Source organism: Dendrobates tinctorius, unplaced genomic scaffold (assembly GCF_039654945.1).
Source record: "Dendrobates tinctorius isolate UK_male_01 unplaced genomic scaffold, ASM3965494v1 ptg000063l, whole genome shotgun sequence".
NCBI classification, from domain to species: Eukaryota; Metazoa; Chordata; class Amphibia; order Anura; family Dendrobatidae; genus Dendrobates; species Dendrobates tinctorius.
The window spans coordinates 6048324-6120412 of NW_027361731.1; the positions used below are offsets into that span (position 1 = coordinate 6048324).

The window sequence follows — 72089 nt, forward strand, 5'->3', positions numbered from 1 at the left end:
GGGTCATCTGTCTTTCTGACCTTCTTTGAACGTATCCATTTCCCTGTCTTCTCATTATATGCCCACTTTTCCCTCTGAGCAACTTGTGAACATTTTAAACATGCTTCAACCTGTTCCCCCCCATCCCGCATCTGCAATTTTTCCTGACTTTGTGTCTTTTATTTCTTTCCATTTATCCTCATTTGAAGCCTCTTTCCCTTTTACCTTGAATTTTTTTAATACCTTCTCTAGGTCTCTTGCTGCACGTCTTCCATATCTATCCTCAATTATATCACATAACCAATCTCCTTCTTCAGGTATCTTTCCCTGACTGTTCCCCATCTTATCTTTTATTCTTATCCTGTCTCTCTTGTTGTCTTCCTGTTAGTCCCCTGCCTTAGGTGGTGTATTGGGTAAGCTCAAGACTAGGCTCTACTATACCTCGTTACCTTCTTCCTAAGGTGCTAACAGGCTAAATGGAGTGTCTGTTCCTCGGTGTACTACGTGTTTCGTGTACTTATATGCTATGTAGCATCCGAACAGAAATACTCCCACAAGACACAGGATTGTAAACAAAGTATCCATCTATCGGGGTTTTCAGTCATATCTTGTCACAGGCTCATTTCACAGTCCTGTGCTCATTCAATCACACTCTTATCTGTCACAAGGTTTATCCGTAAAGGGTGTTGATTTAAGCTTAGGCGGTGACCTCCCCGAAAGGACGCAGTCACATGACCCAGTTAGGCAATATCACCACTCTTTGAACGAATACCTACTGTGCAGCTTATTTTTCTACTTTCCACAGTCCTTCAAATCAAGGCAGTCACTCAACAACCTCCTCTATTCCTAGTGCGGAATCGTCTATTGTGAAAAACTTGTCCGTCCGGGCTGCGCAGTATGAACTGTTCACCCAGCCTTATCTTCCGTAATGTCAGACCTCTCAGCGTGTCACTCAAGGGGACATGTGTATTCAATGCTAACAATACCCACCACTGTTCTCCCTTCTTGAAGTGGTGAAACTTTTTTATGTTTGTGTCTGGGGTTGTCCCTGCAAATGTCCAATCACCATACCCGTTATGATTTGCATCAGTTCTTCTTCTAAAAATAGCTGTGCACAGGCAGAATCTGCAACAGCCTCTCATTCGGACAGGGATACAGGAATTACATATGTGTGTCACACCCGATTTCCTCAGAGTAATTATATGGACCTGATTTTACGGCCCCCTCCTCTACTAGATTCCCCTTTATACGGACCTCAGTTATAATGATAGATTATGAAGAGCAGAGAAGAGAAAAATTGATCTCTTACCTGGCCAGGTGTTTAGGTCTGCTGTTCACAATTTCATCAGTAACAGGAGTGGTCCGTAAGCCGGGTGGTCTTGGAGAGGTGCCTATATCAGGTCCCTGTTTCGGGCGCCAGGAAACTGTCGGGATCCCTCAGATTACTCTTTCATCTGAAGGACCGATGTTCTTAGGTGTGAAGCACCATATGTCTCTAATCAATTGCTCCGTCGAGAAGGATAACACAGACACGGCTGTATGATACCACTCGGGATGCCTCCAAGACACCTCTGGCTTATCAGTTAGGCTTCCGTCTTTTATAGTAAAGAATTTAAACATTTTACAGACGTGCTCAGTACAAATGATTTTACAACTTGTTTTCGACAAAGAAAGTCATTTAGGCGAAAAAGCAGAGGTATTTGACCTTGGTTCACAAGGGAGATGTCTGAGACATCTCCTCGAAGAAAAGATAAGGTTTTAAAACAAGAGAATGCAACATAGACAGAACTCAATTTAACTCCTTCAGTTCCTATCAATGTGTAGTGCGGCTCTGCGGGTGGAGGTCGGTGCCGGAGGCTCCATTATTCTCTATGTGGAGTGCGGCTCTGCGGGTGGAGGTCGGTGCCGGAGGCTCCATTATTCTCTGTGGAGTGCGGCTCTTCGGGTGGAGGTAGGTGCTGGAGGCTCCATTATTCTCTATGTGGAGTGCGGTTCTGCGGGTGGAGGTCGGTGCTGGAGGCTCCATTATTCTCTGTGGAGTGCGGCTCTGCGGGTGGAGGCCGGTGCTGGAGGCTCCATTATTCTCTATGTGGAGTGTGGCTCTGCGGGTGGAGGTCGGTGCTGGAGGCTCCATTATTCTCTATGTGGAGTGTGGCTCTGCGGGTGGAGGTCTGTGCTGGAGGCACCATTATTCTCTATGTGGAGTGCGGCTCTTCGGGTGGAGGTAGGTGCTGGAGGCTCCATTATTCTCTATGTGGAGTGCGGCTCTGCGGGTGGAGGTCGGTGCTGGAGGCTCCATTATTCTCTATGTGGAGTGCAGCTCTGCGGGTGGAGGTAGGTGCCTGAGGCTCCATTATTCTCTATGTGGAGTGCGGCTCTGCGGGTGGAGGTCGGTGCTGGAGGCTCCATTATTCTCTGTGGAGTGCGGCTCTGCGGGTGGAGGCCGGTGCTGGAGGCTCCATTATTCTCTATGTGGAGTGTGGCTCTGCGGGTGGAGGTCGGTGCTGGAGGCTCCATTATTCTCTATGTGGAGTGTGGCTCTGCGGGTGGAGGTCGGTGCTGGAGGCTCCATTATTCTCTATGTGGAGTGTGGCTCTGCGGGTGGAGGTCGGTGCTGGAGGCTCCATTATTCTCTATGTGGAGTGCGGCTCTGCGGGTGGAGGTCTGTGCCGGAGGCTCCATTATTCTCTATGTGGAGTGTGGCTCTGCGGGTGGAGGTCGGTGCTGGAGGCTCCATTATTCTCTATGTGGAGTGCGGCTCTGCAGGTGGAGGTCGGTGCAGGAGGCTCCATTATTCTCTATGTGGAGTGCGGCTCTGCGGGTGGAGGTAGGCGCTGGAGATTACTGGGTGCGGGGGACATTATCTCCTTCAGCACTGAGACTCTTTTGGGGTCTCTGTGTGGTGTGAACAGTGACGTAACAGCAGAGGAGTACCTAGGGTTTTGGTTCGGGGGTGATGCTTCTGAGTGGCCCCTAACCAGGTGACCTTGATCACAACTGGGTGACGCACCGTAATAGCGGATGTAGGAGAATCTCTAAGATGACCGCGCTGTTACTGAAAATAATCTCTATATAAAGACCAATATTGATGTTACCGCCATATGGTCAGTGGTAGATACCAGTCCTATGGAACATATAACAGGTCACAGCACAGTTACCGATAATGACTTACCGCTGACGTTCTTTCTGATGGAATCGTTCACTTTTCCCGTCTTTTCCATCTGGCCCAGACCGATATTACAACTTCTTCCAGCCAGGACTCGGCTGCAGAGAATACAGCACAGACACACTTCACACCTCATATTCCAGCCCCGTCACCATCTATTCCCAACCTGCACAACCTCCTCATCCTGCTGATACCCCAATACTGAGCCGCTGCTGCCGTATGTGTCCCTATTTCTGCACCTGCTGCGTGACCTCTAAATTCTAAAGCAACCCTCTAGAATATAGTAATGCCGGGTGCAAGTGCCCTAGAAATCCGTGCCCATATTTTGCCCCCTAGAAAGTAATAGTGCCCTCTGTATGTCCCTTTGACAATCACAGTAACCTGAGTTCCCCCTATAACAGTAAGTGCTCACTTTACATTTTATAATGTCCCGAGTCTTCCCCCATACAGCTCCACTATACACAGTATAATGCTCTCTTATACACCCCCATAGGTAGACTCTATAGCATAATGCAGCCCTTAATATAATGCACCCCATAGGGAGCCTCTATAGTATAATGTATCCCTTAAAGGGAACCTGTCACCAGTTTTGGCCTATATAAGTTATGGCCATCACCTTTTGGAGCTGATACACAGCATTCTATAATGCTGTATATCGGCCCCCAACCTAACCTGTAAGAAAAGAAAAATACCTTTTATTATACTCACATGCGGGGCGATCCGGTCCCAGAGATGTCACAGGTCAAAGAGCCCCAGCACCTGCGCACTGCAGTACTTTCCTCTAACCTCAACAGGGCAGATAAGTACACCTGCACAGGAGCTTGATGCCGGGGAGCCTGTGTGGATTATGCAGTGACGTATCATCCACACGAAGCAAGCAGGAGGACGGCGATCTTTGGAAGATGGGAGTCGTTGGACCAAGAAGAGCGACACCCCTTGGACTGGAACTCCCCGCAGGTGAGTATAATAAAAGTTATTTTTCTCCTCTTACAGGCCGGTTTGGGGGCAGATATACAGCATTATAGAATGCTGTATATCAGCCCTGAAAGGTGATGGCTGTATCTCTTATCGGCCAAACCTGGTGACAGGTTCCCTTTAATATAATGCACCCCCATAGACAGACTCTATAGTATATTGCAGCCCCTAATATAATGCACCCCCATAGACAGATTCTATAGTATATTGCAGCCCCTAATATAATGCACCCCTAAAGGCAGTGTAACAACCCTGCCGGCATAACTGCTTGGCCTCCTATCCCCCACACACCAACTTAATCACTGCTCCAGGCCATACTGTGAGTTCCGTCTGCTGCCGACTCCATGCTGTGTGCCTCTTGCTTCCTGCATGCTCTCTGCATGCTTCCTGGCTGTATGCATAGGGGGGCGGCACCAGAACTCTCTCTGGTTCTTTTGGAATCAGGGTGCAGCTGCCTGAGCAACGCCTTTACTCAGTATCTTACTGCTGAGTTGCCAGGTCCTGTTCTGTGTTTCACCTTCTCTGGAGGCTTGTTTCCTAGTCCTGTATCTGTGCCTGTCTGCTCTGCCCTCCAGGAGGCAGAATATTCTGGTCTCTGTGTCCCTGTTCCTAGACTTACCTTGTATCTCTCCGCCCTCCAGGAGGCAGAATATCCTGATCTCTGTGCTATTGTTCCTTGCCTTGTCTCATACTTGTCCTCTCTGCCCTTCAGGAGGCAGTATATCCGGGTTTCTGTGTCTTTGTTCCTGTACCTTGTCTTTTACCATTACCTTGTCTGAACTCAGTCCTACCTTTGTCTGTCAGTCTCCTTGTCTGTGGATCCTTTCCCTGCTGTGTCTATCCTTGTGTCCTCTTCGTCTGCCTGTGCTCCGAACTCTTGCGGCTTTGCCTGCTCTGCACTCTTGTGACTCTGCCTGTGCTCCGCACACTAGCGACTCTGCCTGCGCTTCGGACTCTTGTGGCTCTGCCTTTGCTCCGTACTTTTCCGGCTCTGCCTGTGCTCCGTACCCTTGTGGCTCTGCTGGTGCTCCGCGCTCCTGCGGTACTGCTTCTTTCTGCTTTGTTCTGCTTCTGATGCTGCTAAACCTCTTGCTACCAACTGCAGCTCCTTTCCACAGCTTTGCGTTTTTCTCCAGTGTGAACAGCTCCAAACCTGTTCCTGCATACACCACTCCTTCTTGCCAGTACCTGCACCTCCTGTGTGAACAGGTCTCTACCTACTCCATACACGACTCCTTCCTGCCAGTGTCTCAGCCGTGCCCGCCTGCCAGTGTCTCAGCCGTGCCCGCCTGCCAGTGTCTCAGCCGTGCCCGCCTGCCAGTGTCTCAGCCGTGCCCGCCTGCCAGTGTCTCAGCCGTGCCCGCCTGCTAGTGTCTCAGCTGTGCCCACCTACCAGTCTCAGCCGTGCCCGCCTGCCTATGTACTAGCCATGCCTGCCGTGATCACCTGCCTGTCTGCCAGTCACACCTGTCCTAGTGTCCTGTTCCCCAGTGGGATCAGCAGCCACAGCCAGACACCACCCTGGAGTGGCACCTTGCAGCTACCTACTGCAAAAGCCTGACATCATCAGAGGCTCCAGTGAGGTCCAAGGCAGCTGTCCTTGTCATGCCCCTTCCAGGGTAGTGTAGTTTGGAACAGTGGGGCCACAACTCCCTCGCTCGTGCCAATCTGCCAAGGTGCGAGCGTGACAGGCAGCCTCTATAGCATATTGCAGTCCCTAATATAATGCACACCCATAGGCAGCCTCTATAGTATAATGCACCCCCATCTGAAAGACTCTTTAGCTTAATGCAGCCCTGAATATAATGCACCCGCATGGGTAGACTATATAGTATTATGCAGCTCTTAATATAATGCACCCCCATAGGCAGGCTCTATAGTATAATGCAGCCCCTAATATAATGCACCCCCATAAGCAATCTCTATAGCATAATTCAGGATCATAAAAAAATAAATCCAATGCTCACCTTTCCTCCTGGTTCCTCCACTGATCTGAGTGCCCGCACATCTCCGGCCGTGGGCGCCAGGTAATGACGTCATCGTGACCTCCTGTCAATGTTGGCATCGGTGATGTCAAACGCTGAGACGGGGATGATGGGAGAGGGAGCGTAACGCTCCTTCTCTCATCAATGCGGTCAACTGTATCGGCTTCTAGCCAATACAGCTGAACTGGTGATGATGGGTGGGGGGGCCCACTGCTGGCAACGCGCTCCTGCCTGCTCAAGGGCCCCATAGCAGCAGAGCTGGGAGATCAATTCTCCCTGCCCTGCCACAGAATGTAACTGTACAGGTGCGTTGTGCATGCCGATACAGTTACAGTACCATAGCTCCTGGTGGGCTCCCTCAGAGTGCGGGGCACTGGGCGTCCGCCCCCTCTGCTCCTTCTGGTATCTACTTCATAACAGCTGTGGACAGAATGCGGCTTAGCTGGTTCCCAAGTCCACATTAGATCCATTTAGACAACTGCAGGATGAGAGGACAGAAGCCCCAAGAAGTTCCCACAAAATGTGATTATTTCTCTCCTAGCTCCGCTCCAGCACAATAATGTAGATACTAGTGATGAGTGAGCCGCTCTCCTCTACTCGATCAGACATCGGGAGCTCGGACAAGCTTGTTACTCGATTATCGCAGGTGATGGAGCGCCATGCTCGAGTTCCCAGCCAATAAACATGCTGGGATTGCCCGCAATATACGGTAAGGCTGTAGTCATGTTGGCTACTGACATTACTGTGACTGTCCGGCCGCATCACGTTATCGGGTTTATAGGAGACCCAGTGACGCGATGCTCGGCACACCGTCCTCAGGAGGCAGCTCAGGGAGAGTTGTTATAGGAGGGAGCTTAGATTATTGTTCGCCCCCTAAATATTATAAAGTTGTATCCTTTATTGTCTTTCATGTGGCCCTAGGGTGTATTTAACCCCGAAGCCTGTTTTCATCTTCCTGACCAAGCCAATTTTTTCATTTGTGAGCACTGTCCCTTTATGAGGTCATAACTCTGGACGCTTCAATAGATCCCACTGATTCTGAGGTTGTTTTCTTCATGACATGTTTGGGCTTCATGATAGTCTTAAAATTTCTTCGACATGACTTTTATTTGTTACGGTAAAGTAACACGGGCGCTACCTATCCAAAAAACTCAGATGCAGCTGGTGAAGAGACAGGACTGTGTCGGCTCCTGTTATAAAGTCTGAGCGAACCGTATATTTGTGTGATTCACCGCGCTATGCTGAGCAGATGTATAAAAAAAAAAAACGTACTTAAAAATGAAGAATGAAGTTGATGTAGAATATTCTGTGTAAGTTGAGATGTCTACGTGGTAAGGCTAGTTTCACACTAGCGTTTTTGAGCGCAGCGACGGCCTGCGCACGGCCGCCGCTAAGCCCCGTCCCCTGCCGCGCCTCCGGCGGTAGCTCCGCCTACCGGCGCATTACGCTGCATGCGCCCTGCGTCCCCTATCTTTATCACTGGGGGCGCAGGCCGTGCGCAGTATGCGTTTGGCGGCGCATGCGCCTTTTTGACGGTGCGCCGGCGCAACCAAACTGCAGCAGGTTGCGTTTGGCGCAGGTCGGCGCACCGTCAAAAGGACGCATGCGCCACCAAACGCATACTGCGCACGGCCTGCGCACCCAGTGATAAAGATAGGGGGCGCATGCAGCGTCATGCGCTGGTAGGCGGAGCTACCGGCGGAGGCGCGGCAGGGGGCGGGGCTTAGCGGCGGCCGTGCGCAGGCCGTCGCTGCGCTCAAAAACGCTAGTGTGAAACTAGCCTAAGTAGTTTGCAGGTTATCTGATGGTTATCTCGTTTTTGATCAGCAGCTATCAAAAACGAGATCTCTACCATCAGATAACCTGCAAACTACTTACCACGTAGACATCTCAACTTACACAGAATATTCTACATCAACTTCATTTTTTAGTAAGTATGTATAACTGCTGTTAAGTATTTCTTTCCCCTTTTTTTTTTTTTTTTTTTTTTTTTTTTTTTTTTTTTAAACATCTGCTCAGCATAGCGCGGTGAATCACACAAATATACGGTTCACTCAGACTTTTATTTGTTAAAAAATTGTAAATGTGTCAAAAAGTTTGAAAACTTTGAATTATTGAGCCTTTAAATCAGAGAGACATATCAAACAAAATAGTTAATAAATAACATTTCCCACATGTCTTCTTTACATCAGCTTAATTTTGGAAACATATTTTTTTTTTGTAAGGAAGTTAAGGTAAGTTAACACTGGGCGTTTTTAGCTGCGTTTTTTTTTTTTGCTAATTTTCATCTGCTTTTTACATTACCAGCAAAGCCTATGAGATTTCAGAAATCTCATGCACACACATGGTTTTTTGTGCCATCAGGATTTTGGGCTTTACTGCTTTTATTGGACATAGAGAATGTCATTTGCAGTGTTTTTCACCAAATCTGCACCAAAAAACGCACCAAAAATGCACCTAACCCTGCGTTTTTGCTGCAGCTTTTTCCTGCCAAGAAGATCAGGTTTTGTTGCAGAAAAAAAGCAGCAAAAACGCCCAGTGTGAACTTACCCTAAGGATTAAAAGTTGGCTGGCGATTTCTCATTTTTACAACAAATTTACAAAACAATTTTTCTAAGGACCACCTCACATTTGAAGTAACTTTGAGGGGCCTATCTGACAGAAAATACCCAAAAATAACATCATTCTAAAACCTGCTCCCCTCAAGGTGCTCAAAACCACATTCAAGAAGTTTATTAACCCTTCAGGTGCTTCACAGGAACCGAAGAAACGTGGAAGGCAAAAATGAACATTTATCATTTTAGTCACAAAAATTTTCTTTTAGCACCATTTTTGTTTTATTTTCACAAGTGGAACAGGAGAAAATGGACCACAGAAGTTGTGCAATTTCTCCTGAGTATGCTGATACCCCATATGTGGGGGAAAACCACTGTTTGGATGCATGGCAGGGCTCAGAAAGGAAGGAACGTGGTTTGACTTTTAGAGCACAAAATTGGATGGAATTGAGAGCAGACGCCATGTTGCATTTGAAAAGCCCCTGATGTGCCTAAACAAAAATCCCCAATAATTGACCCCATTTTGGAAACTAGACCCCTCAGGGAACTTATCTAGATGTGCGGTGAGCACTTTCAATCCCCAAGTTCTTCACAGAAGTTTTTAACGTAGAGCCATGAAAATAAAAAATCATTTATGTGGAACAAAATGTGATCTCTTAGCTCTGATTTTTTTTTTATTTTCACAAGGGTAATAGGAGAAAATGGACCACAAAAGTTGTGCAATTTCTCCTGAGTATGCCAATACCCCTATGTGGAGGAAAACCATTGTTTGGGCCAAGGCTGGGCTAGGAAGGGCATGTGTGATGTTTTGGAATTCAGACTTTGATGGAATGGTCTGCCGACATCATGTCGCACTTGAAGAGCCCCTGATGTGCCTAAACAGTGGTAATACTCCATAAGGCACCCCATTTTGGAAACTACTCAAGGATTTTTTTTATCTAGAGGCATAGTTTTATAGTAGTGAGTATAATGTTTTTAGTTTTACTAGTGTATGAATTTATAATGTTGTGTTATGTGTAAGATGTGCATGTGTGGATTACATCAGATTATAAAAGTGTGTTGTGTCAACAGGGTAAAAACTAATTTTATCAATTTATTTAGACATGTGGTATGCTTTGAAGCAAACCTGTCATGGTTTGCCTGGCATGCTTAGGCTTGGAGCTGCTGGGGTTAATCTTGGGAGCTTCCCTTTGGTTTCAACAAGGTTTTTTATAGCCTCTTTGTGGATCTAGGTGTCGTTGGTTATACTTTTGCTCTCGGCTGAGTATGTCGACCCCCATGTGTCAGTGCATTTGTGCCTGGGTCCTCTTTTGTATGTTTGGTTTTGACCTGGTTTCTTCCCTGTTGTGATTTTGCCTACTTATTCTGCACCTCATCTGCTTCTCTGGTTTCTGACTTCGGTTGTGTTCTAGGGCTTTTCTACTTGTCTTCTGATTTGGTACTTGCTCATCTGACCCGGCTTCCCTGACCTCGGCTTGCTTTGGCTATACTTCCCTTGTGCCCTTCCCTCTCTGTTTTCCCATAATTACCATTCCCCTCCTCGAGTATTTGCTGTGCGCCCCACTGTCTCCTCAGGCAGCGTTGTGCTAGGACCCGCCCTCTTCCCTCGTGACCTGCGGTCACGTGATCACAGGTCTTCTTCCTGCATTCTACTCACTCTCCCGGCTTCTCTGCCTGTTCCTAAACAGCGTGGGAGCTGCCGTCTGTCCTGAGGCATTTGTGACTCTGTCCTCCCACAGCTTGTACCGCTAAGACCCCTGGTGAGTGTTCGCCGGCAGGTCCTGATAAATCCTTAATTCAAAGACCAGGTTTCTTAGGGCAGGTTTCACATTGGTAAGTTGCGTCCTTTCGGATTCCCCTCTGTTTTTGTGATCTTCCTTTCTTCGCAGTTTGGGGAACCAGTCCTGTAAAATGTTGACCTGGGACAATACGGGCACTATCAGTTTCAGAAGTACTGGAACCATCACCTTCCTGAGTGCCAAATGTTATGGCCTTGATGACTACCTCCTGAGACTGAAGGATGGTCCCCATATTGCCGGCAGATCAGAACAGCACAAAAACATTGTACGGTGTCACCTATACAATGCACACAGCTAATTTTTTGTACCATACTTTGGCTTTTTGCATGGCATTGTAGGGTTTGAGGACCTGATCTTAGAGATCTACACCCCCCTTGTACTGATTGTAATCCAAGTTACAATCTTGCTTTGGGACATGTGTTGTGGAACCACGAACAGTGACAAAAGAGCTGTTGTCACAGTGTATGGTGGTGAAGATAAGGACATCCCTTTTGTAATTATGTGACATGCAAAAGTATTGCAAAATGCTGTGCTTCAAAAGCATCCAGCAACAAGAGGAGTTAACACAGTCACAGGAGACAGGGAGTGGTTAGAAGAGTCCCAGGGGGATTGTGAGAAACTTGTTTACTGTTCTGGGCAGCCAATGGTATGAGTGTTGTGTGATCTCTCACAAAAGTTCATTCAAGTGAACCATAGGGACACAGGATTCCATTACAGAGTGGAATTGGGCTATCCCCTGTACTGCTAGTTCAGAAAGTCATGAAAATCAGGAGCAGGAAATAAGGAATGGAAGAAGTTGTGTTACAGGGATAATCTCCCTCAGCAAACCCTCCCCCTCCTCCATTACACTGTGCTAGAAGGATTGCTGTGGAGTGCTGTGCCTTTGTAAAGAGTCTTGATCTGTGCTATCAAAAGAGACTGTTAGTCAATTTGCCTCTAAGAAGCAGCTGTACTGTTTATAAAGCCTGTACTTAAGAGACTTGAATTGTACTAGATGTGCTGTTACATTAAACTACACTGTTCATGAGGACTCTATCAATTGTATCTGTGTGAGCAAGTGGACTCATCTTGTGCCTGAGGAAGCTGCAGTACATGGTCGCCCTGAGTAACGGGTCCCCCAAAGTTCCAAAGAATTCATGGGACCTGTCCCGCCCCTATTTGAACCTAGCGGCGTGCTTGTAACACTTATACTTGACCACCAGCATGTTGTCGCTGCATTGGGCTCGGCTTTTACCTTTTCTCTGCGTTTGCCCAATTAGTGGCTTAGGCAGGTCTCTCTGATTTTTTTCGCATGGCGCCGCAGGCAACTGTACCTCTGGCAGAGAGGGTCTTAAAGAGGGGGATACTGGAGTGAAAGTTATCAATGTAGAGGTGATAACTAGAGTTGAGCGACTTTGGTCGGATCGGGTTTCGTGAAACCCGAATGAAACAAAATAAGTTTCAGATGAAACTCGTCCGACTAGAGCAAAAAAAGTCGGAGTTTCGTCCGACTTTTATTTCCCATTGACTTGCATTGGGGTCGGGTTTCGGACGAAACTCCGACTTTGTTTTGCTCTAGTCGGACGAGTTTCATCTGAAACTTATTTTGTTTCATTCGGGTTTCACGAAACCCGATCCGACCAAAGTCGCTCAACTCTAGTGATAACCCTTATCCAGCAGTGGGTGCATCAATTCTCACACAATTTTCCTACTCACCCCAAGGACAGGGTGACATTAAAGGGGGTTACTCTGAGTTGGGGCGGGAAGAGAGGAAGGAACAGACATGGGCAAAGTCAGCTAAACATAGCAGGACAAATCAGGGTATCACCAGAGTCAGCTACTCACGCCATAGGCAGAAAATATAACTGACACTGCCTGCAGAATGCAGCGCAGAGAAATAGCAGACCTGACACCAGAACGAGGCAGAAAAAAGTTAACCACGGAAATAACCAGATTGGGAGAGGGGAAGACAAGACTCAAAACCTGGTCTGGATCATGACAGTATCCTCCTCTCAAGGGGATACCACCAGACCCCCAGGTTTCCTTAGATAGCGTGCATGAAAAGCCTGAACCAACCGATGAGCATGGACTGATCGCACAAGGACCCAAGATCGATCCTCAGGATCGTAACCCCTCCAATATACCAAGTACTGAAGCGAACTGCGAACCATGCGAGAATCAACAATCCGTTCAACTTCATACTCAGTTTTACTATCCACAGAGACAGGAGGTGGAAGGGATGGATGCAGCAGAGGAAGGTACAAATAATTTAAGAAGGGAATTATGGAAACCGTTGGGGATCTGAAGCGACGGAGGTAAGCATAAGCGAAAGTCAATTGGATTGACACCCTCAATGATCTCATAAGGATCAATAAACTTGGGACCCATCTTAACAGAAGGAAGTTTCAGGCGTATGTTCCTGGTAGGCAACCACACTTTATCTCCTACCAGAAATTTAGGTCCTACAGGTAGTCGCTTATCAGCAAAATGTTTCTGTTTGCCCTGAGCCACCCCAATGTTCTTCTGGACCTCCCTCCACACCTCCCCCACCCATTTAACTGCCGAATCAGACCCTGGACACCCCGAATCCAGCCTAGAAAATTCTCCAAAATAGGGGTGAAAACCGTAGTTACAGAAAAATGGAGAAGTGCCTGTGCACTGATTAACCCGATTATTAAATGTGAACTCAGCCACGGGCAACGAGGAACGCTAATCATCCTGCTGAGAAGTGGCAATACACCGCAATATCTTTTCAAGTGACTGATTTGTCCTCTCCATCTGACCGTTGGCTTCGGGATGGTAAGCTGAGGAGAAAGTCAAGTTGATATCCAATCTCTTACAAAATGCCCTCCAGAATTTGGATGCAAATTGCAGTCCTGCCAAAAGTACAAAATGCACCTGTTTACTAAATCTGTCAACCACTACCCAGACCACAGTTTTGCCATTGGAAGGAGGGAGATCAATGATAAAATCCATGGACAAATGAGTCCAGGGTCTATCCGGAATTGGCAATGGTACAAATTCCCTGGCCGGTTATGGGAGACTTTAACACTTGCACACGTAGCACAAGCAGACACAAACACGGCAATGTCAGAAGACATGGAGGAACACCAACACAGTCTAGCAATAGCTCTCAAGGTGGCCAAGACTCCAGGGTGCCAACTGAAAGCAGAGTTATGGAACCTGTGGTCCTGGAGCACCCTCAACCTATACTTAACAGGAGCAAAGAGCTTATCAGGCAATGACGGAGGAGAAAGAGATTGCGCCTCATGAATTTCCCATTCCAATTCGGAGGACACCCATGCAACGACCACCCCACGCTGAAGAATGGAGGAAGGAGGTTGGATCCAAGCTGCGAGATAAGGCATCAGCCTTGACATTCTTGGAACAGGCCGAAAAGGTGATAGAAAAATGAAAACATAAAAAAAAAAAAAAGTGACCACCTCGCCTGTCTAGGGGTCAAACGTTTGGCAGACTCAATGTAAGACAGGTTCTTGTGGTTCATGATCACCATGATCGGATGAATAGCCCCCTCCAAAAAGTGCCTCCATTCTTTATAAGCCAGTTTTATGGCTAATAATTCCCGATTCCTGACATTGTAATTCTCTCAGCAGGAGAAAATTTCTTGGAGAAAAGGGCACAAAGTTTTAAATTAGTCAAAGTGATGGATCCCTGAAACAGCACCACCCCCACTCCCACCTCCGATGCGTCCACCTCAACAATGAATGGTTCAGATGGATCGAGCTGGACCAATACATTTTTTCAATGTAGAAAAGGCTACAACTGCCAGGGCTGACCAGTCTTTAAGATCAGCCCCCTTATGAGTGAGATCAGTGAGAGGCTTGACCACCTGAGAAAACCCCTTAATAAATTTGAAATAGTAATTGGCAAAACCCAAGAAACGTTGAAGACCTTTAAGGTCTCTGGGTTGCACCCAATCAACAATGGCCTGTAGTTTTCCAGGATCCATACGAAACCTCTTGGCAGACAGGATGAACCCCAGAAAGGACAGCTCTTGGACAAAAAATGAACACTTCTCAGGTTTAGCCAACAGAGTTCTCCTGTAACCTCTGAAGAACTGCATGTAGCTGACCCATGTGAGATTCTTTGTCAGATGAAAATACAAGAATGTCATCTTTAATATAACGCTGAAAGCGTCACTCTGTCCAAAGCCTTTATAGACTGTGCAAGCACGATGCGCCTGCGCATTTCCGGCTCCAGACAGAGTGAGGCAGCCAGCGGTGAGGAGTGTGTGTGGCACCGGAGATGGCGGTACTGTACACACTGCATACCGCCATCTCCGACACCATACTTACCTGACTGGGAGGAGCGTTGCTGCGGCGCTTCTCTTCGGCCAGAGACAGGGGCAGGAGTTCGGCCGGAATCGCGCATGCGCACAGTGCGATCCGGCGCCATTTTTCTGAAGACACACTTGCGGTGTGTCTTCAGCAATATGGCGCCAGGCAGCACTATGGGCATGCGCGATTCCAGCCGCACTCCTGCCCCGATCTCCAGCAGAACGTGACAGTGCTGGAGCACAGGAAAGAAGGGTGAGTATAAATGTGTTTTTTTTTTTTTTTTTTTTTTTTTTTTTTTTTTTTTTTCTTTTTTCGTGTGTGTAGTATTAATAGGAGTGAGGTGTACCATGCATACCAAGATGGGGGGGGGGGGGTGAGAGGACCATGCATACCAGGATAGGGGGGTGAGAGGACCATGCATACCAGGATAGGGAGGTGAGGGGACCATGCATACCAGGATAAGGAGGTGAGGGGACCATGCATACCAGGATTGGGGGATGAGGGGTACCATGCATACCAGGATTGGGGGATGAGGGGTACCATGCATACCAGGATAGGTGGGTGAGTGGGCCATGCATACCAGGATTGGGGGGTGAAGGGGACATGCATACCAGGATTGGGGGATGAGGGGTACTATGCATACCAGGATAGGGGTTGTGGGGACCATACATACCAGGATAGGGGGGTGAGAGGACCATGCATACCAGGAAAGGGGGGGTGAGAGGACCATGCATACCAGGATTGGGGGGTGATGGGGCCATGCATACCAGAATTGGGGGATGAGGGGTACCATGCATACCAGGATGGGGGGGTGAGGGGACCATACATAACAGGATTGGGGGATGAGGGGTACCTTGCATACCAGGATTGGGGGATTAGGGTAATATGCATACCAGGATGGGGGGTGAGGGTACCATGCATACCAGGATTGGAGGATGAGGGGTACCAGACATACCAGGATTGGGTGATGAGGGGTACCAGACATACCAGGATTGGGGGATGAGGGGACCATACATACCAGGATAGGGGGGTGAGGGGGCCATGCATACCAGGATTGGGGGGATGAGGGGTACCATGCATACCAGGATAGGGGGTGAGGGGACCATGCATACCAGGATAGGGATGAGTGTTGTGAGTTCATTTTCTGGTCTACCAGTTGTGAGTTCTCCTTCCAGGCTCCCTCTGGTGGTAACAGGAGGTAGTGAGGCTGATTTAATCAATAGAGATCTGCCACCTGATAATGAGGATGACGATTGGACCTCTGGAATCTGACTGGATTTAAGACAGGCGACGCCCTATTCTTGTGCTGGTGATTTCCTCTCTGGCTTTTCAGGGCTTGGTTTTCAGCTCAGTTCCAGTCATCTCAAGCTAAGTGTTTCTGCTAATGTTCACACTTGTTTTTGTTTGGTCTATTCAGTTTTTGTGTGGTCAGCCAGGCCCGGCTGGTGCTGTGCTGAATTTCTACTCTTATTTATCTGTATTTGCCAATTTGCTTTTTGTCCCTTATTAGATTGGCCTCTTTTTTGCTCTGTTTTCAGAATATGCCAGAGTGCTGATATAGTGGGAGAAGTCTAGTGACTTCAGGGTTAATTTTGTTATCAGAAGTGTTGGACATTATTTTTGTAGGTTTTTTTTGGGCAGATTGCAGACAGTGCCTTTCCTTTCCTGTCCTTTCTAGTTAGTTTGGGCCCCATCGTTTGCTCAGCCTATTTTCCTACCTGTGTTTGTGTTTTCATCTTGTTTCATCGTCAATACATGTGTGGGGGCTGTCTATTCCTTTGGGGTCTGCTCTGGGGCAGTTTAGTTTTCCCCTTTTCTTGCTTTAGGCTTATTTAGTCCTCCGGCTGTGACACGGCGTCTAGACTCATCGTAGGTACGCTCCACGGCTGCTGCTAGTTGTGTGGTTAGGATCAGGGATCTGCAATCTGCATAGTTACCAACCTCTCTGGTTTTCTGTGACTTAGCTTGTTTAGTTTTTCTCCTCGGTGACCCATTCATAACAGATGAGGGAGTACCATGCATACCAGGAAAGGGGGTGAGGGGACCATGCATACCAAGATAGGGAAGAGGGAGTACCATGCATACCAGGATTGGGGGATGAGGGGTACCATGCATACCAAGATAGGGGGTGAGGGGACCATGCATACCAGGATAGGGATGAGGGAGTACCATGCATACCAGGATTGGGAGGTGAGAGGACCATGCATACCAGGATTGGGGGATGAGGGGTACGATGCATACCAGGATAGGGGGTGAGGGGACCATACATACCAGGATATGGATGAAGGAGTACCATGCACACCAGGATAGACATGAGGGAGTACCATACATACCAGGATTGGGGGATGAGGGGTAAAGATCAGGGATAAGTGGGAGGGGGTAGGTATTTCTCACCGTAATTTTATTTAGTTCCCGAAAATCGAGGCAAGGACGTAAACCACCATTTTTTTTTTTTTTTTTGTTACAAAAAAGAATCCAGCAGCCACAGGAGAGACAGAGGGATGGATGTGACCTTTTATGTAAACTTTCTGAGCCATACAGTTGTGGCCAAAAGTATTGACACCCCTACAATTCTGTCAGATAATACTCAGTTTCTTCCTGAAAATGATTGCAAACACAAATTCTTTGGTATTATCTTAATTTAATTTGTCTTAAATGAAAAAACAAAAAAGAGAATGAAGCAAAACATTGATCATTTCACACAAAACTCCAAAAATGGGCCAGACAAAAGTATTGGCACCCTCAGCCTAATAACAACCTATAGCCAAAATAACTGCGACCAACCGCTTCCGGTAACCATCAATGAGTTTCTTACAATGCTCTGCTGTAATTTTAGACCATTCTTCTTTGGCAAACTGCTCCAGGTCTCTGATATTTGAAGGGTGCCTTCTCCAAACTGCCATTTTTAGATCTCTCCACAGGTGTTCTATGGGATTCAGGTCTGGACTCTGAAGTCTCCAGTGCTTTCTCTCAAACCATTTTCTAGTGCTTTTTGAAGTGTGTTTTGGGTCATTGTCCTGCTGGAAGACCCATGACCTCTGAGGGAGACCCAGCTTTCTCACACTGGGCCCTACCTACATTATGCTGCAAAATTTGTTGGTAGTCTTCTGACTTCATAATGCCATGCACACAGTCAAGCAGTCCAATGCCAGAGGCAGCAAAGCAACCCCAAAACATCAGGGAACGTCCGCCATGTTTGACTGTAGGGACCGTGTTCTTTTCTTTGAATGCCTCTTTTTTTCTCCTGTAAACTCTATGTTGATGCCTTTGCCCAAAAAGCTCAACTTTTGTCTCATCTGACCACAGAACATTCTTCCAAAACGTTTTAGGCTTTTTCAGGTAAATTTTGGCAAACTCCAGCCTGGCTTTTTTATGTCTCGGGGTAAGAAGTGGGGTCTTCCTGGGTCTCCCACCATACAGTCCCTTTTCATTCAGACGCCGACGGATAGTACGGGTTGACACTGTTGTACCCTCGGACTGCAGGGCAGCTTGAACTTGTTTGGATGTTAGTCGAGGTTCTTTATCCAACATCCGCACAATCTTGCGTTGAAATCTCTTGTCAATTTTTCTTTTCCATCCACATCTAGGGAGGTTATCCACAGTGCCATGGGCTTTAAACTTCTTGATGACACTGTGCACGGTAGACACAGGAACATTCAGGTCTTTGGAGATGGACTTGTAGCCTTGAGATTGCTCATGCTTCCTCACAATTTGGTTTCTCAAGTCCTCAGACAGTTCTTTGGTCTTCTTTCTTTTCTCCATGCTCAATGGGGTACACACAAGGACACAGGACAGAGGTTGAGTCAACTTTAATCCATGTCAACTGGCTGCAAGTGTGATTTAGTTCTTGCCAACACCTGTTAGGTGCCACAGGTAAGTTACAGGTGTTGTTAATTACACAAATTAGAGAAGCATCACATGATTTTTCGAACAGTGCCAATACTTTTGTCCACCCTCTTTTTTATGTTTGGTGTGGAATTATATCCAATTTGGCTTTAGGACAATTCTTTTTGTGTTTTTTAATTTAAGACAAATTAAATGAAGATAATAATACCAAAGAATTGGTGTTTGCAATCATTTTCAGGAAGAAACTGAGTATTATCTGACAGAATTGCAGGGGTGTCAATACTTTTGGCCACAACTGTACATTTTCATAGCGGTACGTTCTGGGCCGGATAGATTGTACAGACGGGCATTGGGCAATTTAACACCTGGAATGAGATTAATAGTTCAATCATAGGGGCGATGTGGGGCAAGACCTCAGCCTCTTTTTCAGAAAACACATCCTTAAAATCTTTCAGGTACTCCGGAATACCATCCAGATTAACGAACGACACCAGCACAGCAGAAAGACAACCCTTTGAACAGTTAGGACCCATTTCACAATATCTCGAGATTCTCAGTCAATAACAGGATTGTGCAACTGTAACCAGGGGAATCCCAACACCTGTCCCGCTGGAAGATTATCCAGAACATAACACGAATTGCGTTGTTGATGCAAGGAACCCACCTTGAGGAGAAACTCCTCCGAGACAAATTTAACAATATTCCTAACCAGCGGTGTTTTATCAATGGCAATGATATGAATTGGGGTTTCAAGCCTAACTGTATCTATGTTACACTAGGATACCAAGCTTGAGTCAATGAAGTTCATGGATGACCCACAGTCCACGAAATCTTAAGTGGGTGTGTAACAATCCCTACAACAAAGTTCCACCTCCAACAAAATCTTTTGAATTGAGGAAAAAGGTACCTGAGAGTCTGGGTAACCACCTCGACAATCACCCAGAGTCGGCAGCTTGTTAGTCGGTGGGCAAGAGGAGCAGTCCTTCCAATGTCCCGGGTTTCCACAATGGAAGCATAGTCTCCTTTCGCATCGTCGCTTCCTCTCCTTCTCCTTGAGGTTAATGACCCCCAACCTCCATAGGTTCCGTATATGGCATCACCTGGGACTTAACAGGGTATACTGGAACCTCTCGCTGGATTACTCCTCTTTTCCGCAACCTTCGATCCATATGAATGGCCGGAGTCATGGCCTCCTCCAAAGAACTGGGTGGCTGATGGAGAGCCAGAGCGCCCTTAAGATGATCCGACAGAGCCCTCCTGAACAGACATCTTAGCGCAGAGTCATTCCAGGTTACATTGGTGGACCACCGTCTCAACTCCAAGCAATACCGTTCGCCAATGAGTTTACTCTGGGAGAGAACCGGTCCGGTTCTCCAAAAATCAGTCATAAAGCCTCAAAGAACCTATCCACAGACACACGTTCTAGGGCAGTAGCAGGTAAAGAAAAAGCCCAAGTTTGAGGACCCTCCCGTAGTAACAAAATGATTATCCCCACCCGTTGACTCTCATCACCAGATGTTTGGGTTCTAAGGTAGAAAAGCAGCCTACAACTCTCCCTGAATGTACAGAACTTCTCCTTTTCCCCAGAGAAAGTATCTGGGAGCCTGACGGTAGGTTCAGGATAGTGTAGCAAGACATCTATGGGTTCAAAGTGTTTTCAGGGTTCTACTGAACAATCAGCCTGTAAAGACTACTGTCTCAGAAAGTTCTCTCTGGAGTTGATTATGGGAAGAGGCCAGGGCTCTATGTTCCACAGACCAGTCCTGCATCATTTGAGTCAGATTAGACATCTGATCCGCCAGAGTATGAGGCGGATCCATAAAGAGAGGAACAAAGAAAAAAATACTGTTTATGGTCAGTTATAATGTCATGCTGCAGCTCTGCAGGTAAATGCAAACTCCATGGCAGCAAAGTGGAGGGAGGACTGCAATTCTGCTCAGAGCAAACCAGCAGCACTGCAGCAAGGCTACCACCAGGTGGCAGCAGAATAGTCAAACAAGTCGGGTCGATAGCAGGAGAAGCGAAGTTCCAAGGGGAATAGCAAACACAGTCAGAGGAGAGCCAAAAGTTTAGTACCAGTCAGAAGCAGAAGTACCAGAAGCAAGAGATAGGATCAGGTCTTAGCCAAAGCAGAGTCAAGTATCAGGAAATCCAAACACTAAGGGAAACACTGAGTCGGGGCAGGAAGAGAGGATGGAACAGACACGGGCAAAGTCAGCACAACACAGCAGGACAAATCAGGGTACCACCAGAGTCTTCTACTCATGCCGTAGGCAGAAAATATAACTGACACTACCTGCAGGATGAAGCACAGAGAAATAGCTGACACCAGAACGAGGCAGAGAAAAGCTAACCCCTGACATGACCAGACCAGGAGAGGGGAAGACAGGAGTCAAAACCCGGTCTGGATCATGACACATTTATTATTCTCATAGTACGGTGCCCCTTTTTTTGACACCGTATAATGTTCCCACAGTACCACCATCCTCAATTTTATTTCTGTAATCAAGATAACGGAATGGAGAAAGTCAGCACACACCCCTTTTAGAAGATGCTTCAGTCCTTCTACTGGTCCATTTTCTTAGACCAGATGAACACGGACCAGTAGAAGTCCAAAACGTTTGTCCGTCATATCTTTTTTTTTTTTCGAAATTACTGCACCTGCCGCCACACTGCTAGCACTGTTGCACTTTTTGTCATTGTCCTGAATCAAATAAATTAGAAAGGACTGAAGTATCTTCCAAAAGGGGTGAGTGCTGATTTTCTTCATTCCATTGTCTTGATTATAAATAGTCACCCTGAAGATTTAATATAGTGGAAGTTGTAACATTGGTTCAATGTGTTCATATACTGGGTAAAAACTTTCTATTTGGTGCCTCAACACTTCACTATAATTATTTTAGGAATATTTCACACTTTTTTTGGTGTTTTTCATGTAATATATGGAAGATTACATGGAGACATTGGCAGCAAATAACTTCTGTCTTCATGTTCTTACAAAAAAGCTTTTATAAAAGCCTCAAACTTCTGTGTGTGAATCAGACCTGAGATCTAACATGACTGAAGATTACAGTCCGGGGAAGACGGGAAACCTTCATATAGACGGCCGGTGGGGATGGAGTCAGTGACGGACTCTGGACAAATATGCTTCTAGAGCCGTAGTAGAAGATGAAGATGTTGTCCTCATCATGAAGTAGTTATTTCTCCTGTCACGTGTAATGAATATCTCCTGCAGTATTGCTAATGCCGATTCCAGTGTCGGTAAATGAGACGAGAATTAGCGTTATGGAAGATGAGTCTATGAGAAACGTATTCAGCTGCCGACTCCGAGGAGGAAACTGCTTGTTGTCTGTGGCCTAAATATATAGGTTTTATTAGTAGATGTAAAGAAGAAAACTAAATACTGTAAAATAATTTCCTCATATGTTTCCCTTATTATCCCCAGTAATTGTATTATTACACAGGATTCTTATGATGTGACATCGGCTCATCTTCTTCTCATTCAGGTCTCTACAATATCGGATCCTCTCAGTGAAGATCTTCTACAAAAGAATTTTCCTGATTTACCTATCAAAGATAGATATGGACAGAGACAAGATGGCGGAGAGGATATTACACCTCACCCTAGAGATCCTCTTCCGGCTTACTGGAGAGGTGAGAGATCCTGATGACGTCACATTACATCATTCTTATCTATGGGAATAACAGTCGGACAGAACTGGAGAGGTGAGGACTCTGGAAATGTCTGTAGTGAGATTTATTAATGTGTCTCTCCATAACCAGGATTACACAGTAGTGAAGAAGACCTCTAGTGATCGCAGTCAGGACTCTGTGTCTGAGGGATGGGGAAGACCCTTTAGCCCAATCACAGGGCCTCCACCTCACCCCCTGATACATGAGGACATCAATCACCAGAAGATCCTAGAACTCATCTATAAGATGACTGAGCTGCTGACTGGAGAGGTGACACTGAGGGGAATGTTGGGACATTATATAGTAACGCTAAGAAGGGATTGGGGGGATGACGGTATCATTATATGTGTCAGGTTCCTATAAGGTGTCAGGATGTTGCTGTCTATTTCTCCATGGAGGAATGGGAGTATTTAGAAGGACACAGAGATCTGTACAAGGACGTCATGATGGAGGTTCCCCAGCCCCTCACATCACCAGGTAATAGACAGGACTAAATACACACGGCCTATAATTATCTGTATGTAAAGAATGAATTCAGTCCCTGTATGTGTTTCCTCCAGATCTATCCAGTAAGAGGACAACACCAGAGAGATGTCCCCGTCTTCTTCCACAGGACTGTAAAGAAGAAGATCCCAATGTTCCTCAGGATCATCAGGTAGATGGAGAGAAGGTGTCATGAGATCTCCCCTATGATGTGTAGACGGCTGTGAAGGTCTTGTGCTCAGTCTTGTTTTATCCACCAGTATTGTATGTTTTATTCTTGTGTAATGAGAACGGTGGAGATGGCAGGATTAGAGCTGATCATAGATGCGACTTCTCCATCTGTCTGTGACTTTTATAATATTTGTTTCAGGGTGAAGATCTGACCCATATTAATACTACAGAGACATATGTGAGGGGTGATGAGCGGTGTAAAGAGGAGATTCCTACATATGACTACCCAGGTGAGTAGTAACCACTAAATACAGAGAAGTCACAGATTCTTCTCAGTCACTGGCTGTGGCTTCTTTATCGTTGGTGTAGTCCGGCCGTATTACCATGATCACCATTTTGCCTCTAGACCACAACATTCTCCTTCACCCAAAACTGTTCAAATGGCTTTGGGCATTGAAAGCCCTTTTCTATAGAACTTATGACCTGGAGGATCCATCTACCCCTTTGGGATTAGGAGACGCTGACCGTTACCTGCCCAGGTCTGTAAACTACAAAGCCAAATGACAGCGTACATAGAATGTTCTGATAAATTAGAAATTCACTTGAAGAAAAGTATTATGATGGGTCTGTATCAGAAATCGGGGGGTAATGATGCTGTTGGCTTCCTAGAACCCGGGTATCTTATTGGATGAATCTACCTTATGTGGAGTCGGGAAGGAATTTTTTTCCCCAATGTGAAGCTTACTGTTTGCCACATGGGTTTTTTTTGCCTTCCTCTGGATCAACATGTAAGGCCAAGTTAGGATAGGATATGGGTTGAACTAGATGGACTTATGTCTTCCTTCAACCTTAATAAGTATGTTACTATGTTACTATATTACCTTCTCTCCCTTCTGTGCTGCTGAATGTCCTCATATGGTCCCTACAAGACCAGGTCCAGTCTTTCTCGCCAAAATTTGCTTTTATGATTGACAACATTAAATGTGCAGTGAGTGTCAAGTGTGAATTTCTGTATAATAGCAACAGTTTCCCTTTATCCTGACTTTCAGGGCCGAACTGGGATAAAAAAGCAGCCCTGCCACACAAATCCCACCAGCCCACATACTATAACACTCCCCACACACCCAGTCAGTGGATTTTGTTATACTTTGTCGTGCCCTTCAACACTCATCTTAAAGGAGTTATTTGAAGTTCATGTGTGAATGCCACCTCAGTGCGCATGATCGACCTCTTCTTTAGAGCACCAGTTCTCGGGATCATGGGGGTCCTAGCGGTCGTACCCCAGCGACTACATAGGTTGCGGGATAGGGGATTACTTTGCATAATCCATTTAAATGGGTTTTCCAATATATGCACTGTATTTTTCGGACGTACCTAGGTTTTAGAGGAGGAAATTAGGGGAAAAAAAAGACTAAAGCAAAAATGTGGTCAATCTTGTACTTAATATCCCCTATCCAGGTAAATATGGTCCCCTCATCTCCATCCTGAAACACATGGCCCCTCATCCCTATCCTGGTGTGCATGGCCTCCTAATCCCTATACTGGCAGGAACTATCTCCCTCATACCTATCCTGGTATGCAGGGCCCCATGTCGCCCTAGTATGCATGGCTTCTCATCCCTTTCCTGGTAGAAATGGTCCACATCAACCTTATCCTGGCAGGAATGATCACCCTTATCCCTATAATGGTATGCATGGCCCCATCCCTGTCCTGGTCTGCAGGGCTCCATCCTTTACCTGTTATGATTGGTCCCCATCCCAGTCCTTGTATGCATGGCCCCATCTTTATCCTGATATGATTGGTCCCATCCTTTCCTTATCCTGGTATGCATGGCCCCATCAGTAAAGATTTAAAAAAAAGATTATACTTAGCTTCCCAGCGCTCCCTGGCAGCATCTTGTTCCGACACGACAGCAGCTGCTTTATACTTGTAAGCAGCGCTTGGCAGGGACGTTATGTGCTGCTTTCAAGCCGAAGGGCAGCTGCCGGAATACTCAGTGCTCTCTGCATGCCAGGACTGTTCATCGCAGAGAAGTGAGTATTAATTGCTCTTCAGTAGCGCCCACAGTCTCAGCTGGAGCCATCCTGCTGCTGTCGGTGGTCACGTGTGCTGATACTTGAGAATTGAATCTTCTGAATATTCATTTCTCTTAACCCCCAAGGGTGGTTTGCACAGTCATGACCGGGCCAATTTTTACAATTCTGACCACTGTCCCTTTATGAGGTCATAACTCTGGAACGCTTCCATGGATCCTGGTGATTCTGACATTGTTTTTTCGTGACATATTGTACTTCATGTTAGTGGTAAGATTTCATTCAAATAACTTGCGTTTATTTGTGAAAAAAATGGAAACTTGGCGAAAATTTTGAAAATTTTGCAATTTTCCAACTTTGAATTTTTATGCCCTTAAATCGCAGAGATACGGCACCCAAAAAGCTTAATAAGTAGCATTTCACATATGTTTACTTTACATCAGCACAATTTTAGAACCAACATTTTTTTTTTAGTTATGAAGTTATAAGGGTTAAAAGTTGACCAGCGATTTCTCATTTTTGCAACACCATTTTATTTTTACGGACCACATCACATTTGAAGCCACTTTGAGGAGTCTATATGATAGAAAATACCCAAAAGTGACACCATTCTAAAAACTGCACCCCTTAAGGTGCTCAAAACCACATTCAAGAAGTTTATTAACCCTTCAGGTGCTTCACAGGAATTTTTTGAATATTTAAAAAAAATGAACATTTAACTTTTTTTCACAAAAAAAATATTTCAGGTCCATTTTTTTTTTATTTTACCAAGGGTAAAAGGAGAATTGGACTGCAAAAGTTATTGTGCAATTTGTCCTGAGTACGCTGATACCTGATATGTGGGGGGAACCACTGTTTCGGCGCATGGCAGAGCTCCGAAGGGAAGCAGCGTCGTTTGACTTTTTCAATGCAAAATTGGCTGGAATTCAGATCGGACGCCATGTCACGTTTGGAGAGCCCTTGATGTACCTAAACAGTGGAAACCCCCCACAAGTGACCCCATTTTGGAAACTAGACCCCCCCCAAGGAACTTATCTAGATATGTGGTGAGCACTTTGAAACCCCAAGGGCTTCACAGAAGTTTATAATGCCCGGGCGTGAAAATAAAAAAATCGTATTTTTTCCACAAACATGATCTTTTAGTCCCCAATTTTTTTATTTTCCCAAGGGTACCAGGAGAAATTGGACCCCAAAAATTGTTGTCCAATTTGTCCTGAGTACGCTGATACCCCATATGTGGGAGAAAACTACTGTATGGACACACGTCGGGGCACGGAAGGGAAGTAGTGACGTTTTGGAATGCAGACTTTAATGGAATGGTCTGCGGGTGTCATGTTGTCTTTGGAGAGCCCCTAATGTACCTAAACAGTGGAAACCCCCCACAAATGACCCCATTTTGGAAACTAGACCCCCTAAGGAACTTATCTAGATGTGTGGTGAGCACTTTGAACCCCCAAGGGCTTCACAGAAGTTTATAATGCCCGGGCGTGAAAATAAAAAAAAATCGTATTTTTTCCACAAATATGATCATTTAGTCCCCAATTTTTTTATTTTCCCAAGGGTACCAGGAAAAATTTGACCCCAAAAGTTGTTTTGCAATTTGTCCTGAGTACGCTGATACCCCATATGTGGGGGTAAAACACTGTTTGGGCGCATGGCAGAGCTGGGAAGGGAAGGAGCACCATTTGACTTTTTCAACGCAGAATTGGCTGGAATTGAGATCAGACGCCATGTTGCATTTGGAGAGCCACTGATGTGCCCAAACAGTGGAACCCCCCAATTCTAACTCCAATCCTAACCCCCAACACACCCCTAACCCTAATCTCAGCCCTAACTCTAGCCCTAACCCTAATCTCAGCCCTAACCCTAGCCCTAGCCCTAACCCTAATGGGAAAATGGAAATAAATACCTTTTTTTAATTTTATTATTTTTCCCTACCTAAGGGGGTGATAACGGGGGGTTTGATTTACTATACTGTATATGGCGGTTTTTATGTTTGGCAGCTGTCGCACGCTAAAAGACGCTTTTTATTGTAAAAATAGTTTTTCCATCACCACATATTGAGAGCTATAATTTTTCTGTATTTTGACCCACGGAGTCATGTGAGGTCTTATTTTTTGCGGGACGAGTTTACGTTTTTTATTGGTACCATTTTCGGGCATATGACATTTTTTGATCGCTTTTTATTCTCATTTTTGGGACGCAGAATGAACAAAAACCAGCGTTTCATGAATTTCTTTTGGGGGGTGCGTTTACACTGTTCCATGTGCGGTAAAATTGATAAGGCGGTTTTATTCTACGGGTCAGTACGGTTACAGCGATACCTCATTTATGTCGTTTTTTATGTTTTGGCGCTTTTATGCAATGAAAACAATTTTATATAAAAAATAATTATTTTTGCATCGCTTTATTCTGCGAGCTATTACTTTTTTATTTTTTTGCTGATGATGCTGTGTGGTGGCTCGTTTTTTGCAGGACAAGATGACGTTTTCAGCGGTACCATGGATATTTATATGCGTCTTATTGATGGCACGTTATTGCACTTTTTGTTCGGCGGTTTGATGATAAATCATTATTTTTTGCTTTGTTTTTTATTTGTATTTTTTAAGGGGTTCGCTAAAGGGGTTAACTAATGGGACAGATTTATAGGGCGGGTCCTTACGGACGCGGCGATGCCAAATATGTTTACTTTTATTTATTTTTTTTATTTTCAAAAAATGAATTTATTAGGGAATTTTATATTTTTTTTTAATTTATTTAGCAATTTTCTTTTAAAATTATTTTTACACTTTTTTTAACTTTATTAGGTTGTCTCAGAGGAGACATCACTGTTATGTGACAGATCGCTGATCTGTCACATCACAGATCACTGTGACAGATCAGCGATCTGTCACAGGCACTGCACAGGCTTTCTTCATGCCTGCGCTTTGCAGGCAGTGAGGAAGCCAGCTCCCTGCAGGCCCCCGAAGGTCCCCGTCGCCATTTTGGATCTGGGGACCTTCAGGGAAGGAGGCCTCCGCAGCAGCGCTGCACATTGCTCTGCTGTGGGGGTCTCGGGGAAGCACGGAGAGAGCCCCCTCCCTGCCGATGCTTCCCTTAACCCCCGGTACACCGCGATCATGTTTGATTGCGGTGTGCCAGGGGTTAACGTGTCGGGGCGGTCCGTGACCGCCCCTGAGACATTGTGCCGGGTGTCAGCTGTGATAATCAGCTGACACCTGGCCGCGATCAGCGGCGCTCACTCTGTGAGAGCCTCTGATCGCTGTGACGTACTATCCCATCCTTGGGGATTAAGTCCCAGGGCACATGGACCAGATAGTACAACACATGGCAGAAAGGGGTTAAGTATCGGCACACATGACCGCCAGCCGCTGCAGGAAAGCTCCAGCTGACACTGCGCGCTACTGAAGAGCAATAAATGCTCACTGCTCTCCGTGCAAACAGTCCCTGCATGCAGAGCACTGAGTATTCCGGTAGCTACCCTTCAGCTTGCAAGCAGCGCATGACATCCCTGCCATGCGCTGCCTACAAGCATTAAACAGCTGCTGGCAATGGAGCAGGACTCTGCAAGGGAGCGCCAGGAAGGTAAGTGTAGTGGTTTATTTTTTTTATCTTTTCTGATGGTGCCATGCATATCAGGATAAGGAAAGGATGGGATCAATTATATCAGGATAAGGATAGGGCAATTCATACAAGGACTGGGATGGGGACCAGTCATACTAGAATAAGGATGGGACCAATCATACCAGGACCGGGATGGGGGCCAATCATACCAGGATGCTAAAAAGAAATTAATATCTTCAATGCTTTCCACATCCATGGGGGTGGAATGCAGTGAAAATTAATTTCTCTTTAGCAGCAGGCGCAGGAGTTAGCTGCAGCCACCGGCTACGGCCTCTGTGACCCACTGCTCTGCCGATGCCGCTCCCCCACCTCCCCACCACACCCAGAGCCGGTACATTCAGACTATAAGACACACACCCCATATTTCTCCACATTTTGGAAGGAAAAAAGTGCGTCTTATAGTCCGAAAATACAGTATTTCTTAATTTCCCATAGTATTCCTGAAAATAATAAACCAATATTAACCCTCCCAAAGACCAATGTCGCCTATCCAACAACAGGACAGGAGTGGTACTGTGCAGTGTATATATACAGGACAGGAAAAGTGTTACTGAGTATTGTATATATACCGTACAGGAGGAGTGGTACTGTGCATTGTGTATGCAGGACAGTTAAAGTGGTACTGAGCAGCAGGGCTGCCACTAGGAATTTCGGTGCCCCATACTGGCAAAATTTTCGGGCCCCCCTGAGACTACGCCCAGGCCCCACCCCAGCTCCGCCTCCACCCTTCGAACCTTCCACAGTCCCACCGCTCACTCTTGGAAAAACTCAACTTCACCACATCCTCATCAATCAGATATTAACAGTTCCCATCAAACACCAGATCACATACATAGCCAGCAGCTTTTGTTCTGGCCAAAAGAATTTTTAAGCCGCCACCACGCCACGGTAGACTTTTTTGGCCGACCCTATTTTACTCTAACGTATTAAATATAAATATATTTTTATGTATTTTTCTTTAAGGGAATGAGTCACATACATTTTTTTTTAAATGACCATTAATAAAACATACAAGGGACAAATACCATCACACCATGACCAGACCACATATTACCACCACATAATAAGAAAAAATACTAAGTGACATTATACAAAGGAACTCTGTACATAGTATATAGTATCAGTGTACAGATAATATAGTGATAACTGGTGACATTATACACAGAAGCTCTGTACATAGTATACAGTATCAGTGTACAGGTAATACAGTGATCACTGGTGACATTATACACAGGAGCTCTATATATAGTGTACAGGTAATACAGTGATCACCAGTAACACTATACACAAGACCTCTGTATACAGTGTTAGTGTACAGATAATATAGTGATCACTGATGACATTATACACAGGAGCTCTGTACAGAATTTATGTCGCTTATCCATGTTATGTAAATAAAAACTTATAACCTGACGTTAAATTCATTCATTCTTTGTATAAATTATTCTTTTGAAAGCTGAAACCCTGCAAAATGTGGTTTAGGTTAAGAAAATAAATTGGCATCAATGCAGAAATATTGATCATTTAATGGACACAGAATGGTCAGATTTTGGCAAGACAAAAGTTTTGTCGCCTGGTCATACAATACACCCAATCCTAGTTTACATCCTCACCTGTGCTCAGTAAATCGGTTAATTAGTGGATGTGTATAAAAAGAAACCCAGCACCCTAGACCTTCACTTGAGCTGCAACGTGAGCTCTGACAACATGCCAAATATCCACCCTGTGACTAAAGCCTGGATTATCAAGAGGCTGAAGACCAGATCCACTGCAGAGGTGGTTGGCACCTTTAATGTGTCTCATCAAGTACAAAGAATTAAAAAAAAGATTCAAAGAGACTGGAGATGTTTGACAAGCCCAGGTCCGGCAGACCCCGCAAGACAACTGCTCAGGAGGAACGTTTGTTGGTTTGAAAATCCAAAGCAAGCCCCTCTTCCACTGCAGCAGAGCTCCAACAGGCCTGGTCACCTCAAGTCCCTGTGTCAACTAGAGCAATTTGTAGGATTCTGTCTCGAAATGGCCTCCATGGTCGAATCAGTGCCCAGAAGCCAGCACTAAACAAAGGGCAAATAAAAAACCGTGTGGCATTTGCAAAGTCCCACAACCTGCTAAACAGATGGACGCTGGAAAAGTGGTAGAAGGTGGATTTCTCTGATGAATCTTCAGTAGAATTACACCACATCTGCCGTAAATACTGCAGGAGACCTACTGGAGCCCATATGGATCCAAAATACACCCAGAAAATAGTTAAATTTGGTGGTGGAAAGATCATGGTCTGGGGTTATATTCAGTATGGGGGTGTGCAAAACAATTGCAAGGTGGAAGGCAATATCAATAGCCTAAAATATCAAGAAGTATTAGCTACCTCTTATATTCCAAATCATAAAAAGGGTCAAATTCTGCAGCAGGATGGTGCTCCATCTCATACATCCAGCTCTACAACAAAGTTCCTCCTGGCAAAAAAAACATCAAGGTGCTCAAGGACTGGCCAGCCCAGTCACCAAACATGAACTTCATTGGGGGCGTGGCCTGAGCGGCATGTGAGGAAGATGTGCTCCCGCATATACCTGCTTAATTCAGCCGTTCCGTCCCCACAGCACGGCTAATATAACCCCTGGAGGCTGCACCGGAGTCGGTAGACACCGCGGGGCACCGGAGATCGCTGCTTCATCCCAGGATGTGGGGAAAAAAGGTCAGAGAAGGGTGGCAGGAGAGGCTGGAGCGGGGAGCCAAGATGGCGCCGCCGCCACAGCGTGCGCCTTAGAGGAGGCCGCAGAAGACAGCGCGGCTAGGAACAGGGCAGTGGCGGCCAGGCTGCGGCGCTTTGCCCGCGTGGCCAAGGCGGAGCGGGAGTCTCTTCAGGACTCTGATATGGACCAGGAGACTGTGGCAGAGGACATGAGCCCAGGAATGGGGGAGGAGGAGGAGGCTGCCCATGCCAGAGAGCAGGGGGGGAAGGGAGCTGAGCCTAGCTTGAGTGATCTGGTGGAAAGAAATAAACAGCACCTCACAGCCTTGCAACTACAAGTTCCAGACGAGCCCACCAACAAAGATGTAATGCTGGCAGTGGTGCACTGTGGGACTGCAATCTCACATGTCCTGACACAACTGGGCTTTCTGCAGGAGTCCATGCAGACTGTGCGACATGAACTGCACAGTGTTAGAGACAGAACAAGCCAGCTGGAAAAACGTATGGGTTCTGTGGAGAGTTCTGCCTCTGACTCAGGACAGCATTGTACAGAGCTCAAGAAGGACATGGCAGCTGTCTGGGCTAAAACTGACGACCTTGAAAATAGATCCAGAAGGAATAATGTTCATATTGTGGGCATGCCAGAGCGCTGTGAGGGAAAGAATCCTACTGCCTTCATTGAAAGATGGCTTAAGGAAAAAGTAGGTTAGGACAAACTAACACACCTATACGCAGTGGAAAGAGCACACAGGGTCCCGACTCGGCCCCCCCTCCCCGGTCATCCACCAAGACCTGTGCTTGCTAAAATCCTCCATTACAGGGATAGAGACGTTATCCTTAGATACTCAAGAGAACACCCTGACCTTACAATAGAAGGTTCCAGAGTCTCCTTTTACCCGGACTTTTCGCCGGAGGTTCAGAAGATGAGAGCGAAGTTTACAGATATCAAGAAGCGTCTGAGAGCCTGTGGCGTCAAGTACTCCATGTTTTTCCCGGCTAAACTGCGTATTGAGGCCTGGAATAAAATCCACTTTTTTCTGGACCCCAGGGAAGCCGTGGACTGGTTGGACCTTAACGAGCGACAGTTGAGGAAGGAGGGGAAGGAGCAGGAACGTGGCTGATGGTATCTTGGCTCGCTCAGTTATTATGGAGCCATGCGGTTGAAGTCTGCGGCCCTGAGGCAATGGACTGCCTAAGAAGTTATCTTTTTGTTTATTCTTATATTACTCTGTTATATGCTGTTTTTGAAGAATTTGTGGTCCTTATGGGGCCTTGGTTTGAATACGGATAAGGAAAAATGTAAAGTGCTGTGGGGTTATATCCTGTCAAATGCGGGTAGTGAAAAGGAACTGAAGCGCCTGCTGAATGGGGTGGAAGGGTTTGACAGTACCCTTGTCTATTGCACCCTTGGTTCAGCCCAAGGAACTGTTGGAGGGTGTTTTTTGGGGGGAGGGGGGGGGGACTAGGTTTAAAATGTCCTTTGGCATACTTGTACATTTCAATATTGGCTATGGTGCGGCTGGGGGGGAGATGGTAGGCAATATGCTATGGTACGATAATGGCTGATTTTAAGATACTTAGTTGGAATATCAGGGGGTTAAAGTCGCCGGTAAAACGACAGGCCATATTCTCCTTCATAACGGACCAGAAGCCGGCGGTTGTTTGTTTGCAGGAGACACATCTCACATAGGAGACGCTGGGAATCCTGGATAAGAGATGGGTACAGGCGGGCTTCCACTCTACTCATTCCCAATACTCTAGGGGGTTAGTATATTGATTCACTCCAGGACTCAATTTAAGTGTCACCGGGTGGTGGTGGACACAGAGGGGCAATTTGTCCTTTTATCTTGTATAATCTTTTCTACCCCACTGGTGTTGAGATATAGATAGAGATATATATATATATATATATATATATATATATATATATATATATATATATATATATATATAATATACCTCCGCCGTATAGCAGTAGAGTTATCTATAAAGTTCTTACCATTCTGAGAGATTTTCCGGGGGTTCCGCATATGGTGGTGGGTGATTTTAATAATATTCTGGATTCACACTGGGACAGGGGTAGCCATGAGCCTCTGAAGCTGGGAGGTAATCTTACGCCATTTGGGGTGCTCGTGCGGGAGATAGCTTTGACCGACTTGTGGAGATGCCGTAACCCTGGTGTCCGTCAATTCTCGTGCTTCTCCTCTACTCGCTCCTCCCTGTCTCGCATCGATCTGGCCCTGGGTGATGATCTTATGCTGGGAAAAACTTTAGAGGTTAAATATCTGGCGCGAACGGTATCTGATCATTCGCCTGTTTCAGTCATGCTTGGGGGGGGGGGGGGCGGGAACAGGAGGAGTGATAGACCTCTCTGGCGCCTCAACCCGTTTTGGCTGCAGCTAATCGATAAGAATAATGGCTTTATCCCTGAGTTGCAGGAATATCTTAGTTTTAATAGAGGCTCGGCTTCCAGTGGGATCGTCTGGGAGGCCTTGAAGGCGTACTTAAGGGGAATGTACATACGGGAGATTTCTAAAATAAAGACCGCCTCCAGGGCAAAATCACGACTTGTATTCAGGGAACTGGAGGATGCGGAAAGGGCCCTTGCGACACAGAGCACACCTGCCACTCGGAAGCGGCTGGGGGAGGCGCAGTCAAAGGTGACCAAACAGACATTAGAGGAGGCGGCGCAAAAACGGCTGTTTCAATCTACTCAATATTTTGAGAGTGGGGAAATTGTGGGGCATTTGCTTTCTGTCGTGACATCGGCGCAGAGAGGGTCTGCGACTATAGCGGGTCTTCAGGATGTGAATGGGCGATTACTCACTGACGCACCGGGGATTTTAAAAATTCTGGAGACTTTCTATGCTGACTTATATTTCTCACATGCTAGGGCCCCGACGGAGGACGTTGTTGACTTTTTGGAGGCTGCCAATCTCCCACGGCTGACTCCTGAGGATAGACACTCTCTAGATAGACCTCTAAGTTTGGACGAGTTGGAGGAGGCTCTGGGAACCATGTCCAATGGTAAAGCACCTGGGGTGGATGGGTTGCCAGCTGAGGTGTACAAACGGTATAGGACGGTGTTGCTCCCTGCTCTATTGACAGTGATTAATGATAGCTTGGAACGGGGTGTTCTCCCACCGTCTATGCGAGAAGCTGTCATTGCCGTGCTGTTGAAAAAGGATAGGGACCCAACTCTGCCCGCGTCGTATAGGCCCATCTCCCTGTTGACGTTAGACATTAAACTTTTAGCGAAGGTCCTGGCCATTCGACTCTCCAAAGTAATAGCTGTGTTAATACACCCCGATCAGACGGGATTTATGCCCAACAAATCGACGGCTATGAATATTAGGAGATTATACCTGAATATGCAGGTGGGGGCTGATAATGCTGGGAGGAGAGTAGTTCTGTCCCTAGACGCTGCTAAGGCATTTGATAGTGTGGAGTGGGACTATTTATGGGCGACGCTTCACTATATGGGCTTTGGCCCGGGCTTTATTGGTTGGGTCAGGCTCTTGTACTCAGAGCCGAGTGCTCGGCTGAGGGCTAATGGTCAGTTGTCTGATCCTTTTTCACTTCATAGAGGAACAAGGCAGGGATGCCCTTTATCCCCGCTGCTGTTTGCTCTCGCGGTGGAGCCATTGGCCTCGAGGGTAAGATCGGATGCTGGCATAGAGGGATTCCGGTATGGGAAGCATGAGGAGAAGGTAGCACTATATGCGGATGATCTGTTATTTTTAGCGGACGCGGACAGATCCTTACAAAATACGATGACACTTCTTGGGGCGTTTGGGGAGATCTCGGGTCTGGTTATTAACTGGGAGAAGTCTGCGCTCCTCCCACTGGACTCAAGCTCCTGCAGTGTGGTAGGTGTGCCGGTTGCAACGTCCCTCCAATATTTGGGCATAAGAATATCCAATAAGCTGACAGACTATGAGAGCCTAAATCTTGTTCCGCTGTTGGACAGGATCAAACAGAAGGTTAAGGCCTGGGCAAAGCTACACCTTTCTGTTGTGGGAAGAGTGAATCTGTTGAAGATGGTAGTTATGCCGCAACTCTTATATGTCCTCCATAACTCCCCTGTCTGGCTTCCTCAGAACGGGTTCCATAAAATTAATATGATTTTTAGAGAGCTCATCTGGCTAAAACAAGGCGCGAGAATTAAACTTGAACACTTGCAAAAACCTAAAGAAGAGGGGGGACTTGCGTTGCCCAGCCCATGGCTTTATTTTCTGTCTTCCCAATGCCAGCATGTAGCGGGAGGAATGGAGAGCGAGTTGGTGGATTTGGTGGGAGGTCAGAGGATCCTTCAATTCCTAGTGGGGCGGGGATCACTGGTGTCGAGTCTGGAGTCGGGTAGATTTCGATCCCTTGCACTCAGGTTTCCTACGGTGCTTCTAATGGTTAGGGTATGGGATAAGCTGATGCAGCTGAGAGGAATACGCGGTCTTACAAAGTACTCCCCCATATGGGACAATCAGCATTTGCCATGCATGAAAATGCTCAGAGGCTTTGCTCACTGGAGGCGGATTGGCATATGGTGGGTGTCGCAGCTGGTGGAGGGTGGGGTTTTTAAAACTTTTGAGCAATTGGGACGGGAATTTCCCCTCCAACGCTCCATGTTTTATCAATATTTGCAGCTGCGTCACGCGTATATGGTACAGAGCAAAAAAGTTGACCTAACCGTACACCACAACGTCATTGTCCATAGGCTTGGTATGCAGGGATCCACCAGGGGGCTGATTTCGATGGTGTATGGTGGCTTACTTGGATGGGTCCTGTCAAGGCATCCTATTGGTGCACTGACAAAGTGGGAACAACAGCTGGGTACGATATCAGCGGAACAGTGGGACTCGATTCTACAGATGATTCCCAGATTATCCCTTAGTGAGCCTGGCCGCCTGTCTCAGCTATATATCCTCTATAGGGCATACAGGTCTCCCGAATGGTTGTTCAGTAGAGGGTTACGGTTGGATTCGAGGTGCCCCAAGTGCACGATAGATAATGCGGACATTTTACATATGATGTGGACATGCTCTTGCCTGCAGATATTCTGGATCATGGTCCTTAGCCTTATACACTTGGTCACGGGACAGGATATTCCCAGGGACCCCACGATTTGTGTTTTGGGTTATGTTGATGAGGTGGGAGGGGATAAATACCTTAAAATTGCTGTGGCCAGAATGCTGTTTGTGGCCCGAAAGTTGATAGCTTATCACTGGATTTCTGCCAAAATCCCCTCAAGAAAAGAATACATCAATAGGTTGAACCTAATATTATATAGGGAAAAGTTTGTGTACCTCAGGAGGGGTGTGCCGCATATTTTTGAGAAAATATGGGAGGGATGGCTGAAGGTTCCAGGCCTGGCTGCCTCAAATCCCCTAGATTAATGAGTGGGCCCTGGAGGTGGTCTCCTGTCGGTTGTTAATCGTCATTTCTCATATGATATGGTTGTGTGATGGAATTGGGTTTATTCGCTATGTACCAGTCCATGTGCCATCGGACAAGGGGAGGGGGGTGTTATGGGGGAAGGGAATGTTTGACAACATGTTGTAAGTTGTACATGCCTGTCATTTCTAAAACTTTTAATAAAAACTATCTGATTAAAAAAAAAAACATGAACATCATTGAGCATGTTTGGGGTAGGATGAAAGAGGAAGCTTGAAAGACAAAACCAAAGAATCTAGATGAACTCTGGGAGGCATGTACGACTGCATTCTTTGCTATTCCTGATGACTTCATTAATAAATTGTATGAATCATTGTTGAGCCGCATGGATGCAGTCCTTCAAGCTCATGGAAGTCACACAAAATATTAAATATGACTCTAATAGCACAACAACTTCATTCACCAATGTTATGCAACATATATTTGTATTTTAAGTTAATTATTTGTTTGAATATCACATTACTTTCTGTGGGCGACAAAACATTTGTCTTGCCAAAATCTGACCACTCTGTGTCCATTAACCCCTTTCCTACATTGGACGTACTATTCCGTCCATGTGACCTGGGACCTAAGTCCCAAGGACGGAATAGTACGTCTAGTACGATTAGCTGCGCTCACGGGGGGGAGCACAGCTGATCGCGGCCGGGTGTCAGCTGATTATCACAGCTGACACCCGGCACTGTGTCAGGGGTGGTCACAGACCGCCCCTGACACGTTAACCCCTGGCACACCGCGATCAAACACGATCGCGCTGTACCGGGGGTTAAAGGGAATCATCGGCAGGGAGGGGGCTCCCTCCGTGCTTCCCTGCAACCCCCACAGCGGCGCAATGTGCAGCGCTGCTGCGGGGGTCTCCTTTCCTGCAGGTCCCCGGATCCAATATGGCGGCGGGGACCTCCGGGGGCCTGCAGGAAGCTGGCTTCCTCAGTGCCTGCAAAGCGCAGGCAAGGAGGAAACCTGCACACTGCCTGTGACAGATTGCTGATCTGTGATGTGACAGATCAGCGATCTGTCACATGACAGTTATGTCCCCCCTGGGACATTGTAATAAAGTTAAAAAAAAGTGTAAAAATAATTTTTTAAAAATCACTAAATAAATTGTAAAAAAAAAATATACCCCATTAAATTCATTTTTTGAAAATAAAAAAAAACAATAAAAGTACACATATTTGGTATCGCCGCATCCGTAACGACCCACCCTATAAAACTGTCCTGTTAGTTAACCCCTTTAGCGAACCCCGTAAAAAATAAACGAAGCAAAAAAATAATGCTTTATTATCATACCGCCGAACAAAAAGTGCAATAACACACGATCAAAAAGATGCATATAAATAACCATGGTACCGCTGAAAACATCATCTTGTCCCACAAAAAACGAGCCACCACACAGCATCATCAGTGAAACAATAAAAAAGTTATAGCTCGCAGAATAAAGTGATGCAAAAATAATTATTTTTTTATATAAAATTGTTTTCATTGCATAAATGCGCCAAAACATAAAAAAAGACCTAAATGAGGTATCGCTGTAACCGTACGGACCCGAAGAATAAAACCGCTTTATCAATTTTACCGCACGCGGAACGGTGTAAACGCACCCCCCGAAAGAAATTCATGAAACGCTGGTTTTTGTTCATTCTGCATCCCAAAAATCGGAATAAAAAGCGATCAAAAAATGTCACGTGCCCGAAAATGGTACCAGTAAAAACGTCAACTCGTCCTGCAAAAAATAACTCGCATGACTCGGTGGGTCAAAATATGGAAAAATTATAGCTCTCAAAACGTGGTGATGCAGAAACTATTTTTACAATAAAAAGCGTCTTTTAGGCTACTTTCACACTTGCGTTTTTTTGCTGCGCGTTTTTTGCACACACAAGCGCATGGAAAAAACGCATCATGCATTTGTGTGCATTTTTTGCGGGATTTGGTGCGTTTTTTAAAAAAAGCGTGCGTTTTTTAAAAAAAGCATGCGTTTTTTGCACATACATGCGCATTACAATGCGCACCCATAGACTTCAATGGGTGCTTTGCTGTAAAAAAAATGCATTGCGTGCACATGCGTCTTTTGGGGGCAAGTTGGGAGCACAAAAAATGCAACAGGATGCATTTTGTGCACCCGAGCGCACACTACAAAAAACGCATGCGCATACAAATGTGCGCATACATGTGTATGCGCACATAAGCACACCCCATGTAAAATATAGGGTAAAAAACGCATGCGTTTTTTTTGCGCTAAAAAACAGCGCAAAAAAACGCAAGTGTGAAACCAGCCTTAGCGTGCAACAGCTGCCAAAAATAAAAACCCACCATAAATAGTAAATCTAACCCCCGTTATCACCCCCTTAGTTAGGGAAAATAATAAAATTAAAAGAAAATGTATTTATTTCCATTTTCCCATTAGGGTTAGGGGTGTGTTGGGGTTCAGGTTGGAGTTATAATTGGGGGTTTCCACTGTTTGGGCACATCAGGGGCTCTCCAAATGCAACATTGCGTCTGATCTCAATTCCAGCCAATTCTGCGTTGAAAAAGTCAAATGGTGCTCCTTCCCTTCCAAGCTCTGCCATGCGCCCAAACAGTGTTTTACCCCCATATATGGGGTATCAGCCTACTCAGGACAAATTGCAAAGCAACTTTTGGGGTCCAATTTCTCCTGGTACCATTGGGAAAATAAAAAATTGGGGGCAAAAATTTCATTTTTGTGGAAAAAAATGATTTTTTTATTTTCACGCCCGGGCGTTATAAACTTCTGTGAAGCACTGGGGGGTTCAAAGTGCTCACCACACATCTAGATAAGTTCCTTGGGGGGTCTAGTTTCCAAAATGGTGTCATTTGTGGGGGGTTTCCACTGTTTAGGTACATCAGGGGCTTTCCAAACGCGACATGGTGTCCGATCTCAATTCCAGCTAAAAACGTCAAATGGCGCTGCTTCCCTTCCGAGCTCTGCCATGCGCCCAAATAGTGGTTTACACCCACATGTGGGGTATCAGCGTACTCAGGAAAAATTGCACAATAACTTTTAGGGTCCTGTTACCCTTGGAAAAATAAGAATTGAGGGTGAAAAGATCATTTTTGTGGAAAAAATATGATTTTTTTTAATTGTACGGCTGTACGTTATAAACTTCTGTGAAGCCCTTGTGGGTTCAAAGTTCTCACCACATATCTAGATAAGTTCCTTGGGGGGTCTAATTTCCAAAATGGGGTCACTTGTGGGGGGTTTCCACTGTTTAGGTACATCAGGGGCTCTCCAAACGTGACATGGCGTCCGATCTGAATTCCAGCCAATTTTGCTTTGAAAAAGTCAAACGGCGCTCCTCCCCTTCTGAGCTCTGCCATGCACCGAAACAGTGGTTCCCCCCCACATATCAAGTATCAGCGCACTCAGGAAAAATTGCACAATAACTTTTGCCGTCCAATTTCTCCTGTTACCCTTGGTAAAATAAAAAAAAAATTGAACCTGAAGTATTTTTTTTGTGAAGAAAAGTTAAATGTTCATTTTTTTTAAAATATTCAAAAAATTCCTGTGATGCACCTGAAGGTTTAATAAACTTCTTGAATGTGGTTTTGAGCACCTTAAGGGGTGCAGTTTTTAGAATGGTGACACTTTTGGGTATTTTCTATCATATAGACCCCTCAAAGTCGCTTCAAATGTGATGTGGTCCGTAAAAATAAAATGGTGTTGCAAAAATGAGAAATCGCTGGTCAACTTTTAACCCTTATAACTTCCTAGCAAAAAAAAATTTTGGTTCCAAAATTGTGCTGATGTAAAGTAAACATGTGGGGAATGTTACTTATTAAATTTTTTGTGTGCCGTATCTCTGTGATTTAAGGGCATAAAAATTCAAAGTTGGAAAATTGCAAAATTTTAAAAATTTTCACCAAATTTCTGTTTTTTTCACAAAAACGCAAGTTATTTGAATGAAATTTTACCACTAACATGAAGTACAATATGTCACGAGAAAACAATGTCAGAATCACCAGGATCCATGGAAGCGTTTCAGAGTTATTACCTCATAAAGGGAAAGTGGTCAGAATTGTAAAAATTGGCCCGGGAGTTAACGTGCAAACCACCCTTGGTAGTGAAGGGGTTAAATGATCAATATTTATTCGGACTCCCATGACAGCACCACGAGAGAGGGGATCCGCCCTTCGGGAACAGGAAACCTACAGATACAAAAGGGCGGCACCTCTCCCACGCATCAGTTGGTTTCCTGTTCCTGAGGGGACGGGATCCTGCAGATGACCGGATCCCAGGCCGGCCGGCCGGTACAGGTAGCGAGGGGGTTTCCTACCTTGGCCTGGTGCGGAGCTCCTGGAAGACGCCACGGTGGCCCAGGATGGGTGGCACGGCGGTGGCGTAGACAGCAGGGAGCGGCGTCCGGAGGAGGTCCGTCTCCATAAGCAGACCGCGCCGGTGAGTATGCCCCCCCCGGGGACTCCCAACTCCAGCGGCGCGATCGCGGTGGTCGGGGGCGGCTGCAGGGCGTTGGGGCCGGGGAGCGCTCCATAGTGCAGTGCCCGGGCGTCCCGCGTGACTTCCGGTCATGCCGGAGTCGCGGTGACATCAGGGGGCGGGGCCGGGGGGCGCTTCCGGGTCGGCGGCGCACTGCGCAGGCGCAGGGACCCAAGATGGCGGCGCCCATCAGGAGGACTCCGGTAAGCGCCGGTTCTCCTGACCGGAGCAGCGCCAGCTGGGGAGGGAGGCCCGATTGGGGGGGCGCGGCAAGGGAAGGAAATCTGCTGTCCGGAGGAGGAGGAGTATATAGGCAGGACCCTGGATGGGTGCCTTGCCTGGGCCACATTATTGCGTGCAGTAATGGAGAGGCAGCAGCAGCAAAAGGAGCAGCAGCAAAAGCAGCAGCAATGGCGGCAACATTGACAATCTTCAATGCCGCCCCTGGATGACCTTAGGCAGGTTAAACAGAAGAAGAAAAAATCCCATGACAGTAAGGAGCGTCCGGGACGAAGTGACCAATCCAGTCATAAAGGCTCCTCTAGGCGGACAGGAGCATCGACTGAGAAAAATCCTCCTCATTCTCCGGTAGTTGATTGTGGCACTGGTATGTGATCTTCGTGAATGCTCACTCAGTGACGGGGCCTCCTTCTGTGTTTTATTATAGGGGAAGAAAGCTACGTGTAAAACCAAACACAGGGAATGCGCACTCTGTGCATGCCTGTTACCAGACTCATGCCCCAAAAAGTTGTGTCCCCCCTGTATCCAGCAAACAGTGGCGGAGGAGTCGCCCGCAGTAGCAGCATGTTTAAGGGATATAGTTGGGGCAGAGATGAAAGAAACCCTAAAATCCCTGTCCCAGCCAGAAAGTTTAAGGGGTGAGGACCCGGTGGAGTCGGATTCCTCGACAGAGTGGAGGAGAAGCAAGGACTCCCAGGTTTCATCTCTCTCGTCCTCCTCAGAAGAAGAGGACTCTGGTCGGGTTTGCCTGCCACTTGACTGAGTAGACAAGTTAGTGAAGGCAGTCAGAGGGACAATGGAGGTGGAGGAGCCGAAGCCTCAATTATCCATGCAGGATGTCATGTTCGGGGGACTGGAGCAGAAGAAGCGTAGAGTCTTCCCACTAAACGAAAAGATTCAGGATCTGATCCGCAGGGAGTGGAAAAAGCCAGATAAAAGAGGGCCGCTACCACCAGCCCTCAAGAGGAGATATCCCTTTGACGATTCAATAATAAATACTTGGGACAAGGCCCCCAAATTAGATACAGCTATTGCGAAGGCATCAAAAAGATCCTCATTACCCTTTGAGGACATGGGGTACCTTAAAGATCCTCTAGACAGGAAGGCAGATACCTTCCTTAAAAATACCTGGGAGATGGCAGCCGGTTCCTTAAGACCAGCAGTAGCATCAACATGCACGGCCAGGTCCATGATGGTCTGGTTGGACCAGTTAGAATCACAATTAAAACAAGGAACATCTAGACAGGCGATCCTTGGGGCCCTACCGATAATCCAGGATGGCGCAGCCTTCCTAGCAGATGCCTCAGCTGATGCAGTCAGAATGGCCGCCAGGGCGGCAGGGCTTTCTAATGCAGCTCGGAGAGCCCTGTGGCTAAAGTGTTGGCCGGGAGATATTCAGTCCAGGGCGAAACTCTGCACTATCCCATGTGAAGGGGAGTATTTATTTGGAGCAGTCCTGGACGAACTGCTGGAGAAGGCTGGGCATGATAAGAAAAAATTCCCAAACCTTTGGTCCGCACCTTACCGACGTCCATTTAATAGGAGGAGATTCGGTCAAGGGAGACGGCGCAACCCTTCACCTAATAGAGACCGTCCCAGATGGGAGGATAGAAGGAGAAGAGGTACGGGTTTCATGTTCAGGCGCTCATCTAGAGAACGAAAAAGACAGAACCAATGACTAGCAATTCCCGTGGGGGGTAGACTGTCATCCTTCCTCCCAGCATGGTTACAGGTCACCAATAGTGACTGGGTGCGGAAGGTGATATCCACCGGGCTCAGGTTGGAATTCACTCAGGTCCCACGGGATACCTTTTAAACCAACACCTTTAAGATCTTCACCCCTCGAACAAGCGGCCTTAGAAGCAGAGGTCTTGAACCTGTGCCTGAAAAATGTCCTGATAGAGGTTCCAGAATCTGAGAGAGGAAAAGGGTTCTACTCTCCCTTATTCCTAATCCAAAAGCCGGATAAAACATTTAGAACAATTATTAATTTACGTTTCCTTAATGAATTTTTGGTTTATCGCACCTTTAAAATGGAGTCCATCAACTCGACAATAAAGATGCTGTTTGAAGGGTGTTTTATGGCAGTCGTGGACTTGAAAGACGCGTACTATCATGTACCTATACACGCAGATTTCCAGCAGTTCCTGAGGGTGGTGGTATCAATAGATGGTGTAATCCGTCATTATCAATATAGAGCCCTGCCCTTTGGTCTTTCAGCAGCGCCTCGGGTATTTACAAAAATAGTGGCCGAAGTTATGGCTCATTTACGTGAAGTTGACATCTTAATTGTCCCATACTTAGATGATTTCTTGATCGTGGGAAATTCAGTGGGCCATTGTCTATCTCAGATAGAGGAAGCTAAGTCCAGATTAGAGAACCTGGGATGGATAATAAATTAAGAGAAATCCCGATTTCAGCCCTTAAGGGTCCAGAGGTTTCTGGGCTTGCTGTTAAATTCAGAAACTCAGCAGTGTCTGTTACCTGTAGAGAAATTACGGCAGATACAGCAGCAGGTTCTTCGGGCAATCAATAAACCCTCCATGACCCTCAGGCAGGCCATGTCCTTGTTAGGCTCCCTAACCTCGTGTATCCCAGCCGTCAAGTGGGCACAATTCCACACTAGGGCCCTTCAGAAAGATGTCCTGGTTAATAGCAGGACCTTAGAGGGCTCCTTGCAGGGTCAAGTATTGCTAAGCCCCTCAACTATTACATCTCTTAAGTGGTGGCTCTATGACGGAAACTTAGCCTCGGGGGTGCCCTGGGTGATGCAGATAACCCGTGTAATTACCACAGACGCCAGTCCTTGGGGTTGGGGGGCCCATATGGAAGACATAGTGGTTCAGGGACAGTGGGACTCCGATACTGAGACCTCATCTAACCAGAGGGAGCTGCTGGCAATTGAGTTGGCTGTTAAAAAACTCATTATGTATCTACAGGGCCATCACGTGAGGATACTCTCGGACAACCAGGTAGCGGTAGCCTATGTCAATCACCAAGGTGGAACCCGCTCCGACGCCCTAATGCGGATAACAGAACGTCTCCTTCAAATAGCCGAAAACATTTTTTTATCTTTGACCGCGCTCCACATCAGGGGGAAAGACAACATGAAGGCAGACTTTCTAAGCCGCAGGGAGAATGGGCTTTAAACTTAGACATCTACAACCAGATTGTCCACAAATGGGGTCAACCGGAGGTGGACCTCTTTGCCACCAGAGAAACAGGAAGGAAAAAACTTTCTGCTCCCTAAATCCCAGGGAAAATCCACTGGCCGTGGACGCCCTCCTAATAAAATGGAACTTCTCGCTGGCTTATGCTTTTCCACCTTTGAACCTTCTACCTCTGGTAGTGAGGAAGATCAGGGAAGACGGGGCAAAAGTCATATTGATTGCCCCCTTCTGGCCCAGAAGGACCTGGTTTGCATGGTTGAGGACCATGTCAGTGAGCGATCCCTGGGTACTGCCGAACCTTCCAGATCTCCTCTACCAGGGGCCAGTCAACCACCCACAAGTAGCGGGACTCTGTTTGACGGCATGGTGTTTGAGAGGACAATATTGAAGGATAGAGGTTTCTCAAAAAGTGTAATCGATACTCTCCTAAAAAGTAGGAAACAAACCACCACAGACATCTATGCTAGAACCTGGAGGCAATTCCTGTCCACCTTTGAGTTTAATATCAGTGATGGATTACCCATAAAACAGATTCTGGAATTCCTCCAGAAGGGTCTCGAGTTGGGCCTTTCCACTAGTACATTAAAAGTATAGGTTTCAGCTTTAGGGGCCCTATTTGCATGCGACATTGCCGGCAACCATTGGGTGGCGAGATTCATTAAGGCAGTTACCAGATCGAGACCCATACACAAGGATAGGTGTATACCTTGGGACTTAAATTTAGTCCTGACAGCCATGACAGAGAAACCGTTTGAACCTCTGGACTCTGCTTCACTAAAGACGATATCACTTAAAACAGCATTTTTGGTAGCAATAACATCTGCACGTAGAATAAGCGACATACAGGCACTTTCCAGATTGCCCCCTTACACAGAATTCTTACAGGATAGAGTAATCCTAAGGCCAGACCCGGCATACCTTCCCAAGGTAGCATCTCATTTTCATAGGACACAAGAGATAGTTCTGCCTTCCTTCCTCCCTAATCCAACCAATCCTAAAGAACAAAAACTCCAGGCTCTAGATGTTAAGAGATGCCTACTTAAATATTTAGCAGCCACGGTTCCCTGGAGGAGGGAGAACGCATTATTTTTATCCTTTCAAGGCCCCAGGAAAGGGTGTAGAGTGTCAAAGCGCACGTTAGCGAGGTGGATTAGGGAGGCTATCTCTCTTGCCTACACAGCAGGTGGCGGTCCGGCTCCACAGAACCTGAGGGCGCATTCCACTCGTGCCATGGCTTCATCCTGGGCAGAGAGATCAGGAGTATCGATTGACCAGATATGTAAAGCGGCCACCTGGTCATCTCCTTCCACCTTTTTAACCACTATCGGTTAGACATGGGTGCCTCCACAGGGCTAAGGGTGCTGCAGGCTGTAGTCCCTCCCTAAGTTAGTTTACATCTCTGTAATTCTCTCGTGGTGCTGTCATGGGAGTCCGAATAAAGTATTAAGTTACGTACCGGTAGCGGTATTTTTCGGAAGCCCATGACAGCACCCTTAGTTCCCTCCCTTGTTCACGTATAGGGGTGTACCCCTTTTAATTATTGTTTCACGAATTTACCTTATGTGGGAGATGGTTTAAAGAATTGTAAATAGGATAGATAGGTTGTATATATTGTGTATATGCGGTGTACTAACCATGGTAGCCTCTCAAGCTCTGTAATCCAACTGATGCGTGGGAGAGGCGCCGCCCTTTTGTATCTGTAGGTTTCCTGTTCCCGAAGGGCGGATCCCCTCTCTCGTGGTGCTGTCATGGGCTTCCGAAAAATACCGTTACCGGTACGTAACTTAATACTTTCTGCATTGGTGTCAATTTATTTTCTTAACCTAAACCACATTTCGGAGGGTTTCAGCTTCCAAAAGAATAATTAATACAACCAATGGATGAATTTAATGTCAGGTTATAAGCTTTTATTTACATAACATGGATAAGCGACATAACTTCTGTCAAGGAGTGTAAAGTGTATAGTGTCAGTGTACAGGTAGCACACTGACTCACCAGTGATGTCTCTAGCTGAAGTCCTATATTTTTGCTTTTCTTTTTCATGCAGCGCAGACCGCCATCACTTCTTCCAGCAAGGACTCATCTCTGCATAAAATAACAGTTACCTACAGCACGGCTTCCAGAGCACATTCCCCTTTTTTCCTGTTCTTCTACACTACACATCTGAATACAGATATGCACCCACCAGTAATACATAATTGGTTATTATGCAACCCACCATTCCATATATAAATTATAATACGCCACTGAGCCCCTTCTAGCTATACATAGCCACTTTCCCCACCTAATATATAAAATTAGCACCTGTACTCTCTCCACCAATTCATTACCAGTCACTGCATACTCCACGCCCCTCCCTATGCCCCTTCTGCCCCAATTCATTTTCATGTCTTCTCACTCCCACCCTCTATTCATTATCAACAGCTCTACCCCCACATTCAATACATTTACTCACCCACCTGCAAAATTCATTATTTACTCTCTCCCCAGATCATTTGCTATCCCCACCCACCACCTTCAATTCAATTGTTTTCCCTCTTAACACACTCTCAATTCATCATTTGCAGTCTACTGTCCCCTCCCCCACTTCATCATTTGTAGTCCCCTTCCCCCACTTCATCCTGTGCAGTCCCCTTTACCCCATGTCATCCTTTGCAGTTCCTTTTAACCCCTCACTTCATGTGCAGTCCACCTTTAACCCCCTCCCAACATCATGTGCAGTCCCCCTTTAACCCCTTCCCAACATCAGCAGGTGCAGTCCCCCTTTAACCCCACTCCCTACATCATGTGCAGTCCCCCTTTAACCCCCCTCCGCACATCATTTTCAGTCCCCCTTAAACCCCCACATCATCATGTGCAGTCCCCTTTACCCCATGTCATGCTTTGCAGTTTCTTTTAACCCCCACTTCATGTGCAGTCCCCCTTTAAGCCCCTCCCCACATCATCATGAGCAGTCTCCCTTTAAACCCCCACATCATCATGTGCAGTCCCCCTTTAACCTCCCCTCTCCACATCACCATGTGCAGTTCCCCTTTAACCCCCCTCCCCACATCATCATGTTCACACTGCACCCAGGGTTGGAGCCGCAGGTATCATCCATCACTTATCTCTGTCCCTGCATCTAGTAAAGTTTTCCTAAACTTTCTGGGAGTGCGGTAGCCGGGAGCAGACTCACCTAGTGCTGGCTGCTGACATTGGCTGGGCTGGCAGGACTCCCTCGCAGCACAGTGATGTGCAGAGTGAGCAGCACAAGTCCCAGCAGCAGCAGGAGCTCCGCTGCCAGCCGCACCATCCTCTTGATGCATCCAGCTTTCAGTGCCTTCTCGGCTGCACCCCCGTTCTCCAGTATCGGGGGAACGGCTGAGTGGAGGAGCCGCCGCCTGCACCACTACCACCACCGCAGCAGCAGCACTTGGGAGCCACTGTGGGACAGGATGGAACAAGTCCCCTGGGAAAGCTTCAGGAGTGGGCAGCGGCGGCGGTGGGCTTTTCAAACTTCTGCACAGGCCCTAGTGCGCACTCTACTGCTTCTCCGCACTGACGAGGGCTGCGCTCACGAGCTGATGCATGTCACCGCGGTCCTGGTCAGCGCGTCCACGGAGAGAATACGCGCACACCAGGGCCTGTGCAGAAGATTGCAGAGGGTATTTGCCCGCCTGGGCAGATTAACAATCCAGGCCTGCTGACTTTTCAGTTTGTATTAAAACTTATTTCAAGGAGGATGTGATAAACTACAGGAAAACCATTACACCTGTGCCATGATATATCTCTAAGCTGTATGTGGCTGATGGCTGTAATATACATTTATTCACCCCTGCAGGAGATGTGTTGGCATGGCTCAAGCCCTGGATTCATGGATTCACTCCATGTCATAAATTATATTGTTTTCGATCCTAATAAATTCAGATTACTGCACAATCCCTCCTGAAATGGGGAGCAATATTATTTTCTCTAATCTTCTGGTCAGGACTCATAGTAGCTCCAATGCTCCACCATTAATGAGTGCATCTCCGGTTTACTGTTGGAGCTCTCCCCTTGTTCATACATTGTTGTTGAGGATGTAATATATATATATATTTCTTTATTCTGTCTTTTTTTACCTGTTCATTCTGTTTGATAGCTTGATTGTGGTGGGATTGTCCTGCCTCACTTATGTGAGAAGGACAGAATACAGAATCAGAAGACACAAGAGTAGTCAGTAAACTGGCCACGGTCACAACAGGAGACAAATACACAAGCCGCGAGCTGAGCACAGAGGACTGAACCAGAGGAGAACAGCGCTGTATCTGGCAGATTCCGGCCATATGCTTTGAGCTTTAGTAGGGTGTGGTACTTTCCAATCGGCTGAAGTAGGAAGCAGATTACTCCAGCTGGACCCCAGGAACAGATCCCAGATGAGATTGGACACACCATATGCAGGAGCCCTAATATAACTAAATGACAGAAAACCAGAACAGTCAAAATCCCCATAAAGTGATTCCATTTTATAAATTAATTCACTGAGGGTTATAATCTATAGGAGGACTGAATATTTTCACTCCACAGTCACTTTCCGGAAATTAACATGCAGTGGATGTTGGAGAGTGAAAATTACACATTTGCCATTTTATTACCCAACACATAGTGCCCAGATTGTGCTCCAGGAGACACACGCTATAAATTAAGTGGGTTCTTCTCACTATAATATTGCTAAATACAGGGATCCTAAATGTTGTGTGAGCACACTGCAAGACTCAGAAGTGAGAGCGGATTTTGCAGGATTCTTTTATAGAAACCTTGTTGCTTTTCAACAGCCTTTCAGCCACTAATAGTGTGGGAACCTCTGTTTTTCCATTGACAGATGATGGACCTGAGTGGGGACTTGTTTTTTTGTGAGATGAGAATTGGTATTATTTTCGCCTACATAACATTGATTGGTTTCTTTTTATTTGATAATTGGGAGGCAGAATGAATAAAAAGTTGAACTCAGACTCAAATAGGCTTTATTGGCAGGAGTAAAATACATTTACCGTTGCCAAAGCAAGGAAAGTAAATGTGACAGGCGAGTGGATTGGGATCACCACACACTACTGGTTCATCCTGCAAGGTATTCTATGAGACTGTGAACTGTCATTGTCTTGGTAAATAGTTAAGTAGCTTCCCATTTTTATGAACAGTTTAAGTAGAAATATTCAAAAATATAAAAATCAAGGATATTTTATTAAAAAATAATTGTTTTTTGTCTTAGCAGATGACTGTACCAGGAGAATAGAAGGACAGCTGACATCTCCAATTTTTAAATCTGATGATCTTGAGATCCTACAAAATACAACTGAAGTGACTGCTGTTACTCCAGATATACCATCATCTATTCACAGTAAAGATCAGTCATCTGATCCTATGGAACAGGTCCCATCTTCTGATTCATTACCGACTACTAAGGAAAATCAAAGTCACAAAAGAGGCATTAAAAAACATACAGCTCCTAAAGCAAAGAAGTCCTATTCATGTTCAGAATGTGGGAAATGTTTTAACTGGAAATGGAATCTTGATGTACACCAGAGAATTCACACAGGGGAGAAGCCTTTTTCCTGTTCAGAATGTGAGAAATGTTTTAACAAGAAAGGGAATCTTGTTACACACCAAATAACTCACACAGGGGAGAAGCCTTTCTCCTGTTCAGAATGTGGGAAATGTTTTAACAAGAAAGGGAATCTTGTTACACACCGAATAACTCACACAGGGGAGAAGCCTTTTTCCTGTTCAGAATGTGGGAAATGTTTTAGCAATAAATCAGATTATGTTAAGCACCAGAGAATACACACAGGAGAGAAGCCTTTTTCCTGTTCAGAATGTGGGAAATGTTTTAGCAATAAAATAAATTGTGTTAAGCACCAGAGAATCCACACAGGGGAAAAGCCTTTTTCATGTTCAGAATGTGGGAAATGTTTTGCACATAAATCACATTTTGTTTACCACCAGAGAGCTCACACAGGGGAGAAGCCTTTTTCTTGTTCAGAATGTGAGAAATGTTTTGCACGTAAATCACAACTTGTTAGTCACCAGAAAACTCACACAGGGGAGAAGCCTTTTTCCTGTTCAGAATGTGGGAAATGTTTTAACTCTAAATCGGTTCTTGTTAGTCATCAGAGTAGTCACACAGGAGAGAAGCCTTTTTACTGTTCAGAATGTGGGAAATATTTTACCCGAAAATCTGTTCTTGTTAGTCACCAGAGAACTCACACAGGGGAGAAGCCTTTTTCCTGTTCAGAATGTGGGAAATGTTTTAACTGGAAATCGGTTCTTGTTAGTCATCAGAGCAGTCACACAGGGGAGAAGCTTTTTTCCTGTTCAGAATGTGGGAAATATTTTAACCGAAAATCGGTTCTTGTTAGTCACCAGAAAATTCACACGGGGGAGAAGCCTTTTTCCTGTTCAGAATGTGGGAAATATTTTAACCGAAAATCGGTTCTTGTTAACCACCAGAGAACTCACACAGGGGAGAAGCCTTTTTCCTGTTCAGAATGTGGGAAATGTTTCTACCAGAAATCACATCTTGTTAGTCACCAGAAAACTCATACAGGGGAGAAGCCTTTTTCCTGTTCAGAATGTGGGAAATGTTTCTACCAGAAATCACATCTTGTTAGTCACCAGAGAACTCACACAGGGGTGAAGACTTTTTCCTGTTCAGAATTTGGTAAATGTTTTAACCGGAAAGAGCATCTTGTTAGTCACCAGAGAACTCACACAGAGGAGAAGCCTTTTTCATTTTCTTAATATGGGAAATATTTTACTTGGAAATCAACTGTTAATAAACATCAGAGATGTCACATAGGGGAGAAACCTTTATGTTCATAATGTTGGAATTAGAGTTGAGCGAAACAGGTCGGCCAGATTCATAAGTCACCGACTTATGGCAAAGTCGGGTTTCGCCGACCGAAACCCGACCACAGCTTTAAGTCAGCCATGCTGTCGGCAAAACGAGCGCCAAAGTCGGATTTCCCAGAATGCTTGCATGTGACTTTTTTCAGCCACTGAGCAAGGACGTACACTGTGGACAACGAGATGACATGTGTAGCATCCGGGGGGAGAGAGTTTTCGAGCACTTTAAAAAAGCGGTCCGGCATGTAGGTGTGTTTACTGTCCTCCACTCCCTGCCGACTATGCTTCCCGATTGACTTGCATTGGGTTTCGTGTTTCAGTCGGACCTTCGACTTTTCATGATAGTTGGCTGATTTCGTTTGACTCGACTTTTGAGAAAGTCGGGTTGCATGAAACCCGACTCGACCCTAAAAAAGGCAAAGTCGCTCATCTCTAGTTGGAATAGTTTTAACGGAAATTGGATCTTCTTAAAAGGGTTGTCTGTTGTCATTCCTCATGTTTGCTGACAAAAGGATGAAACTAAACCTTATTCATTCCAAATATAAAACTATACCCATAATTCACCCCTTGAAGGTTAGTCAGAAGGTGACTAATAGAAAAAACATATACACCACATTTCAGTTTGTAGGGTGAGGTGACGTATACACACTCACTCTCCAAGCCTCTCATTTCTACGGGTTTCATCGTCCTCACCAAAGGCGACTCATCAAGAGATTATTTAATATTGATCTATATTCAAGTGAGACTAGACAAAGAAAACCCTAAAATCCTGTATCATTTTATCTGAAACAGTCAGAAAACTAGTCATGTATAGGTAGACCTTAGACTTCAAATTATATACTTCGTAAGTTTATAAACCACTCCAGTGGTGGTCAGTCAGGAATAGAAAGTATGTGAAAATACAGTATAATTATTGTGTTTTTCCTCCTATAGGGACTGCCCTAGTTTGGTATTGTAAGAGCTGTCAGTTAGTAGTGCAGACAAATTGTCCTAGACTAGACTCAGTTTTCAGACCACACAATATCTACCACTCAGGGAAAACTTACCTGCTCCAGAGATCATTAGCAGCTTGTAACTAATGGCCATGCTGCGGTCTGTCAGGGAATGAGTGCAATATCATTATAAAGACTAGGGATATGTGCCGCCATAATGTCTGGGAGATCTGTGCCATTATTTAGTATGAATAAGGAAATTATATCTGGAAGTTACGTGTTCCCTGAGTGGTATATACTGTAATTTCACATACTTTCTATTCCTGACTGACCTCCACTGGAGTGGCTTATAAACTTACAAAGTATATACTGTGAAGTTTGGGATCTGCCAGTATGTGGCTCGTTTTCTGACCGTTTTGTATAACATGATACAGGATTTTAGGGTTTTCTTTGTCTAGTCTCACTTGAATATAGGTCAGTATTAAATAGTCTCCTGATGAGTCGCCTTTGGTGAGGACGACGAAACCTATAGAAATGAGAGACTTGGAGAGTGAGTGTGTATACGTCACCTCACCCTATATACTGAGAAGTGGGGTATAGGTTTTTTCTATTAGTTACCTTCTGACTAACCTTCAGGGGGTGAATTGTGGGTATAGTTTTACATTTGGAATCAATAAAGTTTAGTTTTCTCCTATTGTCAGCGAATTGTCTAATCAAGGGATAATAATAATATATAATGTATATAGATATGTATAATTTTTTTTTCTTAATGAACTCATTCCTCATGTTTGGCCTCATTAAAATAAGAACACTCATACTCGCTGGTGTGCCGGCTCCACTTCAGCGGTGTCGAGACTCACTGTCCTGGGGCTTAATTGAGTTTGTCACATCACACGAGCCCTGCGTCCAATCAGCGGCAGCTTCACTGTTCCCGCCTTCGGACATTTTGAACATCATCAGGAAGCCAGGGCTGCGGCTGCTCTGTCTCATGATGCTCGATTTGTCCGAAAGTGGGGACAGTGACGCCAGCGCTGATTGGGCACAGGGCTCACATGATATAAAAACCTCAAAAAGTCCTAAGAAAGCAAATGCTGACACTGCTGAAATGGCGCCAGCATGGGAGGATTGTATAAGTATTTTTATGTTAACAGGACCAAACATGAGGAATGAGAAGGGGTTGTCCAACTAGTAGACAACTTTTTTAAACATCAAAAATCCCACACAGAGAGAAGTCATTATCATACCTGGAGTGTGAGAAATGAGTTACAGGAAAATCGTATATTGTTGACCATCAAAAATAACTCAGACGGAGAGAACCTATATATATTATTGTCAAATTGTACGAAAACATGATGCGCGCGGCGTGCGATCAAGGATGGAATATTATATGGGAGTTTTATAGAATAAACCAAATACCAACAGAAAATAAACGACCCAAAACAAACATTTATCAGTAAAAATAACTCAGACGGGGAGAATCTATATATATATATATTATTGTCAAATTGTACGAAAACATGATGCGCGTGGCGTGCGATCAAGGATGGAATATTATATGGGAGTTTTATTGAATAAATTCAAGGATGGAATATTATATGGGAGTTTTATAGAATAAACCAAATACCAACTTAAAATAAACGACCCAAAACAAACATTTATCAGTAAAAATAACTCCTCTTTATTAGGTAAAGTATAAAAGAATTGCACCATTTTCCGATACCTGTAGCGGCTCCATTTTTCATGATCTCGAGTTGGGTGTTGGCTTATTTTTTGCGCTGAGCTGACGTATTTAATGATACCATTTTGGTGCAGATACGATCTTTTGATTGCCCGTTATTGCATTTTAATGCAATATTGTGGCGTCCAAAAAAGCATAATTCTGGCGTTTTGACTTTTTTTCTTATTATGCCGTTTAGCGATCGGGTTATTTCTTTTTTTAAATTGATATATCGGGCGATTCTGAACGCGGCGATACCAAATATGGTATGTTTGATTTTTTTTTTTTGTTTTATTTTGAATGGGGCGTTTTGAACTTTTTATTTTTTTTAAATATTTTTAAAAACATTTTTTTTTTTAAATTTTGTCATTGTGAGACATACAGCATTGTATCATAATTAACCAGATCACCATTTTTAGCAAACAAAGAATAATAGAATGTTATCTGTATGTTGGCTTTCAAATTTAAGTGTTGATTTCTGGTTGGTCAAGAAAACAGACTTTTGTTTGTGTAAGCCTGTAATATTGACTTATATTGTGTGCTTATCCTTGATCACTAGTGATGTTTGCTGATATGTAGTGATGAGCGAGTATGCTTGGTGCTCGGGTGTTCTCCGAGTATTTGGAAGTGCTCAGAGATTTAGTTTGTGACTCCGCAGCTGCATGATTTGCGGCTTATAGACAGCCTGAATACATGTGGGATACCCTAACAAACAGGCAATCCCCAAATGTATTCAGGCTGTCTAGCAGCCGCAAATCATGCAGCTGCGACGACACAAACTAAATCTACGTGCACACCCAAATATTCGGCAAACACCCGAGCATGCTCAGGAAAACCCGTGCACCGAGCATACTCGCTCATCACTACTGATATGCTAATTATGCATTGTATTATGGAACCAGTTTGTTGACTTCAAAAGCAGAGAGGGAAAGACTATGTAAATAGTTTAAATAATTAAGTAATGCTGCTTGATCTCATCTCCATTCTTACCCTTTATGTAAATGCTGAATGGGGGACACTTGTTAGGTCTACAGATCTGCTCCATTGACCATCGCTGAACCATGGATACGCTTGGAGAAGGCAGGTTGTGATCCTCAGATCAACTGGTCTTGTACCTTGTATGGACTCAATGGACTGTCATCTTCCTACGCTTGTCGTTACGTCCTCTCTGTGTGTGACACAGTTGGGGTAGCGACCCTGGGAGCTCTGAAGTCACAGCCACTATTATCCCGGCGAGTCAGTAATGTGCACCATCTTGGGTATTTTGCTGGGACTGTTCTATGTGTTATCTGCCTGTTTTCTGGTTCAATAAAGCATTGCCACACTGTTTTACCCTCACCCTGTGTTGTCTGAGTAGTGTTTTGCCCATGTTAAAAGAGCGGGAGTTCGGCGGGATGATCCTTGGTCCATGCAGTTTCGGCTAGCGAACCGGGGCGCCCGCTGACCCCCCCCATGTCTCCACAGGCATGCTTCAACAGTCTCCATGGGAGACTAGAACTACATAGAGGTGAAGAATAAGAACGTCTGACGTTGCACGTCAGGACGTTCTTGTGGGCGGAGAAAGCACACTCTGCTGCTCCAGGCTGCAGCACTGAGGAGACGAGAGGCTTAGGACATCCGGCCTACCCACCCCCACCTGTAATCACTGAAAGCCTGCCAGGATTGGAGCGACAGTCATGTCTGGGACCTGGTGAGTGAGTGAATACAGGAGCTGGGCTCAGTGGGGCTGGCTGGCCTGTGCAGGAGCTGGGCTCAGTGGGACGGCTGGCGTGTGCAGGAGCTGGGCTCAGTGGGGCTGGCTGGCGTGTGCAGGAGCTGGGCTCAGTGGGGCTGGCTGGCCTGTGCAGGAGCTGGGCTCAGTGGGGCTGGCCTGTGCAGGAGCTGGGCTCAGTGGGGCTGGCTGGCGTGTGCAGGAGCTGGGCTCAGTGGGACGGCTGGCCTGTGCAGGAGCTGGGCTCAGTGGGACGGCTGGCGTGTGCAGCAGCTGGGCTCAGTGGGGCTGACTGGCATGTGCAGGAGCTGGGCTCATTGGGGCTGACTGGCGTGTGCAGGAGCTGGGCTCAGTGGGGCTGGCTGGCGTGTGCAGGTGCTGGGCTCAGTGGGGCTGGCTGGCCTGTGCAGGTGCTGGGCTCAGTGGGGCTGGCGTGTGCAGCAGCTGGGCTCAGTGGGGCTGGCTGGCGTGTGCAGGAGCTGGGCTCAGTGGGGCTGGCTGGCCTGTGCAGGAGCTGGGCTCAGTGGGGCTGGCTGGCCTGTGCAGCAGCTGGGCTCAGTGGGGCTGGCTGGCGTGTGCAGGAGCTGGACTCAGTGGGGCTGGCTGGCCTGTGCAGGAGCTGGGCTCAGTGGGGCTGGCTGGCGTGTGCAGGAGCTGGGCTCAGTGGGGCTGGCTGGCGTGTGCAGGAGCTGGACTCAGTGGGGCTGGCTGGCATGTGCAGGAGCTGGGCTCAGTGGGGCAGCGGGGCTGGTAGTGATGAGAGATATATATATATCTATAATACTGAATATGGGGCTTTATATGTGGGGCCATTATAATATGTGCAGGACTGTATATAGGGCCATTATATTATGTGCAGGGCTACTAGGACGTTTGCTCCGGGGCCACATGATTTCTATGTACACCCCTGGCCTCCCCTAATTAGCTCCAGTCTAGCAGTTGGCCACGGTGTGTTGTCCTTCCTGCCCCAATCTGGGTCACTGGTTGAGTTAGGCCGGGATTACACACAGCGAGATACGGCCGAGTCTCGCAGGTTAAAACCAAGCTCTGGCATTGGCACTCCGGAGCGGAGCGTGCAGCCGCACAGCAATACATGGAGCTGCACGCTCCGCTCCGGAGTTTTGGTTTTAACCTGCGAGACTCGGCCGTATCTCGCTGTAGTGTGACTCCGGACTTAGTGTCTATCTCAACCCAGGGACAAATTTAATAAATTTAACTCCCGGAGCTTTTTTCAATTTTTCGGTTTTGTTTTTCGCTCCCCTTCTTCCCAGAGCCATAACTTATTTTGCCGTCAATTTGGCCGTGTGAGGGCTTATTTTTTGTTGGACGAGTTGTACTTTTAAACGACACCATTGGTTTTACCATGTCGTGTACTCGAAAATGGGAAAAAAAATTCCAAGTGTGGTGAAATTGCAAAAAAAAAGTACAATCCCACACTTGTTTTTTGTTTGCATTTTTTGGTAGAGTCACTAAATGCTAAAACTGCCCTGCCATTATGATTCTCCAGGTCATTACGAGTTCATAGACAACAAACATGTCTAGTTTCTCTTTTATCTAAGTGGTGAAAAATAATTTCAAAGTTTGCTTAAAAAAAAAAAAAAATTGTGCAATTTTCTGAGACCCGTAGCGTCTCCATTTTCGCCATCTGGGGAGGGCTTTTTTTGCGCGCCGAGCTGACGTTTTTAATGACACCACTTTTGTGCAGATACGTTCTTTTGATCGCCCGTTATTGCATTTTAATGCAATGTCACAGCGACCAAAAAACGTAATTCTGGCGTTTTGATTTTTTTTCTCGCTACGCCATTTAGCGATCGGGTTAATGCTTTTTTTTTTTATTGATCAGGCGATTCTGAACGCGGCGATACCTAATATGTGTATGCGTGATTTTTTTTTTTTTTTTTTTTTTTTATAAACTTTTTTTTTTTTTTACTTTTGGCATGCTTCAATAACCTCCATAGGAGGCTTGAAGCATCCACAACTCGATCAGCTCAGATAAGATCGCCCTTATGTAGCAGATTTACTGCAGTGCTTTGAGTGCCGGCCACACCGGGCGGCACTCAAAGCGATCTGCCTGCAACAACCATAGAGGTCTCTATGAGACCTCTGGTTGTCAGGGCAACGCGTCGCCGACCCCCGATTACATGATGGGGGTCGGCGATGAGCTCACTTCCAGCCCGGTGGCCGGAAGTGCTATTTAAATGCCCGCTGTCAGCTTTGACAGCTGGATTTAACTAGTTCCGCTCGCGCCTATTGCGGGCACATGGCAGCTGTTTATAACCGCCAGAGCCCACCTCAAAGCAGGGGATCCTTACAGGTGACGTACTATTCTGTCATCAGTAAGGTAGGGGTTAAGGAGGTGTCCATTGCTTTAACATTGATGACTTTTTCTTAGGATAGGTGATCAAGGTCTGATCTGTGTGGGTGCGACGCCTGCCGCTACCACCACAGATCAGCTGTACTCGGTGCCGGCGGGAACTTTTCAGATACTGCACATTTGGTACCTACTCAAATAAAGGGGCGGACATGCAGAACCCAGTTGTGGCCACTTTACAGTAGATTGAGCTGTGCAGTTCTGTAAGGGTATGCGCACACATTGCGGATTTGGCCCTGTGGATCCGCAGCAGTTTTCCATGCGGTGTACAGTACCATGTAAACCTATGGAAAACCAAATCTGCTTTGCACATGCTGCGGAAAATTCCTCGCAGAAATGCAGCAATTTATTTCCCGCAGCATGTCAATTCTTTGTGCGGATTCCGCAGCGTTTTTACACCTCATCCATTATAGGAATCCACAGGTGTAAAAACGGAGGTGAAATCTGCACTAAATTCGCAGGTAAAACGCAGGTCATTTTACCTGTGGATTTAGCAAAATCTGCTCGGAAAAATCCGCTGCCAAATCCGCAATGTGTGCACACACCCGCCAGCACTGGGAACAGCTGACCTGCACTGGTGCCAGTTGTCGCACCAACACCGATCAAACATGACGACCTATCCTAAGGATTGGTCCTCAGTGTTAAAGTAGTGGGTAACCCCTTTAAGGGTGTGTGCACACGCTGCAGAATTTTCAGCTCGGATTTCACTAAATCCGCGGTCAATCTGCGGATTTTCAGCGGTTTGGTCTGTGGTTTTCCCCTGTGGTTTGACACCTGCCATGGAGCAGATGCCAAACAGCTGCGGAATCCGCAAAAAGAAGTGACATGCTGTGGTTTTGAAACCGCAGCAAAAACGCGCGGAAAACTCCGCACCGTGGGCACTGCGGTTTTTGATTTTCATAGGATAGAATGGTACTGTACACAGATCTGCAGCGTGTGCACACACCCTTAATATCCATGTTCCCTGTTGTGAGTTCATTTTTCCCTTCACCATTGAGGTCTGATGAACTCCCTCCTCTGGTAATCAGTCTCACTACCTTCCTTCACTAAACACCTGGGCAGCTAGATGATGACTGGGTGACTGGAATTGAGGACTGGATATAAGGCTGCCGGCGCCCTTCTTCCTGGCTGGTGATTTTCCTGCTGGATTCTTGGAGACCAGTCTGATTCCTGCATCTCAAAGCTAAGTTTTTCTGCTCTGCTTTTTACTTTTCAGTTTTGTTTTTGTTTTGCTTTGTTTTTTGGGAGTTCTGCCATCCCCGGCCGGAGGTGAGCTGAATTCCATTTTTGTCTGTGTTCTGTTGATCTTTTGCTCTGTCTTCAAAATATACCTGAGTGCTGATATAGTCTTTTGAAGCCTAGCGACTTCAGGGCCTGTTTTTCCTATCAGTCGGTTGGCTCATTTTGATAGGGTTTTTGCGGATGGCAGACAGCAGCTTTCCTATCCTGTCCTATGTAGTTAGCTTGGGCCCCATCATTTGCTCAACCTATCTTTCTATCTGTGTTAGTGTTTTCATCTTGCTTCACCGTCATTATATGTTGGGGGCTGCCTAATGCTTTGGGGTCTGCTCTGGGGCAGTTTAGTTTTTCCCCTTTCTGTCTTTAGGCTATATAGTTCTCCGGCTGTGATCGAGGGGTCTAGGGCACCGTAGGAACCCCCCACGGCTACTGCTAGTTGTTGTGGATAGGTTCAGGGGTCTGCAATCAGATAGCTGCCAACCTCTCTGGTTTTTCTGGACTTAGCTGGTATTTTGTTTTTTCCTCCTTCGGTGACTCATCATTACAGTTCCCATTCTCTGGTCCAGAACTGACTGGTGGCTGACTTTTGGGTCTGATGAGAATTATATTTTCTCCCAGTCCTCCAGCCAGGAGCTTATTTAGCCAAGAATATCCGATTTCTATCAGTGCTGGACAATTAGTCTCTATAGAAATCAGATCTTTTGGGCCAAATAAGCTCCTGGTGCACGACTGGCCATTTTTAGTAGATGGACAATCCCTTTAAGGCTATGTGCACACGCTGCGGATTCACCTGCGGATTTGTATCTGCGGATCCACAGGTAAAATGACCTGCGGTTTTACCTGCGGATCGGCCACCGGTTTTCCCCTACGGTTTGCCACCTGGACAATGGAATAGGTGGCAAACCGCAGCGGAATCCGCAGAAAGAATTGATATGTCATTTCTATCTGCGGATTCAAAACCGCAGCTTTTCCGCAGTTGAAAATCCGCAGCATGTAATTTTTCACCTATTTAACTCCCTTACTGTTCTCACCCACAAACTGTACAGAAAAGGCTGCATAGAAGATACACTCCTATTTCATTGATTTGAATGTGGGCTGCTTTGGATTGTGTGCCAGGGCTGATTTTCAGTCCCCGTCCGACCCTGAACCCCTTGATGACCCACGATTGCGTGACAGGGTCACCGATGGGAGGGATTTCCGGTCCATCATATGCTGGAGCGCACATCAAAGGGAGGGAGTCCGACATCAGCGTACATTTACACCCGATGTCGGAAAGGGGTTAAAGGGGATTGTTTTTACAGAGACAGAAGTGGTAATCAATCATGTATACATACAAATAATTACAAATAGTATAGAGTTAAGAGAAGAAAATAAAATTTGTGTAAACCATGTGTAGATATAAAAATTCAGGCAAATGTCAAATGTGGCTCCATCTAGTGGCTATGTGCAGAAGTGCCATCATAGAGTAAAATGTATCCAGAGAGAGTGTCACTATCAAGGTGGAAATGAGATTAAGTGCACCGTATTTATTGAGTATAAGGCTATGTGCACATGCTGCAGATTTTTCCGCGTGGATTTTGCAAAATCGGCAGGTCAAAAGACCTGCGGTTTATCTGCGGATTACCCTGCGGTTTATCTCCTCTACAATGGAGCAGATGGCAAACCGCAGCGGAATCCGCAGAAAAGAATGACATGTCAATTCTTTCTGCGGATTGGAAACCGCAGAAAAATCCGCACCGTCTGCACTGCGGTTTCCATTTTCCATAGGATCTAATGGTACTGTACAACGCAGCAAATTCTGCTGCGGACCCGCAGGGCCAAAACCGCTGCGGATCCGCAGCAGAATCCGCACCGTGTGCACGGACCCTTAGATAAATACACACCTAGATATACAGTGCCTTGCAAAAGTATTCGCCCCCCCCCTGGAACTTTTCAACCTTTTCCCACATATCATGCTTCAAACATAAAGATACCAAATGTAAATTTTTGGTGAAGAATCTACAACAAGTGGGACACAATTGTGAAGTTGAACGAAATTTATTGGCTATTTTAAATTTTTTTGGAAATTCAAAAACTGAAAAGTGGAGCGTGCAATATTATTCAGCCCCTTTACTTTCAGTGCAGCAAACTCACTCCAGAAGTTCATTGTGGATCTCTGATCCGATGTTGTTCTAAATGACTAATGATGATAGATATATGTGGGATGTGTGGGAAAAGGTTGAAAAGTTCCAGGGGGCCGAATACTTTCACAAGGCACTGTATATATACGGATTGTAGATATATGACCTGATATCGGTTTTTAAGGTGAATAGATACTGTGCACTTATATATGAATAGCTTATATAATGAGAGGACACAGAGCAAAGGGTATAAATAGTGAGAAAATAAAGAGCTAACAGCGCATTACATTCCTGGAATACAAACAGGAGATATAAAGTGCAGCAAGTGCCATATGGAATATTCCAGGAACATATTACAGCTGTGGTGTAGTGACCACTATGTCCACTAGGGGACCAGAGTATAAGCACTTCCAGTGTCCTGAGCGATTGTGATGTGTCTCAAGCTGAATGACCATTATGTTTCTCAAGGTGGGTGGCCTTGAGATGGAGACGTGTGTGTGTTGATCAGCAGGTGCTGTTTCAATGTGTCCGGCACTACTTACTTACAAATCCGCCCAGGGGTGGGTCTGAAAACGCCTGTAATAAAAGACTATGTGAGTGTGTGAAGGACCTGTGATGAGGTCATAGTCATGTGACCTGGTGGGCGTAGCCATAGACCATTTAGTGTGGCCAGAGTAGGTCACATGGGGTGAATGCTGGGACCTGGTTGGTCCAGAGCAGAAGGTCCCGTGAGGAGAGTTGTCCCCTGGCTAACAGCCTGTGGGTGGCTGTGTGTAATGGCTGCCAAGAGCCTGAGCGTTCCCTGGAGGGATAGGGACGTCTGCAGCATGGATGAAGGAACCATGTGGAGACCCTGACGTGGGTGAGATAATTGTGAGGCTAGAAAGTCTCCTATGCATAACCTGTATGATCACAGGCTTAACAGAGGGACGCTCGGTAATGGACGCTATGCTGGAGAAATGAACTGTCTGTTATTGGTCACGGTTTATGCTGCATAATAAGCCGCATGGACTGCTATGTTTTGTTGGAAAACCTGTGCCGGATGTGATTTGTTCGCTGCCTATCCCCTAACTGAATGACAGCGCTACCTCACACAGCCTATATAGTTTACTAGATTAAGGCCCGATGCTATCGCATCGGGAGGATAGTGACACACCTCTTGCCATGTTAACCCTTAGCACACACACCTCCTCAACACACACTCCTCTCACCTTTCACCATCTCCACTCACGTCCCCCCCCCTTTCACTCCACATATGACCCTTTCTCTCACTCCGTCTCTCATACTCACGCCGTCATCGCCGCTGCTCCACGATCCCCGACATCTTCCGCCGGCGCCATTTTGGATCCCGACGTCATCCACGCCGGCGACATGTTCTTGCGGTGACGCCATCTTGAGTATCACGGGATTTCACGATACTCAAGATGGCGTCGCCGCAAGAACATGTCGCCGGCGTGGACAACGTCTGGATCCAGGATGGCGCCGGCGGAAGAAGATGTCAGGGATCGTGGAGCAGCGGCGATGACGGCGTGAGTATGAGAGACGAAGTGAGGGAAAGCGTCGTATGTGGAGTGAAAGAGTGAGTGGAGATGGTGAAAGGTGAGAGGAGTGTGTGTTGAGCAGGAGTGGTGTGTTGAGGGTTAACATGGCAAGAGGTGTGCTGTGACGTCACCAGTTACAACTGGACGGAAGTTGTTACAACCCGGAAGCTGCTTAGCGCCTTTATTATTATAGATAGGAGGAAACCTCCTAACAAGAGATGGAGATTACACATCCTATAGACGACATGCCAGTAGTGTACAGATAAAGATGACAGATTCACCACTATTCCCTCTTACACGCGTTTCGCCACGTCAGCTTCCTCAGAGAGGGTATGGATAAGGGTTTCCAAAGGTGTATTTATATGGGTTTCCAACAAACCAAGGTCCTGCACTAATCCAGGCAAGGAGAGGAACTCTGGGATAGAGTGTGACCGGAACGACGCTGGATGGACGCATCGCCATGGAGACCGGACGGGCCCACACTACGGGAGCGTTCAGTGATATGATAAAGTTATAAAGATAAAAGCAGCTTAAAAAAAGTGATGGATAATTTGAGAAAAAATATATATAAAAAAAATATGGAAAAGTGTTTGTTGTGAAGTGTATACACTTATAAAAATGTTTTCTTTAAAGTATAGGAATATAAATAAATCAGTATTAGGATGAGTAAAAAAGAGAAATATGTTATTTTATTAAAACAATGTAATGAACAATAAATTAAGTGAATAATCATGAATGAAATTGTTATTAAAAAATACAATTAAATCACAGAACCTGATATACTTCCCGGAATATATGGGCTTATGTTAGAATCCCTTATAACCAACTGGAAAGATGGAAAAAGGGCGGAACAAAAAACAAGCATCAAACAACTCATAACCCACAATTTACAGTCAGAAAAATACAGAAAAAAATCTAAGCTTATATTCAAACTGCAATATTAGTCACATTTGATCTGTGTCTCTCCCAGAAAAAAACTCATCATAGTGTCATTCCCTGTAATAAACGGATAGAGGGGTAAATGATTACGGAGAGGCCGTCCATTGTTAGAATAGTGGGTAGACACAGATGGGATCCAATGTTCCTGACTATCCGGTGTCTAGAGGATCTTCACCATAGGAGAGTAAAGTGCAGATAGGCTATCTTGTGTCCATTGTATTGAAGCTGTTAGGGCTGGCAGAACGCACCAAATAATAAAGATGGTAATAAGGTGCGTTCGCAGAGCCACACTACCGCTGAACATAAATGCCGGAGCCGGTTAAAGCTCACAGAGCTCGGCAAGGTAAACACTCAGTATCAAGTCACAGAAATCAGCCCCAAGGACACAGGGTCAGAGTCCCTCTAGACCTACTAAGCATGCGGTGTCGCAACAGCAGACGCCACTAAGTGACGCTGGTAACCGTGGAGTGTCAAACAAGTGGACCGTGGCATACAGACCAAGCCACCACTTGGCGTTGATTCCAGTCTCTGACTCTGCCTCCTACTTGCTCCTCAGCCTGGGCGCTAACAGGCTAGGCTACACAACACATGCGTACCAAGGGTAGGGGTTTCCAATGAGTCATTCACCATTCATACATGCACAGAACTCTCACTCCACATGGTCTAAATCTTTCTCTATATTAGCGCATGGCCGAACGTCCGTCTTTTATAGCCGCGTCCTTCCGGGACCTTCCTGATAATCCAATCTGAGCTGGAGAAGGACCTAAGCATGTGACCTCTGATCTGCAATGAGAGATCGTCCCACGGGCATGCTCAGTGGACCGAAAGGAGGATTTAGTCCCTGGAGTAGCTCGCTGCAGACCAGCATGTGTTGCTATAGCTGGACCAGAGGTGACAGGAACAACCAAACCCACAGAGCTGGTCTGAGCAGAGCGCCTGAATCGACGAATCTGCTGAGCAGCCTCCTCTGTGGCCGGAGAGGAATGGGAGACTGCCGAATGCTAGGCTCAGGATTCCTGCTGTGCATCGACAGGAACCTGATGCCTAACAGAAGTGATGGGTGGAGGATCACCGCTATACAGGGAGACTACAGTGCACAAGATGAGGTGCAAACAACAAGGAGTTAATTTATTTACAGACAAGGAATGCAGTGTTTAGGAAAATGCAGAAACAGGGGTATGCTATGGAAACAGACAATTTGCAAGGATAATATTCTCTAGCTGGGCTGTCAAAAAGCACAGAGCACCAACTAGAACAGCTCAGTGTATTTATCCATCTGGCAAGACAACACAGTAAAGTCATGTATGATGCTACACTAACTATAACCTATCTGGTCTTTGCTAACCAGGCTGCCGTGCTCTATCTATTGCAGCCTATCCTAAGTCCTAGCATGTGCACAGAAGAGGATAACATAGTAGCGTTGGTATCTCAGTCCATTCCCGGGGGGGCCTGCAGCTTTGCAAGATGGTGCATACTTCTTCCTGGAAGCTCTGTGCAACATGGTCTTTTTCTTGTGTGCAGGTCCAGTGATGCTCCTAGAAACAGTGGATTCCCTCCTCTGGATTTCTTTCTTGTCTTTTCTTCATGGCTCCTGACAGCAACACAGGAAAGCCACCTTGTTATCCCCAGAATAGTTTACAAAGTCTTTCCTTCACAGCTCAGGCACATCTTTTTCCTGCAGAAATCTCGTCTCTCTCCTCACACACAGAAAAGCAGCCCCGCCCCTCTCCAGTGCTGGCAGAAGACACCAGTCTTTACAGCAGGGAAGCGCAGAATGTCCCACTGCTCTAACCAAGGGGGTGCTGTCTCTTAAAGTGGCAGCTTGTCTCTACGGTCCATAGCAACACCACCCCCTTACATGCCTCCCTACTTAAAGATGGTCATCCTCAAACATCACAGCATCAAGGTTGCAGTAGGATAGAGACACTGGCAATGCGGAACAGCACCTATAGGGGAGAAAACACAAGCGGAGAAACAGAGAACACTATTCTATGTATCGGGCTGATGAAACCCCTGCAGTAGACCTCTGGGATCTCCGGATGTCTTTACTATCTTCCAGAGGAATACTTGCTGCAGGAGTTGTAGTAGGCTCTTGTCTGGGCTCATCGTCACGTGGCGGCAGTGGTACCTCCAGAAGATTACCATTTCTGTCCGGCTGAGGGCCCCCCACGGTGTCAGGGCCGATCCACGATTCATCATTGATTTCACCAGCAGGCAAGATAGGTTCAGGAGGTGGAGCATCACCCTCAAGCGGCACTGGTACACAATGGGTCTCGTACCGGCATGGCCACAGCAAATTTCTGTGGAGCACTCTAGGGGCGGACCTTGTAACCGGGCTGTCAGCATACACTCATTCGATTACTTTGTAAGGTTGTAAGGCTGTATTTCCCATCTCTTGCTTAGCTTACCCCTGGGGCATTTCTCTTTGACTAATACTTGGTCCCCGGGATGGAGTGGTATCTCCTGCATTGGTTTATGGCTTCATGTCCTCTTCCAACATCCTCAGCATTTGCAGCAAGGTTTGGTTTAAGTGTTTACATGCTCCGTTGCCTTGAGGGTGGTAAGGGGTGGTCCGGGACCGCTTGATGCCATGTAAATGATACAGTTCTTCCATCACCATGCCTTGGAGACATGCACCTTGGTCAGAGTGGATGCACTTTGGGCACCCAAACACTTGGATGAAGTCTTGACAAATGGCCCGTGCCACCGACTCGGCAGTCTGATCTCTAGTCGGGGTGACTACCGCAAACTTGGAGAAATGGTCGGTCATCACTAAACAGTACTGTGGCCCCTGGGCTGAGTATCCCACGAGGAGATAGTCAATCATCAAGACTTCCAGCGGTTCTTTAGTACATATGGTCTGGATGGGTGCCCTTTGTTCAGTACTCTTAACGCGGTCACATACCGGACACTGCCGGCAGACCTCTTCTACCATGGACTCCAACCGGGGGCAGTACACGTACCGCTGTAACCACTGGTAGGTCCTTGTGGACCTGAAGTGGGCTCCGAATTCGTGGACTTCTTTAGCCACTTCCTGGGCCATTCCTCCTGGGATGACTACCTGCCACCTTACTTCAGTGTCTTTCGGCTGTTGTCTCTTGTGATATAGCACTGATTCTCGCACCTCCAGCCTATCTCACTGGTGTAAGACACTTCATCTCAGCGTCCAGACTATTCCTCTCTTGTTTGCCTGGCTTCTGCTTCTGCACTACCCAGCATTTCATCTGTCTCAGCCCTTCATCTTCATCTTGAACACATCCCCATTCTTCATTGGTTCTCCCCAGAGATCGGGGTAGTGCGCAGGCCTCCTTACTTGACTGGACAGCAACCACTGGGGTCCTGAACTTATGGAAGTCTGTGGTTTCTTCCTCTTTGAGTTGTTCATCGAGATCCCCCACTGGTGTTTCCACTGTCACTCGTGACAGGCCGTCGGCATTTGCATTTTCAGTGGCTGAGCGATAACAGATGGTAAAGTCAAACTTGGCCAGGTGAGCCACCCACTGTTGTTCCAAGGCCCCCAATTTAGCATTCTCAAGGTGGGCCAGGGGGTTATTGTCCATTCGAACTTGAATCTTGGTCCCTGCCAGGAAGCCCGCAAACTTCTGTCATGGTCCACACCAGGGCAAGGAGCTCTAACCGGAAAGAGCTGGAATTGTGGGAGCTTCTTTCGCTGTCCCGCAGGGACCTGTTAGCATACCCAATGACTCTCTCATGTCCATCCTGTATTTGGCAAAGTACTGCACCGAGTCCATGAAGGCTACCATCTGTGTACAACAGGAACGGTTGATCGAAATCGGTGTAAGCCAAAATCGGAGCTGAAGTAAGAGTATTCTTTATAGCCTGGAAGGCCTCATCTCACATCTGGTCCCAAAGGATGCACTGGGTCTTCGGCACTCCGGGGATCTCCCTCAGCAGCTCATTCAGGGGACTCGCCACTTTTTTCAAAATCTTTGACAAACCATCGGTAGTACCCGGCAAGCCCAAGGAAGGCCTGGAGTTCCCTCACTGTTCGAGGGACTGGCCAGTTCTTGATAGCAGCCACTTTCCGGTGAGGGTAGAACCCCGTCTTGTGACACTTTGTGGCCCAGGTACTCGATCTCTCTCTTGAAGAGGTGGCATTTCTTTGGCTTCACTTGCAGATTATGAGCCCGCAGTCTTCCAAGTACCTGTCCAAGCCGGGCAAGATGGTCTTCAAATGAGGCAAATAACACAATGATGTCATCCAGGTAGATCAGGGTAGCCTCAAAGTTAAAGTCTCCCAAACACTTTTCCATCAGCCGTTGAAATGTGTCCGGTGCATTGGAGAGCCCGAAGGGCATCCGGTTAAACTCAAACAATCCCATAGGGAGTATGAAGGCAGTTTTTTCCTTGTCTTTTTCTGCCACGGCTACTTGCCAGTATCCGCTTGCTAGGTCCAAGGTGGAGAAGTACTTGGCTTTCCCCAATGCTGTCAAGGATTCCTCGATGCGGGGTAACGGGTATGAGTCTCGCACAGTGCAAGCATTGAGTTTCCTGTAATCGACACAGAGCTGGATGATCCCATCCTTCTTTTTGACGAGCACCACTGGGGCTGCCCCATGGCTCTGACTACTTTGCACTATTCCTGAATCCAGCACCTGCCCGAGTAATGTCTTTACCTCTTGATACGTCTTGGGTGGGATTTGCCGGTATTGTTCACGAATTGGACAAGTGTCCCCGATCGGTATCTCGTCTGTGATCGCTTCGGTACAGCCAAAATCTTCGGCATGACAAGCGAATGCGGCCTGATTTTCCAACAGCATTGCTTTTATTGCCTGCACACGCTCAGGGCCTAGGGCCTTCATATCCACTTCCATTTAATCCAGGATGACCCGCCCATTCCACTCCGGGGTTGGAACCTCTTTGGGCCCTGCCACAACTTCCAGAGTCCACCCCGTACCTTCTATCGGCGATAAAGAAATTTCCTTCTGACTCACCACTTCGCCCTTGTGTAAATACACCCGGGCCAGATCTGTCCCTTGCGGCAAGGTGACCTCCCCGGGGCCAACGTTCAAAGCTCTTATGGGCACGAGTCCTCGCTGGACCACCGCTATCATACGAGCTATCATGACTTCTTGGTCCTCTCCTCCACCTACCACAGACTGAACAATCACCTCCAGCCCATCAAGGTTGCGATAAGTCCCCACTGGAAGGTGTAATATACTTTCTCACTCAGGAGGCAGGATTGCAGGCTCTTTCTCTGGGGCCCTGATGACCCCTACCGTCTGATAAGAGGGCACACTCTTCTGCATCCCACAGAGGCGGATCAATTGCTGAAGGGCTTCTTGCGTAGGCTTGTGTGTAGCAGCCTTCTTCCAATAACTGGGTCCCCGTTTGGTAAACATTATCTGATCAAGTTCTCGTAGGATATTCATTCCCAGTACTACAGGCACATCTTCTTTGATGGGCTCAGGGACTAGCAGGATCCCTTTCTTTCCCACTTTTTGCCCAAAGATTCGAATATTCATCCACACGAACCCTGTGACCAGGATCGGTTGTTGATTGGCAGCTATCAACCATATCAATGTCTCCTTCTCTGGCTTGGCCAGGGCCTGAAAATGCTGTTTGAAATATGATTCTGGCATCATTGTCACTTGTGACCCGGTATCTATCAAGCAATCCACTGGAACACCCTCAAATTCGGCACGCAGGATGGGAATCCCAGCAAGCAAATGTTCATTATGATAAGGAGCGGCTTCTCTTCTTGCCCCACCGCAGAGTGCCACATTACTGCGGCAGTTGGTAGTTTAATGGTGGCTGCGGCTGGCTTTGAGCATAATTCTGGCAGTCTCTGGCAAAGTGCCCTCATCCTCCACATTCCCAGCATTGGATGCCTCCTCTCCACTGAGGGGCACCCCAAGCCTGTCTTCGTGTCTCCAATGTCTGATGGGAGGGGGCCTGCACCCACTGATCCCTTATGGGTCGGGCCGAAGAGTGGTTATATGAGTACGATGGGTCAGACTGTTGTTCTCCCATTCTTTGCTCCATTCGGGGTAAATTTGTCTTCCATACTGACAAGAGACTGCAGCAAGTCTTGCACTACCTGGACCCGTGCCTCCTGATTATTTGGGTTCCCTCTGGTATTGGCACCCTGGACATGCATCACCACAGATGTGTAGCTGTCTTCCTTGCTTCGGGACACTGCTTCTGCCAGGATTTGATGTAATGAAAGAGCCGGATCTGCACGGACACATTCTGACAGTGCTCTCCTCAAGGATGTGTTGTGCAGTCCCAGAATGAATTGTTCACGGAGTATCCGGTATTTGGAGTCCATGCCACCGAGCCCATCCGTCTCTTTCCTCTGCCAACACTTCTTAAAGTGCTGTCGCATACTGGGAGATCCCTTCCTCTTCCCGCTGCAGTCTAGAGAAGAATTTGGCGCAAAGGTGTCCCGCTCTAGCAGTCTCACTGTAGATCTCTTCCAAGAATTTCACTAGCTCCTTCAGGGTACTATGGGTGAGTTCCGGCTGTAGACAGACATTTTTACGGGCCTCTGCCTCGAAGGCAGTCAATGCAATGTCCACTTCAAGGTCTGTGCTGATGTTATAAATCTTCAGGGTGCTTTGCAGCCGGGACACCCAATTAGACAGGGGCATATTACTGGAAGCATACTAAATATGATGCCCATAGGGAGTGTCCTTGCAGGGGTTCCACCAATGCCCACAGCATCCCCACTAACACTAGCACCGTTGCCGCCTGCTGCCTGCATCTTGGTAACAGTAACCCTGCTCGCAGCGCCACTTGAAGCGATGTCCAGGGGACCACCGCTATGCAGGGAGACTACGGTACACAAGATGAGGTGCAAACAACAAAGGGTTAATTTATTTACAGGCAAAGAATGCAGTGTTTAGGAAAATGCAGAAAGATGGGTATGGTATGGAAACAGACAATTTACAAGGCTAATATTCTCTAGCTGGGCTGTCAAACAGCACGGAGCACCAACTATAACAGCTCAGTGTATTTATCCAACTGGCAAGACAACACAGTAAAGTCATGTATGATGCTACACTAACTATAACCTATCTGGCCTTTGCTAACCAGGCCACACGGCTGCCATGCTCTATCCATGCTCCTATCCTAAGTCCTAGCATGTGCACAGAAGAGGTTAACACAAACAGTAACGTTGGTATCTCAGTCCATTCCCGGGGGCCTGCAGCTTTGCAACATGGTGCGCACTTCTTCCTGGAAGCTCTGTGCAACGTGGTCTTTTTCTTGTGTGCAGGTCCAGTGATGCTCCTAGAAATGGTGGATTCCCTCCTCTTGATTCCTTTCTTATGTTTACTTCATGGCTCCTGATGGCAACACAGGAAAGCCACCTTGTTATCCACAGAACAGTTTACAAAGTCTTTCCTTCACAGATCAGGCACATCTCATTCCTGCAGAAATCTCTGCTCTCTCCTCTCACACAGAAAAGCAGCCCCTCCCCTCTTCAGTGCTGGCAGAAGAGACCAAGAAAGTCTTTACAGCAGGGAAGCGCAGAATGTCCCATTGCTCTAACCAAGGGGGTGCTATCTCTTAAAGTGGCAGCTTGTCTCTACAGTCCATAGCAATGTCACCCCCTTACACAAGTACAACTCAGCCCTATAGAAAAATACAGAACAGAAGCTTTCTTGCCTATCATTGATCAGTTTATCACTTGTCTTGACCAACGTCTTCAAGCATATAAAGATATATCAAGCAAATTTGGCTTTTTTAGCAATCTTAAAGAACTGTGTTCAGATGAGCTTAAGGCCACAGCAGAGTAACTCGTCAGGTCTTATTCAGATGACTTGGACATTACATTTATCGATGAACTGTGTCAGTTTGTAACATTTGCCAATTTATTCACAGACGAGGATCCAAAAGATATCAGCACTGAACTTTTCATGTACAAGCTTATCATGGAAAAGGGTGTGCAGGACACTTTCCCAAATATTGAGATAGCTCTGAGGATTTATCTAATTTTGATGGTAACAAACTGCAGTGGTGAGCGTTCCTTCTCAAAACTCAAATTAGCTGAGAGTTGATTAAGGACATCCATGAAGCAAGAGGGACTTGTAAATTCGGCTATCATGAGC

At 46.3% G+C, this 72089-nt stretch overlaps 1 pseudogene; it reads left to right on the top strand.

Annotated features, from left to right (window-relative positions):
- The first annotated feature begins 22056 nt into the window (after positions 1-22056).
- On the top strand, positions 22057-51453 carry LOC141094235 (uncharacterized; annotated as a pseudogene).
- Positions 51454-72089: the final 20636 nt, after the last annotated feature.